Genomic DNA, 51,712 nt, shown 5'->3' with positions numbered 1-51,712 from the left:
TTGGCCTCAGGACATTATACTTCGGATTCTGTATGCCTTTCATATATCTCTCTCCATATAGGAGACCTACATTATTCTGATCGGCCTATGTTGCTGGTTCCCACTTATTAAAGGGGTATACCAACATCAAGTAAAAACATAAAAAACATACTGCAGAAGCATATAGCATTGCTCACCTGTCTTCCTGTTGTTTTATGTGTTTCAGATAATCATTGTATTTCCTGGTTAAGATGTTGCTCAGTTCTGAAATTTCCCAGTTCTGAAATTTCCCTTGCGCTGGGCACTCTGCTGAGAGTAGTGGTAGATGGTAGTACCTGGTAGGAACTCGGTTAGCCACTTGCCTGATGGTATATCACGTTATGGGCACGAGGGATAGCAGCTGTAGACCGGGAACCTGACCATGGGGAGCCCAAGCAATTCTTCGTAGTCCTTATTCAGGGCACCAATAATTACACCAATGCCAAAGTTCAGAAACAACGGTAGTTGTGTATTTATTATAACGGTGGTAACTAGTAGCAACAGTCTCTCCGGATGCAACCGGGAACAAGGCAGACTTAGATAAGGCAGAGTAATGGGTGATGCTGCAATAGGCTTTGATGATAGCTTACTGAATGATGGGAGTAGTAGTGAAACTGAGGATAAGATGCTGGGTGGAATGGAACTGAGATGAATACTTGCTGTTTCTGATGATGAGAGATGATGGGAGTAATAACTAAAGACAGCACCCAGATCTTGTGGTTAGGATGAGAATCTTGAGAACTTGAGAATAGAACACAGCCAGGAACACTTCTGGTAAGTGCAGCAGCAGGTACCCCAAGGTTGCGACCTTGTGACACAGGAGCAGCAGCAACACACACCCTGTCCCCCTGAAGGTGGAAGACAGGACTGAGGTAGGACAGGAAGTCACATGGTATTCCCGGCCAAAGCTCGAAAGCCATTGGGGTTACCATGGAAGCAGGGGCAGTCACGTGACACCAAGCCATTGCATCATCACACTATTAGGACATATAGGACTGAATATACATGAGAAGTACCATACTTGAACACTGGGGGGCGACATAATACCATTAGGCACTGACTGAATATGCATGAGAAATAAATGAAATAACAGACCTGAATACTGAGAGGGGTGACACAATACACACAGTTTGCAGTGGACCATAGATTTCCAGAACAGAGGCAATAACATATTGACTGACTCAGATATAAGAATACACTTCGGAAACAATAAAAGAAGGAACTCTGTTCCAGGACACTGCACCCTCAGCTGTTCATCAAAGTCCTTCCACCCTGCTCACTCCCCTTCCACAGCACTCCTGTTACCAGTTCCCAGAGCTGCTGTAGAACATTGCTCTATACAGCAGACTATATCTCTTTACATAAAAACTGCTGTATTGACCGCCTGCTCTTCTGCCTGTGGCATTGTTCAGCACATTGTTACAGCATACTGTAACCACACTTCATTCTTCCATAAATGTCCCAATAAAGATATATATGTATGTGTATATGACAAGGAGATGATGATATAGGCTGTAGGGGCTGGTCAGAGGTGATGACATCACTAATGGGATGGGGATTGAGGTCAAGATCTAGCCAGGCCTCCTTAGACAGCTTCCTGTCAGGGGTAAATCAAGCAGAAAGAAGCTGAAGTGATTACTATTAGTGAGAACGCTAAATTAGTTATAGGACTTAAATGATAGTATTATTTAAAAACTATTTTCTGATACCAGAATATTACTTTAAGTTAAAGGGGTATTCCGCTCAAAAATAATACTTGATATGTTGCTGCCCAAGGTGATAACATAATAAACAGCGTATTCCTTTATGTCCTCCACCAGTATTCTCCTACTGCACAAGTGTCAAACTCTAGCCCTCCAGCTTTTACAAAACCACCATTGTCATTATGCCTGGACAGCCAAAGCTAAAGCATCATGGGAATTGTAGTTTTGCAACAGCTGGAGGCCCTGTCCAACGGCATCTTTGGGTCCCGGCTGAGACGATCTTGCCTCCCCTTCCGAAATGGACTCGTCTGAGAGTGACAGTCCTCTCAGTCAATCAATGGCCGTGGAGAAAGGTAAGGGGCCTAGTCCACGGAGCAATAATCGCTCTGTAAAATAGAAACAGCGATCAGCCGCTGATCGTGTCATCGGCTGATCGTTTTTTTAGGTTCAAACCTAAAATCATCGGGCATCAACCGTGCATTGCTGCATGGATTACTAATGTGCGGCGGGCGACCGGCGATTTCACAAGCACCATACATTACCTAGCATGTTGCAGGTCTTCTCCTGCGCTCCTTCTTCCTCCGGGTCTTGCGCGCAGCAGCAGCTTCAGTGCGGCCTGCCTTCACTGGCCAGGACAGTAATTGGCTTAGCGGTCTGTCTTAGTGGTCTGGCTCAGACAGGCCGCACCGAAGCTGCTGCTGCGCACGGGGCCCGGAGGAAGAAGGAGCGCAGGAGAAGACCTGCAACATGCTTAGGTAATGTATGGTGTTTAAACAAGCGATGCGAGGACATCTTTAATGATGTCCCTGTAGCCCTCGCTAAACGATTATCGGGCTGTGTAATAGGCCCAGTAAACTAGCGCCAATCTAGCAGATCGGCGATCGTTTACATCCCCCATCGGCCCATGGAATAGGACCCTAAGAATATGCTGTTTGTTATGTTATCCCCAGGGCAGAAACGTATCAAAATGGAGCAGAATACCCCTTTAACATCAGGCATTTATGTGTTAACCTAAAGTCCATATTATGTAAATCTCCAAGTAAGGACAAGTATTATATGAAGAAGCTCACACACTTATATACTATGCTAATATGTATAAATTACGTCACATGAAAAACATACGTGTAAACACCGAAGATTTATTGTAGAAACTCTGTGTCTAAATAAGAGTTAAAACTAGATCTATATATTCAGATCTATGTAATGATATTCAGTGTCAGAACTGCCTGCAACCCATGTGAACCTACATAAAAAAAGGAACGAGGAACGAGCCCTTCTATGTTTTCATCGCAATCACAAAAGTCTCTGATCTTCAAAGCAGAGTTGTATAGGATTGCTATGGGGCATACCTAGCTGGATGTTATATGCGCAGTATACTAGTTTTATTTCTGTTGCCTTTTTTCACATCCTTGGTAGGAAATATAATAATCAAAAAATAGGGGTCACAAAAGTCACATTTACCCTTAAAGGGGTAGTTCATAAAAAAAAAATCTTTCAGATCAACTGGTGCCAGAAAATGCCAGGGATTTGTAATTTACTTCTATTTAAAAAAATCTCAGGTTTTCCAGTACTTATCAGCTGCTGTATGTCCTGCAGGAAGTGGTGTATTCTTTCCAGTCTGACACAGTGCTCTCTGCTGCCCCCTCTCTCCATGTCAGGAATTGTCCAGAGTAGTAGCAAATCCCCATATAAAACCTATTCTGCTCTCCAGGCGGCAAAGAATACCACATCCTGCAGGACATACAGCAGCTGATAAGTAGTGGAAGACTTGAGTTTTTTTTTTATAGAAGTAAATTACAAATCTCTGGCACTTTCTGGCACCAATTGATTTAAAAACCAATTGATTGTTTGAAAACCTGATTTGAGACCCCATCGATATCGTCCTTATTGCTTTATAACAACAGGTAAAACAAAGAAGAGTAACAAGTTTATAGCAGCTTCTACTTCATAGTAGACAGCGTAAACTGGAAGCAGGAATCCTTTTAATAGTCTGGTATGTTTTTTATATATAAAGTTTAGTTGTTTTTTTTTCATAAATCAAAAAGTTTCTTTTGTCTAAGAATCCCTACAATAGAAAAAAAAAGTTTTTTTAGTTGTTTATTGGAGTATACGAGCAGAACGTGCACAGTCATCTGTTGAGAAAATGTTGAAGCTCGTTCAGTAAATTTCCTAGCAGATGGATCCGCTAACTGGCAGAAATGCCTCATATTGGTCATATTGGCCTAAGAAGTTTTCTCTATGGCCAGCTTTTCCCACTACAGACGTTCATGGAATATCAATGACTTGTCTGAGTGGAAGCACTGGGCCATGTTCACACATTCAGGATCCTGTCAGCATTTAGGCACTGACTTAAAGGGGTATTCCCATCTAAACTAATAAAGTCATACTTGTAGTACTCCTCAAGTTAAATATTTTTGCAAATACTTCCATTTAGCCAACTTGTCTCCTTCTCCTGATAGGCTGCTCTTTCCCTCCCATTGTTGACAGCTGGTTGTCTTGCAGTAAACTAGGGGTTAACAGGTGTTGTTCAGCTGGGCAAGATGTGAATCGCTTAGGAACTTCAGGAGTGGGCACATTACGAGCCTAGGAACCCTTAGGAAGCCTAGCAGGAGCAGTCGATTGCGTGCACGGCTTCTGGCGCTGATATCTTCGTCCCAGGACCGGATCCAGGAGCAGGACTTGCCGGAAAGGGTAAGTATCCAGGGGCTGCCCTGGGGGGGTCAGGCAGGCTCTGCCCACGTCCCCGGTGACAGGTTCCCTTTAAGGATGAAGAGACTTGCCACCCAGCATGGATAGGGCTTTCCCCTAAAACTAGGACATAGCTAGAGAAGAAGGTGGGGGAAAATAGACTCTGCATGCACACTCTGACTCGGGATAGTGTCATAGTGTCCCACATATGGGTCCTGGCCTCCAGGCCAGGCCCTGGAGGAACCTCCTCAGTAGGCTCTTTCATGTGATAAGAACACTCTGAGGTATATAATAGTGCAGTTTTGAATAGATCTTCTACCTATCTTCCTCCTTGCCTCTACCTTCTTCATAGACCTGTATGGGCAACGTGTAACTGATCCCTCAGTGAGTTGCTAATTTGTCTTGCAAAGACAAGACAGAATTGACCTCTTTTTTTTGGAATAAATGAAAGGCTAGGGGCCAGCCAAGTTTTGTTTATATTCCTTTCAGGATCTTTAGAAATTCTGCACTTAAAGTGCACCTGTTATTTTATAAACTGTTATTTGAACTGGTACATTCGCTTTAACTGATAGATACACTTTAACAAACCACTATGGCAGGGATGGGGAACCTTCGGCCCTCCAGCTAAAGGCTGTCCAGGCATGATGGGAGTTGTAGTTTTGCAACAGCTGGAGAGCCAAAGGTTCCCCATCCCTGCACTATAGGGAAGATTTCTCAGACTATAAGCGTTCATGCACACTACGGAACATGCGCGTAAAGGCCGCTGCGGATTCCGTCACTGGCCTCTGCTCGCGGGCTTGTGCCTCTCCGCCTGTGCCATAGACTGCATCCTAGGCACAGATTCCGCCATCCAACGAAAGAATTGACATGTCAATTCTTTCGGCGGGCGGCGGAATCGGCACGGCCATAAAATGGTGTTTATGGCACGGGCGGAGCGAGAGAATCCACAGCGGCCTTCCCGCGCGTATTCCGTAGTGTGCATGCACCCTAAAAAAAGAAAAGCCCGCCTTTGCTGCCCACAGTAACCAATCACAGCACAACGTTCACTTTTAAATCAAAATGAAAGCTGCACTCTAATTGGTTGCTATGGGCAACGGCAGTTTTTATGCTTTGTTTTTTTCACAATATCATCATCCTGCCCCCCACTTGCCTTGTATTGGTTGCATATGCTTATAAACAGTATTTATTCCCATAATCCCACTTCCCTGATGTTAGTCCTACAGAACAATAGACATGTCAAAATCTGTATTCCCTGCTGCGGGCTGTCACCATCCTCCATCATCCCCGGGACCCCCCTCCCCTCCCGTTGCCATGGAGATAAGTAGCCGTCCGAATCCAAGATGGCAGTTGGAGGGATCACATGTCTGTGCTACAGAGCAGGCAGCTGGGAAGGGGAGGCGAGCGCGCATGCGTGAGACGCTGCTGCTGCTGCTGCTGCTGCTACAGCTACAGACCCAGCAGTTGCCTGTAGCTGTCGCACTGGCTCTGGTCGAGGGTTTGGCTGCGTTTCCCTGTCACACCAGCTGCATCTCCCCCTGATCTGTCCCGGCCATTGTCCCTGCTCCCTGTCCCTGCAGTGTGTGGGAGCATCTGCCTTTGATGGTGTGCAGCTCACCTGCAGGGAGTCAGCCCATGCCCTTGAGCAGTGTAGCCATTATCTGTTCAGTCTCCTCATCCCTGCAAGGACATCAGTGCTGAGCCCCCCATTCTCCCCCTGCTCATACATCTTGGAGGGTCCTCAGCATGGAGGGAGGCGCCTATGGAGCTGGTAAAGCTGGCGGAGCCTTTGACCCCCAGACCTTCATCCGCCAACCTCACACAGTCTTACGGATGGTGTCTTGGGTAAGTCTTACGTTTCTCTATTTATAGAATGTGGCTTCGGTAAGGTATGGCGGCTCTGTATCCCCCCCGAGCACACCTGCCCTATAATAATTATCCGTCTATTATAATCCCTCCGGCCGCCTTGGGGATTCCAGCTGTGATCTTGCTGCATGCGGGAAGGTCGCCGTGACATTAGCTTTAACCCCCAAGGACCTAGGATGTGTACTTACCTGGCTGCTGACTGCTCACATCCAGGCTTCGGGGTCTTATCAATCACTCGCTCGCCCTAAATTTGTTATCGATCATGTAGAACTTAGAATTTCCAATGAGAATTTATGTGATTTTGGGCGAAATAATCCAACGTTGGATATGTCTGACTATGGGGAGTGATGTGAGAGAGGATCGGGCTTAACCTTTGACCCTTTGGAGTCACGGGGTCCCAGCAGAGTCTTAAATCACTGTATAAATGGCGCTGACCCTTATAGATGATTGTGTGTGTGTATATATATATATATATATATATATATATATATATATATATATATAATGCTTGGCCGTTACTTTTTCCAACTTTTGCGCATGGTGGCCTTTGTGCGGATTGGGACGTGGAGAATATGTGAGTAACACTGTGTATTATACAATGTAGAAGTCCCATAGTAGTTGTATATATTACCCTGAGTGGCCCTCTTAAAGGTAATGTTTACGTATACCTCCGATACTGCGGTCGGTTACGCATTAGTATATTACGGACTGATTGCGACTTAAATCAACGCCCATCAAAACAGAGAAAAAAAGAAATCTGAGTCCAGATTTTTTTCTTTGAAGACCTCTGTGAATCATAGATGGTCATGTGGCTTGTGATCTGGTGTTGTGATCTGGTGTATCTGGCTGATCCTCCAGAAAATGATGCTACAGCCTCTTGATTTCTTGCTCATAGTCTTGCCGTTCTGGGACTATACACACTGCGGCTTGTTACTTTGACTCCTTGGTCATTGGGTTGTTGCACAAATCTATAGTTTTCATAGACATATAATATGTCTGTTATACGTCCTGTTGAAACCGCCCTTAAAGGGGTAGTCTAGTGGGGGGGGGAAGAATCTTTCAAATCAACTGGTGTCAGAAAGTAATACAGATTTGTAATTAACTTCTACTTAAAATTCTCTAGTCTTCCAGTACTTATTAGCTGCTGTATGTCCTGCAGGAAGTGGTGTATTCTCTACAGTCTGATATAGTGCTCTCTGTTCCGAAACAGGAACTTTCCAAAGCAGGAGCGATTTTCTATGAGTATTTACTACTGCTCTGGACAGTTCCTGACATGAACAGAGGTGGCAGCAGAGAGCACTGTGTCAGGCTGGAAAGAATACGCCACTTCCTGCAGGACACACATCAACTGATAAGTACTGCAGGAAGACTTTAGATTTTTAAAGGAAGTAAATTACAAATCTAAATAACCAGTTAATTTGAAAGAAAAAAAATCAGAGTACCCCTTTAAAGGGGTTTCCCCATCAAATGTATCACTTATCCACAGCATAGGTCCAGAGATAAGGGAACTTACATTATAGGGATCTATTACACTGTCTGTTACGGTCATTAGACCCGCAGTCAGAACTTACGCCCGAAACACAGTCATACAGAAATGCGATCAAAAATACGCTTACATGTAAAGTGGCCTAAGGGCCTGTTCACACTACGGAGCCGAATCCCTCGTGCTATGTCTTTCAATGGGAGGCCTCGCGCGTCTCCATTCTCCGAGCCCCTCTGCTCAAAGAATTGACGTCAGAAATTCAAGCAAAGAAGCTTTGGCTCTCCAGGCATGATGGGAATTGTAGTTTTTCATCAGCTGGAGGGTCGAAGGTTCCCCATCCCTGTTTTAGAGGGTCCTTTTCTGGATGATTAGTCTGTCATGGTCGGGCTGTGATGGTCGTCCTCTTTGGCCACAGTTCTATAAGTTGAAGTGGTAAATCTCCAATGGATCTTTGCAGTTTTAGGCCGTGTTCACACGTAGTGATAATCGGCCGGATAGGGCCGATTCAGCCAATTATCGTTCTGTGTAATAGTACCCTAACACCGGCCGTTCTGTGATCCGGCCGGGCCATGTTCACACAGAGGTGTGAACATGGGCTTAGAGAGTCGGCCTGAGTTATGGTTGGTGGTTATAGTGGTCCAATATGCGGCTTCCAAAAACCAGGGCATGCTGAGGGTTGTAGTTTTGCAACTGGTTAAAAACCAGTGCTCTAGTGTATGACCAGAATAAGGCCTTGTGTTCTATATGTTAGTTAGCTTTGACTGGTTTATAGTGCTTGTAGTCAGTTCTTGAGTGCCGCTTCTATTAAAGGGGTTCCCAGGCTAAATTTATTAATCACTGATCGTCAGGATAGTTAATCAATATTCGATCGTGAAGATAGAAGTGGGCAATTCTTTGTACTTGTCTAAGAAAATAAGAGCAGTTCCCTGGTACGTATCTGCAGGCAGCGTGGTGAAGAGCAGAAGGAGCAGATTGATATAAATATTCAGTATATCTTGTATTTTGTTTATTTGAAGGGGTTATCCAGGATTAGAAAAACATGGCCGCTTTCTTCGAGAGATGGAGCCACCATTGCTCTTAAAGGGGTAGGTCAGCAAAAAAAAATAAAAAATCTTCTTTCAAATTAATTGGTGCCAGAGATTTCTAATTTACTTCTAGTAAAAATCTCACATCTTCCAGTACTTATAAGCTGCTGTAAGTTCTGCAGAAAGTGGTGTTTTCTTCCCAGTGTGACACAGCGCTCTCTGCTGCCACCTCTCTACATGTCAGGAATTGTCCAGAGCAGGAGAGGTTTTCTATGGGGATTTGCTGCTACCCTGGACAGTTCCTGACATGGACAGAGGTGGTAGCAGAGAGTGTCAGACTGAATAGAATACACCACTTCCTGCAGGACATACAGCAGCTGATAGATAATGGAAGACTGGAGATTTTTCAATAGAAGTAAATTAAAAATCTCTTGAATTTTCTGACACCAGTTGATTTGAAAGATTCTTTTTTTTTTTTTCCCGGTGGAGTACCCCTTTAAGTTGTGTGTGGTATTACAACTCAGTTTCATTCACTTCAATAGAACTGGGCTGCAATACCGCACATAAACTGAAGACAAGGGTAGCGCTGTTTGTGGCAGAAAGCAGCAGTGTTTTTCTAGTCCCAGATTTGATTCCCTTCTTATTCTGGGCTTAGGAGTCCAGTGGGTGGTCTCACTCAGTGATTGACAGTTATTTATGTATACATACATACAGGGAAGCCCTTCAGCCACTGAGTAGGACAATTCCCATCATGCCTGGACAGTCACCTTCAGCTGTCCAGGCATGATGGGCATTGTAGTTTTCAGCAGCTGGAGGGCCGCTGGTTTGGCACTCCTGCCCTATAAAGCCTCTGACCACACAGAAACCATTGCAGCTTCTAGTCCATCAGGCTGAATGGAATGTACATGAGATCTCCATGTGACTCATACGACAGATGTAACAATAAAGAAAGACATGGAGTGAATGCATCACGTGACTGCCGGGAATAATGCCGACATGTGACTACAGATAGCAGAGCCGTCATGCACCAAACTGTGTTTAACCCCCAACGCTTACATACTGCATATTACTCTATATACTTACTCCTCCTGCACCAGAAGTCAATTTAAGGCTAGGACTACAATTTGTCTCCTGGCCACGCACCAGGAACCAACGTGTTGCATGACTCCATCCCTCCATTCAGATATATGGGGTTGTGTTGTCACATTCAGGGCTGTGGAGTCGGTAAGCCACACCTCCGACTCCAACTCTGACTCCGACTCCTGAATTTTATCAGGACCGACTCCGACTCCTGCTCCTTCATAAATAGCCAGTCATATACCAGGGAAGTTATTTATCACACTGGCTCAGCAGCTTCTCCCTAATATCCTACATGATCCTGGGGCGACTTCTGAGTGAATAAAGGAATACTGTATATAAAGCAGATTCTGTGTGTGCAGTGGATGCAGCCAGTCTCCAGACTCCATGTCCTGAACTACTCACAACTACACTAGATGGAGCAGGTGATCTTTTCCTGCAGGCGCGCGCACACACACACACACACAGCCTGCTGCAGCCATAGTGTGCACACACATACACTCAGCCTGCTGCAGCCATAGCACACACAGCCTGCTGTATTCATAGCACACACACACACACACACACACACACACACACCTGCAGCCATAGAACACTGAAGAAAAACACACAATCTTCTCCCAAAGAGAAAACCCCACACTGAGGACAGAGGTTACTGCTACACTACTTGTGTCTTCTCCTCCTCCTCTATATTACACAGGATATCTTCATATTACACTGCTGCTCATATACAGTCATCCAGCATCCAGGAAGAGACCAGCACAGATCTCCCCCCACACAATGGACTCTTCCAGCTCAAAAACAAACTGCCAAATAGTGACCGACAACTTTTCCCATGACCACCCTTATCTAATAGGGACAGTGTCCTATTAGAATGTTGCTCATAATATATATTCATGAGCAAAACTTGTAAAATTCATATCAAAATTCAATTCTACATTTTTTTAAAGATTTTTTTTTTTTTTTTAAAGCTGGAGTCGGTACATTTTTTTCCGACTCAGACTCCAGCCAAAGCTAGCTCTGACTCCACGACTCCGACTCCACAGCCCTGGTCACATTCGGTGTATCCAGACAGGGTATATTTATTACATTGCAGGTAATGGGACAAAATCCTATACACACTTGGCTGATGTTTATATTTTGCTTCTCCGGCAGAGAGAATTTATACACAGTTTTTTTAAGCTCTTTAATGAGCCTCAATTAAAGTGGAGTGAAAAAAAACCCCTACTACCGTGTTGGTGCCGGCACAGGGATCCTGGTGGTGTGGTTCTATTTTTTTTTTGTAAACCAGTGAAACAATATCTTCTCCCCTTCTCCCCTCTTCTGGCCGCGTCACCGGGGGAGATCCTGATGGTACGCCCATAAATCACTGAATAAACAGACCAATTAGATCCATTGTTTTTAGTGTTTTTTTCATTTTGTTTTTGGTAATTTTTCTGCAGGTTTTTTTTTTTTTTGAAAAATACTGTATATGAACAGAACCTTAAAGCGACTCTGTACCCACAATCTACAAAACTTGCAGCCCTGTGTCAAATTGGCGTGGCCTAGAATGTCTGTGCATTAGACTTGCACCAGCCCTCCATCCCTCCTCCCTGACCTCTTCACCATTAGGAATGCCCAAGGCAGATATTCCCCTATTCTTCACCTAAGAAAACGTGTTGGATCGTTAAGGCACCTGTGTAGTTTTCAGACAAGTGAGGAATAGAAAAAAAACCTGCCCAGGGGCGTTCCTAATGGTGAAGAGGGTGGGGAGGAGGGACGGAAAGGCGGTGCAAGCCTGGGCACAGACACTCTAGGCCACGCCAATTTAACACTGGGCTGCAAGTTTAAAAGTTGTTTTTTAGGACAATACCTGCATCACCTGGCGAACGGACCCAGGACAGATCTTGGATTATAAGTAGCTATCCAAAGGTACAAGTGGTCAGGAATGGGCAGATTGTGGGTACAGAGTCGCTTTAACCCTTTAAGGACATGGCCCATTTTCGTTTTTACGTTTTCGGTTTTTCCTCCTTGTGTTTAAAAGGTCATAGCACTTGCATTTTTCCACCTAGAAACCCAAATGACCCCTTATTTTTTGCGTCACTAATTGTACTTTGCAATTACAGGCTGAATTTTTGCATAAAGTACACTGCGAAACCAGAAAAAAATTCGAAGTGTGGTGAAATTGAAAAAAAAACCGCATTTCTTTTATTTGGGGGAAATGTGTTTTTACGCCATTCACCCTGGGGTAAAACTGACTTGTTATGCATGTTCCTCAAGTCGTTACGATTAAAACGATATATAACATGTATAACTTATATTGTATCTGATGGCCTGTAAAAAATTCAAACCGTTGTTAACCAATATACGTTCCTTAAAATCGCTCCATTCCCAGGCTTATAGCGCTTTTATCCTTTGGTCTATGGGGCTGTGCGAGGTGTCATTTTTTTGCGCCATGATGTGATCTTTCTATCGGTACCTTGATTGCCCATATACGTCTTTTTGATCGCTTTTTATTACATTTTTTCTGGATTTGATGCGACCAAAAATGCGCAATTTTGCACTTTGGGATTTTTTTGCGCTGACGCCGTTTACCGTACGAGATCAGGAATGTGATTAATTAATAGTTCGGGCGATTACGCACGCGGCGATAGCAAACATGTTTATTTATTTATTTGTTTACTTTTATTTAAAACCTGGGAAAAGGGGGGTGATTCAGACTTTTATTAGGGGAGGGGGCTTTTTACTATTAACAACACTTTTTTTTTTTTTTTTACACATATACTAGAAGCCCCCATGGGGGACTTCTAGTATATACACTTGGATCTATCATTGAGATCTCTGCAGCATAGATATGCTGCAGAGATCCATGAGATTGGCACTCGTTTGCTTTCGGCTGCTGCAGCCGGAAGTAAACGAGTGCCGAGCCGAGGACGGCGCCATCTTGGACGCGTCCCCGGCCGGCATCAGTAACGGAGATCGCTCCTCCGGGACAAGGTCCCGGAGGAGCGATCTCCCCCACTAGACACCAGGGAAACGTTGCCTCCGGTAATCGGAGGCAGCTGTCAACTTTGACAGCTGCCTCCGATTAGCTAATTAGCGGGCACGGCGATCAGACCGTGCCCGCTAATAGCGGCGGTCCCGGGCTACACGCGGCACCCGGGATCGCGGCACTTCAAAGCGGGGCCGCCGCGCGGCCCCGCTTTGAAGTGCAAGTGAGGACATAGGACGTACCGGTACGTCCTATGTCCTTAAGAGGTTAAAGGGAAAATATCCGCAAGTTGGAAGCATCTATAGCGCACTTTGTGCCACTTTTTGGGATATGAGCAGTTTGTTTAATATGCTAATTAGGCTTTCGGTGCACTGGGGCTGTGACTACCGCCCCCAGTGCCCTGATGCTTAAAGGGGTTGGCCACTTTATAGTAAAATAGATCAGTACAAAGTATTAGTAAGTGTGCTCAATGTATATACTGACAGCAGCTCCCTGTGTACCTCATAGAGCTAAAATCAGACTCCCCTCCTCCAGGCTGGGCTGCCCTTCTCTGTGTTGTTTCTGTCCATAAAATGGCTGACATGGAGGAGCATGTGACCATGCTCTGTCCCCTGTGTCCTCCATAGACACATACAGGCTCAGTGGTGGACACTGGGGGGCGGGGCTTGGTCACATGCTCCTCCATGTCGGCCATCTTATGGACCAAAACACCACAGAGCAGGACAGCCCAGCCTGGAGGAGGGGAGTCTGATATTATGTCTGAGGTACACAGGGGGGCGGGGCTTGGCCACATGCTCCTCCATGTCAGCAATCTTATGGACAGAATCGCCACAGAGCAGGGCAGCACAGCCTGGAGGAGGGGAGTCTGATATAAGCTCTATGAGGTACCCAGGGAGCTGCTGTCAGTATATACAGTGAGTACACTTACTAATACTGTACACTGAGCAATTTTACGTGGCCAACCCCTTTAAGGGTGGTGCCCCAATATTCATTAGGAGAAATTGGTGCACTGAGAGTGGTAATACCGCCCCCAGTGCACTGGAACACCTCATTAGCATATTAAATAAAAGGATAATATCACAAAAATGACACTGAGGATGAATGTAAGAAACTTCCTTTCATTCTCAGCTCCTTAGGCCATATTGGGAGATATCAGCAGGTTTGATGCTTCTGTAGTAGTTTCTCTGTAACCTCTCGTCTTTTTGTTCTGGTTTCCCAGTTCCGCCCTCTAGTAAATCCTTTCTGCTTACCGGAAAACCCCTTAAAGGGGTAAAACTTTTTAATATTTTAGTTTTTCCTTAGGGAAATTAGTTTAGTTTGCTTAGTTTAGCATTTTGGCCCTTGTCTCTATCTGTATAGCTGCCAGCTCACCCACAAGACCAGCACTGTGACTGTCCAAGTTGGACCGCGAGGGCCGTGCGGTGTAGAGGTCTACGCATCTCAGTAAGAAGCTCAGCGTGAGTTTCATAGATCAGTCTGTGTGGTATGCAGAGAGTCACGCGGGTGAGTAACAAGACTAGAACAACAGCGATAGCGAAATAAAGCCACCTAACATGAAAAGGATCAACACAGTTGGTAAACTATGTAATTTTATTGGCAGAGAGTTTAAAATGGGTTGTTTTATGGAGACACTCCTCATGTGGACCACATAAAAGAGGAATCCCTGCTTGGAAACATTCCATCTATGGTTGGAGAGATTCTTTCTATAGATCACATAGTAAGGGAATCCCTGGGTGAAGACGCTCCTTATATGGACCATAGTAGGGAAATCGCTGTATGGAGACACTCTTCATGTAGACCACATAATAGGGGAATCCCTGGGTGGAGACGCTCCTCATATGGACCACATAGTAGGGGAATCCCTGCATGGAGACACTCTTCATATAGACCACATAGTTTGGGAATCCCTGGGTGAAGACGCTCCTTATATGGACCACATAGTAGGGGAATCCCTGCATGGAGACACTCTTCATATAGACCACATAGTTTGGGAATCCCTGGGTGGAGACGCTCCTCATATGGACCACATAGTAGGGGAATCCCTGGGTTAGGACACTCCTCGTATGGACCACCCTGGGTGAATACCCTTCTTATATGGCCATCATAGCAGGGGTATCCCTGGGTGGAGACCCTCCTTATATACTTAATATCACTGATCTCCCTTTGGAGGGGCATGTATGGTTAGTCACAAGCTTTCTGACGCTGCATGGATATACACTTATTTATATAGGTGTTGTGGATATAAGCTGCTCCTTTTGAAAAAAAATTTTTTAATCTGTATAAAGCAAATGTATAAGGTTTCATAACTATTTCTCAAACTAACTGATCTGTAAAGTGAATAGTATGCTATAAGTCATGGCCTTTATGTGGACAATGTATCTTTGTATGGTGTTTTCTCTGAATCCTACGTCACATTCCGCATATTCCTGCCTGTCACATTGCTAACAATATGCTAACATGATCCCACAAGCAACAAAGGAAATGTGTAATGGAAGTGACTTGTGTGGATCCTCTGCTTCCTGCGTATATGGATGAGCAGCTCAGTAATGGGCCCTACTGTAATAACATAGTGGGAAGACAAGGTCACCTCTAACAAGAGGGCAGGGCCGCCTGAGGTCTGCTCCAACTGAATAAACATTACAAATTTTTTATATGACATGTTTCTTAGCTATGTACGTCATGTGTATAGATCTATAGAATGTATATAAGTTTTTGTAATAAAAAAGTAAGAGCTGCAGTTCCAGGCACGGCCACTGTAAAATGTGTGGAGCTATGTCTGTTTGGCAGTGACAAGGCTGCAGCGCTCATCCAAGAGTTGGACCCGCCAATCTGATATTGAAAGTTTATCATAAAGGGAATCTGTGATGCTGAAAATGCAGTCTGTTCTGTAAACTGCATGTTATAGAGCGGGAGTAACTGAGCAGATTATGTGGTTTCTTGGGAAAAGATTAAAGGAGAAGTCCTGAAAAAAAAAAAAACTGAAGAAGGCAGGGGGTATGGAAAAATAATAAACAAAGAATCACTTGCCCTTCCTCGTTCCGCTCCCATATCCAGCTGATAGCCATTGGTGTCCTGCAGCTCTTCCAGCTGCATCGTCCTGCACTTGGCTAAGTGATTGCCTGCTCAGCCAACCAGTGATGGGCTGAGCGGGCAGTTGCTCAGTCAGGCCGTGTTGTGCAGCTGGAAGAGCCGCGTACATGATGAAACCAGATTCCAGAAAAATGACATCCAGCATCTGTCAGTGGGACCTTGAAGTGGGGAAGGGTAAGTTTACTTTTTTCCCTGCACCCCCCAACCTTCCTTCCTTTTTTGAATTTTGCGGTCTTCTTCTTTAAAGGGGTACTCCAGTGAATGCATTTTGCTGTGATTTTGACAATATTTTGCTGTGAATTGCACAATTGTGGTAAAATTGCAGAGTTTTTGACAGAATTGTGTCAAAATCGTGTAAAAAAATGCATCATTAGTACAAAATTAACGCTGTGTGTGAATACAGCTTTATGCTGCGTTTACACGAAGCGATAATTGGCCCGATGATATGGTATGATATATCGTACGGAAAACTCGTTTTGCGATCGCTTAAGCCTATCTCACACATTGGTTAAATCGGCAAACAACTGTTCACACGGAACGATCTGCGAATTTTTTGCGAACGATCAACGACGATTTGAGAACATGTTCAGAGATCAAAATGAACGATTTCTCGCTCGTTGTTTGATCGTTCGCTGTGTTTACACGTACGGTTATCGTTCAAATTCGATCGTTATTGCACAAATTTGCGCGATAATCGTTACGTGTAAATGCAGCATTAGACATAAAAGAGCGATAATGACTATGCAGAGCCGCCCACTGGACTCCTAAGCTCAGGAATAGCAGGGAATTGGGAGCTCATTCCTTTTCTGTCTGCAGTATAATATATGTATATAATTAATTCTCTTGTTATAAGGGGTGGGGGTATATCAGCCAGCAAGAGAACAGTCAGGGCTCGATGTTGATGTGTTAGAAGCAAGTGTAAGTGCCCTTTTAGGTGGGCTTAGGGGCTCCAGATCACATACAATGATCCCTGCGAATGGTGCTCATTTACAGTCTTTAGATGTCTCGAGTAGCCAGAACACTCAAATGAACACTTGATTGTTCGTTCAGCCATTTAAACCATCTTCTTGTAACGGTGATCTTATTAGCTACACAAAAGCTGTGATCAGCCGGCCATCTTTTACTGGAGAATTGTCGGAAACGACACAAACACTCATTTCCCTAATAATCGACCCAAGTAAAAGCTCTTTAAGACTCTCGGGGACTTTGACAATGGCCAGATTGTGATGGTTAGATTATTGGGTCAGAGCATCTCCAAAATGGCAGATCTTGTAGAGTGTCCAGAACCAAAAGAGAAACAGAAGACCGTAGCACTCACCGACAGATTGTCTTCATGCTTTATTGTAGTCAAAAGCGTAGGGATTCAATCCCGGGATACATACAGGTGAGGGAGGACGAACACGGGGTACATATCAGCTGATAATGTACCCCGTGTTCGTCCTCCCTCACCTGTATGTATCCCGGGATTGAATCCCTACGCTTTTGACTACAATAAAGCATGAAGACAATCTGTCGGTGAGTGCTACGGTCTTCTGTTTCTCTCTTGGTTCTGGACTTTTTATCGTACATACTCTAATTACTGACCTGATTGAGCACCACTACTATGCTGTCTGAATATTCCAGCTTCCATTTAAGTCCACTTGCAGCAACAGCTATATACCCTGGTGATTAAGGTAGTGCCGACCAGGACTGTGTTTCTCTCTATTGTTGGATCTTGTAGAGTGTTCCCCATATTCAGGGCATTGCAATACCCGACAAAAGTCATCCAGGTACAACTGGTGAATTGATGATGGTGAACCGTCTGCCCCAGCCATCCATGACCCTTATTAGCCTATATGGTCCAAACCCACAAAAGAGCTTCTGGAGGGCAAATCGCTGAAAAATTTCCTGCTGGCTACAATAGAAAGACGAGCCCAAGGATCTGGCATTTGTTTATCTGTGGCTGAAGAAGCTGGATGCAGCCCGAAGGTGCGTTCACACGTACAGGATCTGCAGCAGATTTGATGGTGCAGATTTGAAGTTGCAACTCTGGGCCATCAAATCTGCTGAAGATTCAAATCTGCGCCATCAAATCTGCTGCAGATCCTGTACGTGTGAACGCACCCCTAGGGTCCTATTACACGGAGCATAAAATCGTTCAACATATTACACAGAGCGATAATCGTTAGTTACGATCGTTATTACGATTGTTACTATGATCGTTTATTCCTTCTGATCCCAGCAAAACAATGAACAATGTGGAATTACAGCGAACGATTAGCGATAATTTTAGGTTCAGATCTAACGATCAATGACATATGAACGATTTTTCAATCGTTGTCTGCAATTGCACAGAACGATTATCATTTAAATTCAAACTATATATCGATTTTTCGCACGATAATCAGGACGATTATCGTGCGAAAAATCGATATATAGTTTGAATTTAAATGATGATAATGATAATTACACAGGACATGTAATAGGGCCCTTAGGGAGTCCGGGAAAACATGGATACAGTCATGTGTTTTACATATAAGGGCTTCATATACAGAATGTAAGATAAAATCAAGAAAACAACACAAATTAAGCAAATGACACTGGTACATAGGGCAAGAGGACCGTGAGGCTTTACAATCTACAAGAACCAGTCATTCGGGGCGCCCATGCTGACTTCTGTCCAGTGCCGAAAGTACCTGATATGGACATGTAGTTTTGACTTTAGAACAATAGAAAATGGCCTTGTTAGAGGAGTACATATTCTTTTACATTATGTGGATGGTCGGTGCCTGTCTGTCACCTACCTGAAGAAGAGATGCCACCAGGATGCACTATGGGAAGAAGACAAGGAGGCAATGGGATGCCTGGTGCAATGTTCTGCTGGGAATCTTTGTGTGGTATTCCTGACCTAACCATTGTACTCTACAGACCATAAATACTTGGCAGTGGTCTTTCCCAATGGCAGCCGACTCTTTCAGCAGGCTAATTCCCTGACCACGCAGCAGACATTGGTCAGGAATGGGTTTAGGAACATGGCCTCCAAATTCCCCAGATAAAGCATCTGCGAAATGTTCTGGAAAAGTATGTCCAAAAGTAATGTTCTGGAAAAGTATGTCCAGGGCCCTGAAGGCCCCACCTTACAATGTACAGGACTTACAGGGGTCATCTGATGACATAAAAAAAACAAAATGGAGAAACCAATTCCAGTGCATGAGACCACCGATGATATTGAGTGGTCTGTGCATCTTTGAAAATGTAAGTGGATTTGCCTGTAATGGTCTGTGCACCTGGTTTAGAGCAGTACTATTAGGTGGTAACTAGAGATGAGCGAACCTGGAGCATGCTCGAGTCGATCCGAACCCGAACTTTCGGCATTTGATTAGCGGTGGCTGCTGAAGTTGGATAAAGCCCTAAGGCTATGTGGAAATCATGGATATAGTCATTGGCTGTATCCATGTTTTCCAGACAACCTTAGAGCTTTATCCAACTTCAGCAGCCGCCACTAATAAAATGCCGATCGTTCGGGTTCGGATGGACTCGAACCCGAACCCGGTTCGCTCATCTCTAGTGGTAACCATTAGAGAGGATCGAACCCCAGGACTACATCCAGCTTCTCCAGACAAAGGAAGTCAAATGCCGAACACTCGGATTCGTCTGTGCCCGAGCTCGAGGTTTGCTCATTTCTGTAGCCATGTGTAGACGAATTGTTCTTCTTGGTTGTGTAGGCCTCATTTATCATTGAGTCGTTTATATATTTTCTTTTCTATCAGGTCAAGTTACGTTGGTCTTTTTTTTTTTTTTATGCCAGGAAATGGATTCTCAATTAGTAAACCTCAGAATCTTGATCTTTTTTACGGCTATGAAAGTGTCTGCAATACTATTTGTACTTTGTCTGAACAACAGATGGGATCTGAACACGGCTTGCTCTATTTTTGGCTGGTCCAGCTTTTGGCTAAAAAAAAAACAAACAAAAAAACCTACTGATTGTAATGTTCTTTATAGCGTATAAAGAAGTGTATAACAGCAAGATCGGTTCACAGTTTACCCTTCGTAGCATTGATTTGCATTACTAGTATTCTGCGCCGTTCTTCCCATCACTTATAACAATCTGCAATGTCGAAGGCTTTTGTCGCTGGTGTGAACATAACCTTACCTGTATGTAAAATAGTTCTATGAATAGTTTCCTGAGAGAGACTCCTGCATATAACATGCTGGGCCGCCCCAAGGGACTCCCCTTCCCTATGGTATCCCTCACACTGCATCGGAGAACTCTCTGAAGTGTACCGTATAGCTATGACAGATGGCACTTTGTGACATCCCTCTTGCATCGACTACTACGTCAGATTAAAAAAAAATAGCATTTTTATTTACCATATTCTGCTTTAGGGTGGGCTCGCACTACGGAATTCTTGCGGATAATATCCACGGAATTCCGCACGCACGGCCTCACGCCTTTCCGCCGGCTCCATAGACTCCATTTTATGGCCGGCGTATTCCACTATCCGCCGTAAAAGTGACATGTCACTTCTTTCGGCGGATAGCTAAATACGCCGGCCCATAGAATGGTGTCTATGGAGCCGGCGGAAAAGGCGCGCGGACAGGCAGCGGAATTCCCTCCCAATCTGAGGGAGTAACAGATAGATGGTCACCAATCCATCTTACAATTAAAGGGGTTGTCTCATGAAGCTAGATAGAACTAAAACGATGCATTCTGTAATATGAAATAGTTCAAATTAGGTGCTTGTCGATTAATCGAATTTGTTTGATTAATTTGCCGTCACCAACTTTTAAAATAAAGCCCATTCTGCACAACCAGGGCAGCACAGAGAGCCTGCTCCACAACGCTTGGACACGATGTGTGAGGCCTGCTCAGCCAGTCAGCGGTAGAGGTGGGATTCCTCTACAGCCACTGACTGACTGAGCAGGCCTCACACATCACGTCCAGGTCCCCGTTCAGACACAGAGGCAGCCAGACCGGAGCTCCAGGTTACTGGCACCAGCGATGGAGAGGAGGAGGTGAGAGCATGTTACTACTTTTATCCTCCCCAGCACTCTGCCTAAAATCACTCCAGCCCGGAGTTCTACTTTGAAGGGGTACTCCGGGGAAAATCTTTTTCTTTCAAATCATCTGGCTTCAGAAAGTTTTATATAAATTTACAATTTACTTCTATCTAAAAATCTCTAGTCTTCTAGTACTTATCAGCTGCTGTATGTCCTGCATTAAATTGTGTTTTTTGTTCAGTCAGACACACTGCTCTTTGCTGCCACCTCTGCCCATGTCAGGAACTGTCCAGAGCAGGAGAGGTTTTCTATGGGGATTTGTCACTGCTCTGGACAGTTTCTGACATGGACAGAGGTGGCAGCAGAGAGCACTGTGTCTGACTGAACAAAAAACACAATTTCCTCCAGGACATACAGCAGCTGATAAGTAATGGAAGGCTTGAGATTTTTTAAATAGAAGTAAATTAAAAATCTGTAATAATTTCTGAAACCAGTTGATTTGAAAGAATTTTTTTTTTGTCAGATTACCCCTTTAAGGCCCTTTTCCACAGATTATCATTAACGAGTAGTGTTGAGCTGACCTTTCAAACTGTTCGGTTTCGGCAATGTTCTCCGAACGCTCAGCATTTGGTTCTCCACAGCTGCAGAACTTGGGTGCTGCCCTTAGGAGTCCTGAAAACATAGATACAGCCCTAGGCAACCCCAGGGCAGCATCCGACACGAACAGTTTTCCCAAGGACTCGCATTCGCCTAATATTTGGCCATGTAAAGGGGCCTTAAAGGGAATATATCAACCTAAATTTTCCTTTATTCTATTCTATTTTCTGTAATAGAAAATACTGTAATTTATTTTATTTCACTTTTTGTATATTGTTATAGGGGTCATTTAGTGGCATGCAAGACTCATGGACGTAGACAACAATAGACAGACTATGTCTCCTTGAGATGAATGTGAAACATTAGTGAGCGCACTGTGACCTGTGAAGAGGTCATTCCACAGGGAGCTGCTATTGTCTCCTCTATCTACTGGTGTCACATGTCGCAGCAATGCTGTACAGATCACTGTACTGCAGCCTCCTCTTATCACCACAGACACAACAGGATGTTTCAGTGGTGAGAATGAAGGTAGAATGTAGGCTGGAAATGCGGTGACTGTTACCTTTTCAGGTAGGCGTCAGTGTTTTCCTCCTGATCTTATAATACAGAGAGATCACCAGAGCTGGCAGCGAGAACACGAGAGATGTCAGATGAAGAACAAGAGAGAGATTAAGACAAAAGGGTAATGAGAAGGATGGATTAGCATCGCAGAGGAGAGCCGCGTCCATCTGTCCCTCTCGACCGGCTGCTGTGCGGTGGGATATTGTGAATAGCGCAGCTCTCTCTGGGTTTACACATTGGTTTTCCCTCCTATATCATACTGATGTCTCCTATACCCCCTATCAGGACAGTCATATGTGGGAACAGTTCATTCCCAGTATATCTGGCAGTGATGGAGACCTCTCTGCTTGTTCATCTGATTCATAGAACATAAAATGGCCTTTTCGATTCCTTCTCTACATTTGGACATAGAAGAAAATGGATTGTTACATGGAGTTCTCGCAATTACCTATGTATGCAGCTGACAAAGTGAGAAACCTGTCGGACCCCGTGGGCTACTTGTTCTCTATCGATAAGCAGCAGGAACACTAGACACTAGAGTGCTGTTTGTTCTACAGTGACCCCCTGACTACCAGATCATTGGCACATTACTAAATAATTCTCACAGGTGCCACTTAGGGTGTACGTGCTAAGAATTAATCGTGCATATACCTTATACTGAAGTCAACCAAAGCAACCACCATTGGTGGCTTTGGATAACCCTATGGGGTGTATGGCGGTCTCTTGACTCTCCGCTGATAGATGATGTAGGTGGAGAGAAGGGTCAATCATGATGGATTTTCAACGCCTAAAGGCCCTATTCCACGGAATGATTATCGTTCATAAACTTGCTCCAATGACCGCTCGTTAACGATCACTAAATGATTTTTTTTTTTTTTGTGAACGATAACACATAACACACGTGGGAACGTGAACGATATATGTAGTGTAACAATTATTTTGCGGTCGTTTAAAACGTTCGCCGGGGTGATCATGACCATACGACACACCTACTTTTTAAAAACCTTTTTAGGGTGCCTTCACACCTACCGGATCCACAGCGGATCTCACTTCTGCGAATTTGGAGCGAGATCCACTGCGGATCCGGTACCATTCACCCTAATGATAGCACATACCCACAGCGGGATTGACATCCCGCTGTGAGTATCAGCTTTAACCCCCCCCGCATCATCCCCGCAGCCCGCCGGCCGCGGCCGAGAGCATACATTACCTGCTCCTCGGCGCAGCTGCTGGGATGATGCGGGCGGGCTGCGGGGATGATCTGGGATGCGTGATGGCTGCAGGGATGATGGGGGATGCGGGCGCCGGGGGTTAATGGGGGCAGCGGTGGAGCTGCAGGAGGTGGGGATGCAGCGTGGCTGCGGCCATCAGGGGGTTAAAGCTCATACTCACAGCGGGATGTCAATCCCGCTGCGGGTATGTGCTATCATTAGGGTGAATGGTACCGGATACGCAGTGGATCTCGCTCAGAATTCGCAGAAGTGAGATCCGCTGTGGATCCGGTAGGTGTGAAGGCACCCTTACGAACAACTAAAAGATTTCTAATTTTACGAACCAATTAGCGAATTATCTTTCAAAGACCAAAGATTTTTTTTTGACATGCTGAAAAACAATTTTGAACGACAATATAGCGATATCGCCTTTGTCGTTCGCTCGTTTACACCAATTCCACAAAGCGATTATCGTTAACGAGCGGTCGTTGGAGCGAGTTTATGAATGATAATCGTTCTGTGGATTAGGGCCTTCACTCTATTGTTCTCAAAGGGATTAACCGGTGCCAGAGGAGTCTGGTTGCATCTTTCCTCTCCACAAAACATAAACGTTTGGCAGTGCCGAACGTTCGTGTGTATCGGAAGGGTGGGGGGTTTATATGCTTCCACAAACAACCAGATGTGGGCATTTGGGGGCGTTTGAGGGCTATTTCCAGAAGTGGGCTTAAATACCAAAATATTTCAGCGTATCGAACAGGACGCTAATACAAATCACATTATTACCAATAATAATAATAAAAAATCTTAGGATCCTATTACACTGGACGATTTATTGTGCAGAAAATTTTTATATTGTTCGAATTTAAACTACAATCGTCCTGTGTGATTGGAAGCAACGATAGAAAAATCGTTCATGTGTCATTGTTCATTTAGATCTGACCTTAAAATTATTGCTTATAGTTTGCTGTAATTCCTCATTCATTCACTAATCGTTCACTGTAATTGCACATTGTACCTTCTTTTGCTGGGATCAGATGAGGTAAACGATAATAGTAGCGATCGTAACTAATGACTATTGTTCTGTGTAATATGGTGAACAATTTCAGGTTAGCGATAATCTCGTTTATCGTTAATCACTAATGGTTAAAAATCGCTTCGTCTCATAGGACCCTTGGGGTCCTATTACACGAAACAAATATCGTGCGAAAAATAGTTAAAGCGTTCGAATTTAAACGATAATCGTTCTGTGTAATTGCAGGCAACGATCGAAAAATCGTTCGGATGTCGTTGATCGTTGATATAGATCTGAACATAAAATTATCGTTAATCGTTCGCTGTAATTCCACGTTCATTCGCTCAAGTTCCGTGTTTTTTCACTAATCGTTCAGTGTAATAGCACATTGTTCATTGTTTTTCTGGGATAAGAAGGAATAAACGATCATATTAACGATCGCAATAACGATCATAGTAACGATTGTAACTAATGATTATCGTTCTGTGTAATATGGTGAACGATTTCGGGTTAACGATAAACAATGTCGTTTGCGATCGTTTATCGTTGGTCGTTAATTGTTAAAAATGGCTCCTTGTAATAGGACCCTTAGGGTCATACATTCTATTCAATTAACCCTCAATTACCATTATTATAAGAACTCTTACTTTTATATTTTACTTGAACCTGTTACTGGTTTCATCCTGCCCAAACTAGTGACACCTCCCCAATCCCAACTATCTATTATTCACTATTGTTGGTTGTATTCTTTTTAGAGTAATTATAGTTTAGCCAGTCATTGGAGTGATCTGCTAGTCTATTTGCATATAGAGACAAATGTGTAAGTCAGGACCATGAACACGACCCCAAAGACTTTAAGGGACACAGGGCACTGGAGGGACACTGAGCATCCCCCTGCCATCATCCTCTCCAGCAGCCACAGCCCGCACAGCTCTGGGAGTCGGGTCGTGACATCACCATTTTATCCAGGAAGTGACATCACCATTTTATCGAGTAAGTGAAGCCTTGATGCAGTAGTAAGTGCAGGGAAAAAAAGCATTTTCCGTAATAAGTATATATTGGTGGTTTGTATAACTTTTGGGGGCAATACAATACTTAAGTAAAAATTTTCGCCGGACTTTTCTTTTAAAGGAGAAGTCTGGGGCTGCAATTATTTTTGGAAAAGGCAGGGGTGGGGGGAACATAATAATAACCACCACTACTCACCCGTCCCTGTGCCTGTCCTTTGCCAAATCGCCACTGCGGGACTCCATCAACCTCTGGGATCTTCTTCTCAGCCGACATCATGACCCAGTTGATCAACAGCCTGCTCAGCCAGTCAGTGACTGGGGGGTGATGTGACTGAGAGGTAAGTTGTTGTTTCTTATGATGTTCCCCTTTGCCATTGCTGAAAATATATAAAAAAAAGCCTGACTTCTCCTTCAAGAAGTCCTAGATTACCACTATATGGAAGCAAGGTTCAGGCAGTATGAAATTAGTGACAGGTCCCACTTTAAAGGAGTTGTCTAGTGCTATTTTTTTTTTTATATAATTATATTCAAAAGAGGCAGAATTCTTGGGGGGGGATTCTTGTTGAGGGAAGAAAAAAAAAACTTTACTTACCCCCCCCCCTCCCTACCATTCCTGCACTGCCGACTGTTTTTTGCTTTCTGGTACCTAGTCCTGACACACAGGAAGTGACCAGTAGCTGGCTGAGGTGGGGCTAAGGCTAAGTAATCCACGCAGACAAGTTTTGGCGGATTCCGTCGCTCAAACCTGCTCATGGCGGTGCGCCTCTCCGTCCGTGCCATAGACACTATTTTATGGCTGGGTGAATTCCGCTGTCCACCGAAAGAACTGACATGTCAATGTCGGCGGAGTGGGCCCGTGTATTATTTTCTACCACTCTGTCCCTTTCAACTAAGAAAAATACTAATTTAAAATTTGAGGCAGCATCCTACAGTATATCGCAAGTCACATGGTGCATTTTTTTTGTTAGCACAGCGTCCTGGGAGAAAGTTTCCCTAGGAAAGGTAATTGGGTTATAGGGCAAATATAGTTACCATAATGGAATCAGAGCGATCCACTACTGCAGGAATAGAGCTCAGTGATATTGTTCTAACCGATTCATAGACTCTATTCTCCTGTGTAGGAAATGACTGTGTCCTTTTTCCACTCTGTACTTGTTATATTGTACTCTCATCCTCTTGCCTTGCCGTATTTATATTGGGAATCAATAGGCCGCTCTGTGCTTCCAGTGCTCTCACATACTTCACCAGGCTGAACACAAGAGCCATATTATGAGGCCTGCCGTCCCATCATTTCCTGCAGGTCACATGCCAAACTAATGCAGTTTTCTCCAATTCAATTAAAATGGCCAATGTGACCGATGCCTTGTGACACTCAGGAGTTCTTGTGCGGATGTCTTTGATGTTTGGAGCCTCTCCAGACTGCGTTCTGTAACACAAGCTGGCATCGAATATGTCTACACATGAATAGTCTTTAATCCGTGACGGATAGGGATTGACGCAAAGAGAGCGTGGTTTATGGCTTATTAAATATTAGAAAATAACCATAGAGTAAGGTCGGGGCCATGTAACTGAGCTGCTGCGTCCATCTAACATTTCTTATTTAAAGCAGAGACTAGTGAATGAATATTTTATAGTCTTGTATAGAGACATTCTATGCCACCCTTTATTTGTCCAACATCTGACACCGGCAGGTTAGCTGTCTGTAATGTAACTAGTCGAGGCGTCCAGACATAGCATGTACCTAATGGGGCTTGTCTACAGTTTTATTTTATTATTACATTGTCCTTTTTACTTTTAAAAAAAAATTTAAAAATTCTCTCTCTCTCTATCTATATATATATATATATATATATATATATATATATATAAAATATAATTTTATTTTTTTATTTAAAAAATAAAACTTACAAATATGTGTTAAACCGACCGTCCGCATGCACGTTATATCCCCTTCACCTGTATCTGACCCCACCTCCCTGGTTGAGCCCATCAGGATTTTTTTGTATGAAGTAAAAACCTGCCATGTCCTGTTCACAGTGGAATCTGATGGCTCAGTCTCCAGCCTTTATCTCCAGCCTTTACAGCCGAAGCTGTAAAACTCATTACAGTTGTGCCGCAATCTGAAAATACAACGCATGTGCGAGATTTTAACAGGGCTTGGCCCAGAAAGCCGAGCACTCTGTCACCCAATGCAGAAGAGGATGGTGAAGGAGTACGGAGGGGTGTTCCAGCCTGGGCACTTCAGTACCTTGGCCACTCCTCTTTGACACTTTGCTATAACATAAAAGGGTAGGGAAATGAGGGGGAGGAGACCTTTGGCCCTTCAGCTGTTTCAAAACTACAGTCCTCAGCTTTAGCTGTCCAGGCATGATGGGAATTGTAGTTTTGCCACAGCTGGAGGATTAAAGGGTCCCCATCCCTTTTTAAATTCAAAAAGTTATGTTTTGTGTCGTCTGTCAAGTAATTTATTGCATAAAATCAGGTGCATTGTTATAGGATAAGGCAAGTTTTGATCCCCCCCCCCACCCACCCTTTGATCCAAAAACCCTCCGTGTAGCCTGAACTTAGTAGATTCCTAAAAAGGGAAAACTCAGAATAATTGACAGTATTAAAGTGACGGCGCGTCAGGAAATCCAATCATCAGCGGCCTCGTTCTCTGACAGATAATCCTACAGTATCTGCCTCTGTTGCTATAAAGAAAACAATGCTGGTGGCAAACTCTATCACCGTGTGTCCTGAAAATCCCCCCCCCCCCCCCCCCCCCAAAAAAACAGCAGTGACAATGAAAGAGGAAGGTAGGAAATACTATTCTACTATGGTCAATAAGAAGGACCATTGATATACAGAAAAATGAAGAAAACAATGAGTAATAATAAAATGGTTGCAGAGAACTAAGCTCAAGGGGCTTTAACCTCATGACCAGATCCATATTGATGTGGTTGGGGCAGGAACCTCAAGGAAGGAAATTCTGTCGTCTCTTCCTTGAAAGGCTGCAGCGTTTATAGGTGATATTCTCTTCCCGAGAGTCCAGAGGGAAAGAAAAATATATTTTCTTTGGTAGAAAAACATGTTCATCTTCCGTCAGGAAATTGACATCCTGGATATCTGCAGGGTAATGCTGGAGTACAGTAGGTGGAAGGCTCCAAATCTTGAAGGAAAGATGTCTCTCTGTGGGCCCTATTACACCTTACCTGGCCGATTACCGTCCATTCGTGCCAATATTCGTTTCGTGCAATAGGTCACAATCAGCCGACATGGGCGATTTCCGCTGCTCATGGTCTTTTAACATGTTGAAAATGCTCGAAAATGTCAGCAACGGTCTGCTTTATCACTCCTTGTAATTGGACCGTAGCGGACCTCTGCTGACTATAGTGGGGAGCCCAAACAATCTAAGGATTGTTTGGGCAGCTCTTCCTACTCACTGTCTGTAATAGCACAGGCAGCAAGGGGGACGAGAGCACTGAGCTGACAAGTTGGCACTCTCATCCCTCTCATTATTGTGCCGTGTAATATGAACTTTAGTCTCTGAAGTTACCTTCTGACAACAGGGTGAAGGGGCCAGTCGTGATCACCGCATGTGGGTGAAACCATACCTAATGGCCAATAGCTGGTTTTGCCTACATGTCATGTTCAGGACCTGATGCCCACCTAATGGCTAGTAGTTGTAAATGTTGCTGGTTGTGCATACATGTCATGTTTAGGACCTGGTACCCACCCAGACAACTTTTTTATATCCATACAATTGTACACGCACAACTGCAGGAGTTGTACAGTAAGGTCCCCCACCCCCTTAGTGCTGCAGGGAAGTCTGGATGTCCAGCAGTGCAGAAGTAGTAATGTGCAGCTCATGTTACACAGAAAGCAGAAAATAGAATCTCACAGGGCAGCGAAAAGGCTAAGAAGAATATCAGATGTGTACATGTAAGCAATAGACAGCAGCCATGAGTTATAGTAGGGATATAATAGGCATATAGCATTCTTGTATTACAACAGAAGAAAAATATGTAAATGTCCAAGGAAAATAATTTGTTCCTTTAAAATGGACAGGACAATGGCCTACTGTCAGCAGCCTGTAGGAGGCCGTGTCCATGTGCTAAATGAGGTCATCCCAAGGTGAAAGGTTATCTCCTGTCTATAGGATAGGGAATGACTAGCAGATTAGTAAGGGGGGGGGGGACATTACCGATCACCACATCAAGGTCAGTCTTAGGGTACTATTACATGGAACGAGAATAGGCCCTAGCCGGCAGATTATTGTTCCATGTTATAAACTTAACGATCAGCCGATGACAACGATCATCGCCTGATCGTTGATATAGGTTTGGACCTAGAGTTGCCGGGCACCAACCGCGCATCGCTACATGTAATAGCGGTGTGCGGCTGACGATTTGAAAACTGCATACATTACCTAACCATATTCAAGGGCTCCTCCTACGCTCAAGAGGAGCCCTGCAGCATGGATAGGTAATGTATGCAGTTTAAACAAGGGCTGCAAGGACATCGGTAACGATGTCCATGCAGCTCTTGTTAAACGATTATCGGGCTGTGTAATAGGCCCATTAAATGAGCGCCGATCTAGCAGATCTGCGCTTGTTTACAGTTATCGGGCCCCCATCAGCCCGTGTAATAGGGCCCTTATCCTAGGTGAATGGAGCAGCAGCACATCCGCTCAGCCACCACTTCATTCAATAAGGTGTAACGCCTGGAGTAGTGGATCCACTGGACCGGCACCAGCGATGGCACTAACCTCACCAGGGAGCGGAGTCTTAAGGGGCCGCTGGTTTTCACCAGAGCCCGCCGCAAGGCGGGATGGACTTGCTGCGGCAGGCGACCCCCAGGTCGCTACCCCTGGCTTGGTTGCTGGTTACGGCAGGCGAGGCGTGGCAGGAGCAGTAGGCATGTCCGCAGGTGACAGGCTGAACTCAGGAGCCACGGTGATACAGGGGAACAGGAACCAGGAACACAGACTAGGGACCAGATAACGGAATAGGAACCAGGAACAAGGACTAGGGACCAGGTAGCGGGAAGGAATCAGGAACAAGGACTTGGGACCAGGTGGCAGATAGGAAACAGGAACAACAGGGGCTGGGCCAAACGCTATGGGAAGCATGTAGAGGCTCCAACACAAGGGACAGGGCATGCTGGGATTTATAGGGGAGTGATTGGGTGCAACTACCAATTAGGAGCGCACTGCCCCTTTAAATCTAAGACAGCCGGCGCGCGCGCGCCCTAGGAGGCGGGGACGCGCGCGCCGGCCGGCACAGCGAGAGACAGGAGCGTGGAGAGGTGAGGCGCCCCCCGGGGCCGAAGTAATAGCAGCGCCGGGTCCCTGACTATGGACACCGGCTGCTGCATGGGGCAGGAGGCGGTCGCGGCGGCGGCCCGGAACGCGGGACGCCGCTGCGGCCGTGACATAAGGACGGTTGAGCCAACCCTCCATTCACTCAGGTGCAAATGTTCTAAATGGCTTGGCCCACCAAAATGTTACTTTGTACATCTGCCCACAACCGAACCACCTTGACTGCCTACTTTCCACAAGATAACATGCCTACTTTCCACAAGATAACATGTGCTTTGCATCAAGCTCAGTCAATGTGAATACTGTGGTGTTAGCACTGTCTAAGAAGGATGAGGAAAACAAAGATCTTGTCTCAGAACATGTCTCTTATGCTGGAAAAATTGTTCCGACAAGCCCAGTGCCCTCCAGTCCATCTTCTTGGTGAGACAGCACTAACAATCTCATACAATTTTTAGATCTTAATCTATAGGCTGATGTAGCAGTGTTAGCCGGGAAAAGGAATCCAACCCTTACCATCCTCTGCCTCTTCAAATGACTCTGTCCATTTCATAGACTGTGATTTCTGACATATTACACACCCCTTCACCCACACCCCCATCCAAAAAAAAAAAAAAAAAAAGCTCTAGGTCTTGGCCACCCTTCCCTGCAACACTGACTGTTAGCGCTATTCTGCCTCTAGCTGCAGAAGTACTAAGTTGGAGCACTGGATGTGTGGGTGGGGCTTAGCTAGTGCTATGTACATATGAGAGTCTGGACTGTGTGCTTGCAAGATGAACCTTTCTGCCTTCTACAGTTGTAAGTAGTTGCTCCTTGTTTAAATACTTGTCTTAATACTACGTACAGAGTGCTGACTTCTGATTTTAAAGGAGAAGTCCAGCCTAAATGTTTAATTAAAGTATTTTATTGCCCCCCAAAAGTTATACAAATCCCAAATATACACTTATTACAGAAAATGCACATATAGTGCTTTTTTCCCTGCACTTACTACTGCATCAAGGCTTCACTTCCTGGATAACATGGTGATGTCACTTCCTGGATAACATGGTGATGTCACTTCCTGGATAAAATGGTGATGTCACAACCCGACTCCCAGAGCTGTGCGGGCTGAGGCTGCTGGAGAGGATGATGCCAGAGGTATGCTCAGTGTCCCTCCAGTGCCCTGTGTCCCTCAGTGTCCCCCTGCCATCATCCTCTCTAGCAGCCACAGCCTGCACAGCTCTGGGAGTCAGGTCGTGACATCACCATGTTATGCAGGAAGTGACATCACCATGTTATGCAGGAAGTGACATCACCATGTTATGCAGGAAGTGACATCACCATGTTATGCAGGAAGTGACATCACCATGTTATGCAGGAAGTGAAGCCTTTATAAGCATTTCTCATAATAAGTGTATATTGGGGATTTGTATAACTTTGGGGGCAATACAATGCTTTAATAAATGCTTTAATAAAAATTTTCGCCAGATTTCTCCTTTAATTCTCTCACTTATGCTTTCATTATCGCTTCATAGAATTGGGGCTGTTTTTGTAGGTACTGCTTGCAAACATAGGAGGAATGGAGTGAATGAGAAATAGGTGTGCACCATCGAGGGGCCATAATAAGTTGTATTAAAATCCATGTGGATATCCTCCTGATCATCCCTTCACAGTTTTTGTTCGTTCATTTGTCTATCTATCTAGCTATAATCTGTGTAATCTTTGCAGGTGTTTTCCATTGTGGTCTTTGGGTGCATCATCAACGAGGGATACATTAACAAGGCAAGCGAGGAGGAGGAGCACTGCATATTCAACCAGAACCAAAGTGCCTGTACCTATGGTGTGACGGTAGGGGTGCTGGCCTTCCTCACATGTGTTCTCTACCTGGCAATCGACATCCACTTTCCACAGATTAGCAGTGTCAAAGATCGCAAAAAAACTGTAATATCTGACGTTGCGGTGTCTGGTAAGATGCTTCTACCAATGTAATTAATCAATTTTAATCTGTGTTCTCTAAAACAGAGGTCCCTTTGTCTACTAAGTGTCTACTTTTTGCAAGTTCAATCTAGAAATTATATAATTCTTAAAGGGGTTATTCAAACTTAGAAAACCATGCCAGAAATAGCACCTTGTCCTCCTGTCCTCAGTTTGGGTGCAGTTTTGCAGCTCAGTTTTGTTGACGTGAATAGAGTTGAATTTAATACCACACACAACCTGAGGACAGGGGGGGCGCTGTTCTTGCAAGAAGGGTATCATTTGTTTTTTAATCCCAGATTACAGCCTAAGATAAGCAGTCGTCTACTAAACATGCATTTGGCCAACAGCTATTGCTCCCATACACATCAATTTTTGGTTCAGCCGATCATGCATCTATTTTCAGTGCAGAGAGGAGAGAAAGTTACAGTCCAGCACCTCTTAGCCAATGGGGCAATGGATAGGATGTTGGATGCCAAAGACTCAGCTTGTTGCATCCACCATTCCTATCCAGGACAGCTCCGGTTTGCCAGATATATGGGTACAAGCCATTAAAGTGTTGACCAATGTCTACTCTCTGAGGTCTAATCTGTTGCATCGTTTCGCATCTCCCCTCTAGGTGTCTGGTCTTTCTTTTGGTTTGTTGGGTTCTGCTTTTTGGCCAACCAATGGCAAATGTCTGACCCAAAGGATAATCCAACGAATGAAGGCGCGGATGCTGCCCGTGCAGCCATAGCATTCTCATTCTTCTCCATCTTTACTTGGGTGAGTTGTACTATTAACTATGTCTGTCCGTGATAATGTAAGGTGGAGTGGGAACAATGGGGTCAGTCATCTGTATGGCCTTGGGATGGGATAGATGAAGATGTTAATTGGGCCACTTGGTTAGATTTATAAAAGGTTGCACATGTAAAAGTGGCTTCATGATAGTAGGTGGAGTGTATTCCATGACTGTAACTCTAACCAAGTGGTGTCCTGTACTCCTTATAGGGTATACAGTATATTATTCGCCATTATACTCGTGTTCCCTGTAAAATAGGATTATTGGCCTATACTATTACACTTGGCTTTACTATTATATCTGAACTATATTGTTGAGGTAGGACACTAAGGCCCACATTCATTAAGGTTGGCGCTTCTGATGCCAGATTAAGGGTTCTTTTAAAAAAGCCGACCATTTCCCTAAATAAGGGCTGATCTCCAAGATTTATACTCGTTTAAAGAGCCATTAAAGGGCTGAACTTATTGTGTAGAAAGGCCCTTTAACTTCCATCATTCCATGTGCAGCAAACAAACCTGCAAAAAGCAATGGGATCAGCTGATCAATTGGCAATATTCTGTTCGGCCATTTTAATATGGGATAATACATGCTCCATAGACCACTTCCAGAACAGCTTTTATGGATTGTGATGGATTTTCAGTCTAGCATACATTTTGCATAGCGGCCATATTCTTTGAGAAGTCCGATCGTTCGGCATTTGAATAACGGTGGGCAAAGAAATTGGGTCCGTGGAGCCTCAGTTATGAGGCAGCTAGTCCCACTGAAAGGCACTACTTAGCAACGAGTTTCCTTCCCAGGAGGGATATCTGGTTATTCCTGTGGTTTGAGGCTCCACCGACCCTTTATTGATTATCTCCTTGAGCTCAGTGATTGCTTTGTTTCAAAGAAATTGGAAGGCCTAAGGCTGCCTGGAAAAAAAAAATGGATACATAGGCTGTATCCATATTGTCCAAGACTCCCTAGGGCTGCATCCAACTTCTTCAGTCACCGGTAATGAAATGCTGAACAATTGGACTCCAGCATGCTCAAGTTGCACTCTTCTCTAAAGATTATGCTTCCCAAAGAGGTTCCACTGTACTTGAAATGATTTGTGGAAAAATTACTAAAGGCATCTGCATTAATACATTTGCAGTGTCGGAAACTAAGAAAATAAACTCCTTGGTGGTCATGTCCAAACCTAGAAGACCACACACACACACTCCATGGATCCCACATCCACTTTTCATGTCCATTTTTTTTTTTTTGCCCGATCTTGTCACAATTTGCAACTTCTTTTTGGCTTACTGGACTGGCGCAAACTTGTCAATTAATGTTGGCCTAAGTGTTCTTATAAAGCAATATCCTGGAGACTGAAAAAGAAAATAAAAATATAAATATATATATATATATCATATAATATATATTTTTTATTTTATTTTTGCTAATACATTGCTTTAATAAAGTTTTACATTGACATGTATACTTCTGTTGACTGACAGCAGTAAAGGGCGACGCGGTCCCCTCTGCTGCAGTTCCCAATCCCCTGCTCTACCACACGGCACTATACAGAGCAGGGTCCCGTCCGCCCCATGTATTGTATATTCTCATATACTGTAGGGTGGCTGTCGGACATGATTTGTGTATTGTAGCCTCTGTAGATTGAGCAGAGACTATCACGGCTTGCTCTGCTTCTAGCATCTAGCACAGTGAGTGAGGATAGCGATGACTTCTTCTGCAGAAGCTGGCGTTACGTTGGGCAGCCTCCTCTCCAGGTATTGTATATATGAATATACAGTACACGGGGAACGAGACCCTGCTCTATATAGTACTGTGCAGCAGCGCTAGATTAGAGCAGGGGATTGGGGAACAGAAGGGCTTAGGCAGCCCTGCAGTTCCTGACACTAACCTTGCTGTGTCGCCCCTTACTGCTGCCAGTCAAAGAAAGTAAATATATAAATTAAAAAAACTATACAAAGTAATATAACTTTATTAAAGCAACATATTAGCAATGTATTTTTATTCTCCAGAGTACCCCTTTAACGAAGTATTCTAACTTAATTTATCCCCTATCGTCTAGAAAGGGGAAAAGTTAAGATACCATGGGGTTCATCTTCTGGGCTCCCCTGCAATTGCCCTAATGGGACCCAAACTGCTTTGTTTTGAATGGAGCTGCGGGTCAGCATGTATGTCATTGCCCTGTTTTAATTGACTGCCAATACAATGCATGGCTACTAGAGAGGATCTCTAAAGGGTAACCTTGGCAGCTCCCCTAGAGAATGAATAAATGTGCCAACCTGACGCTCCATTCAAAACAAAGGAGTAAATAATATATTAGTTCAAGACTAGTCTTGAGTGGGCTTGCCCAAAGATCAGGTTCGGCAATGTTTGTCCAAACCCAAACACTTGGCATTTGAGTTGGATGTGACTCTGGAAAACATGGATACACTCGTAGGCTATAGACTGTATCCATGTTTTCCTGGCAGCCTTAGGGGTCTATTCCATGGAGCGATAATCAGGCCGATTATCGCGCCGTTGAATAGAGACAAGGATCAGCAGATGATCATGTCATCGGCTGATCGTTTATTTAGGTGCAAACCTAAAATCATCGGGCACCCACCGCGCATGGAATAGCGGTGCGCAGCGGGCTTCCAACGATTCCACAAACAGCATACTTTACCTAACCATGTTGCCTGGCTTCTCCTGCGCTCCTTCTCCCGGTCCCGCGTGCATCAGCAGCTTCAGCTTCAGGAGCGGCCTGGACCGCCGCGGCAAGTGATTGGCTGAGCGGTCTGTCAGCTCAGACAGGCTGCTCCAATGCTGTTGCTGTGTGTGGGATCGGGAGAAAGAAGGAGCGCAGGAGAAGCCCTGCAACATGGTTAGGTAAAGTATGCTGTTTAAACAAGGACTGTAACCCTGCAGCCCTCACTAAACGATTATCGGGCCGTGTAATAGGCCCAGTAAACGAGCGCCGATCTAGCAGATCGGCGCTCGTTTACATTATTAATCGGGCCCCCATCAGGCCGTGGAATAGAACCCTTAGGGCTGCATCCAACTTTTCCAGGTGCCAGGAGTCAAATGGAGAGTGTTCAGGTTCGGACGAATGTTGCTGAACCCAAACTTTCGCTAAGTTTGCTTAAGATGTGGAGTTTAATGATTAAATTCTCCATCTCCAAGGCCAGACCTCATAACCGATATTTTCCCATATTTTAGGTTTTCTTTTTTTTTTTCCCCCCCAAATTCTGTGGAAAGGGGATCTCACTCTTATAACTTTATCCATTCCACAGGCCATGCTAGCACTGCTGAGGCTACAGCAGCTGAAGGAAATTACTTTCCAGGAGGAATACAGCAGACTTTTCCCCCCTAACCCCCAACCTTTCCCTTAACCTATTAACAAAGCGATAGACCTCTGCAGTGCCTTAACCACTCCGTCCTATGTGTTACCGTTCCTAAGAATAGTTTACATTTGGTATTATATGTGTCTGTGCTTTAGAGCCGGTCACCCAAACATCATGTGCTCCGGCGTGATGTATTCCCAGCACTGGATCATAATCAGCAAGCTGCCATGCTTCATAAAGTGTTTAGCAAGTTTTTTTTCTTAAATGTTACAGTATTGAAGAACCAATTCTTCTGAAACTACTATGTGAGATGATGCCAGGAGAGGAGGTAGCTTTACTTTGGAGCCTGGTTGATCAGATTATTTCAGGAGGAATATCTTGGCTCTGAAACGGCTTGACGGCTTTTCTTTAGTCCATTGTGGTGGCCTCAGGCTGATAATATTGCACTGTGACCGTAGACCCCCCTACTGCCTAATACGTCTTTTATAGACCTGGGGGGGGGGGGGGCGCTGAGTCCATCTCATAGATAGTAGTAGATATACAGGATTTTGCTTTTGAGATAACATTTTTTGGCTTATGTGAAATGGTTATACCAGCCTAGACATGTATATGTATATAACATTTGCCAAAAAGTAAGTGCCAAGTTGCATAGTGCCTTAAAGAAGTAGTCTGCAAAAGGAAAGGCGCCAAGAGGGTGAAATAGAAAAAAAAAATAAGCCAAACTCACTTGCCTAATCCCTACCACTGCTTCCCAATTCTTATTGCCTTCCGTTCCATCTGTTCATCCAATCACAGGCCAATGCGGTTCATCACTCTGCCTAGTGATTGGCTGAGCAATCATTTCCTGGGTGTTAAGATGGGACCAGAAAGCAGTGAGCATTGGGGATCCTGGCACAGTCAGTGAGGGATTAGGCATGTGAGTATCCCTATTTCTTTCCCAAGACAACCCCATTAATGAACATTGTTTACTACCCCATTAATGTTCATATGATCAAACCTCCAGTATTCCCCCGGAATAATATGTAGTCCTAATAACTGGATATCTGTTTACCTTGTTGTACATTGAATGCATTAAGCTATTAGTCTAAGCACTGTTACCAGTTAATAAAATGTTACAGTTAAATATCATTTTTCACTATTTTTATGTCAGTTTGTTGCTTTTTCATATATATATATATATATATATATATATATATATATATATATATATATATATATATATATATATCTCTATATATCTAATATACACATACATACATGTCAATGTTTTTTAGCAGTAGGTAGAATTCATTAGATTTTTACTAGAGAGAATCGCAGGAGATTGGTGCAGACCCTTAGTGTATTACTCAATGAAGATAATATAAATTCCAGAGAAACTTAAAGGGGTTATCCGGCAAAAAAAAAAAAAATTAGCTTTAGAACATTTATATAGATTTGTAATTTACTTCTATTTAAAAATATCCAGTCTTCCAGTACTTATCACCTGCTGTATGTCCTCAATCTGACACAGTGCTCTCTGCTGCCACCTCAATCTGTAAATGGAACTGTCCAAATCAGTCTATATCAGTGTTTCTCAACTCCTGTCCTCAAGACCTACCAACAGGTCATGTTTTGAGGATCTCCTTAGTATTTCACAGGTGATATAATTATACTCAGTGCATCAGGAGTTATCACAGGTGTTCTTTGTATGAGATATCCTCAAAACATGACATGTTGGTTGGTCTTGAGGGCTGGTGTTGAGAAACACTGGTCTATATAGCTTTCTAAAACCAGTTCACTAAAAAAAATTGCTGGAGTACCCCTTTAAGGACCAAAAGTAGTAAAGGCAAGCCAACGTGGACATCACAGACAAATATACGGCAATTGCCAGAGATAGCAGTCAGATGGTCTGGTTTCCATCTAAATGCCAATAATAAGAAAGTTCACTGCCATATCCTTGAGTTCAGAACTCTATTGTTGACCCTGCATAGTAACCCTACTTGTCGACTTGTGCCAGAGTATTTTTCCAATGCATCTACTATCGCCAAACCTCCGGGATAGGACTTACTGACAATTCCTGGTCGCATGAACAGATACCACTGTGTATGTCCAGGTGAGAGATGTGTCATGCAGGTGAATAGAGTCGATTTGTGACCCACAAGTGGTCGTGACTGTAGGGTTGCGCTCAATTGTCACAACCTGACTCTATTCACTGGCATGAGTGATGGAGTCGCACAACAGGCAGCGCAGTGTAGTGGTTCCTGGTCGTGGAGCCCTAGCCTTCTACTTCTGGTCTGGTGATGGTAGATTTCTTTGAAAAACTCTGTGTGGGTCGAAATGGGGTGGTTTTTTTTGTGTTTACGGTTGGTAAAATTAGGAACTCAAGTGTATGGTGGTGAAGTCCTTAGACCATGTCCGTATATAGGATGAGGAAGGAATCCTTTGTGGTACGTAATTCTGATTTAACAATTACTAACTATGGCGATGGGTGTCTGTTTCTCTTTGTCCTCTCCATCTTCTCCATTCTTCTGGCCCTCCATACTTCATGCTTCCTCCCCCCCAACCCAACTTGACCCATCAATTTCCCTTCATCATTGATTCAAGGCAGGACAAGCTGTACTGGCCTACCAACGCTATCGTCTGGGCTCCGACTCGGCATTGTTCTCTCAGGATTACATGGACCCAAGCCAAGATCAGGGGCCTCCTTACCCCCCCTATGCCAGCAATGATGACTTAGATCCTTCTGCTGGCTACCAGCAGCCTCCCACAGATGCTTATGATGCGGGCTCACAGGGCTACCAGGCCCAGGATTACTAAAGAACCTCTTCCAAGGAACTTTCATTGCCCGACAGGCTAGCAACTCCTCACTTTGCAATCTGTTGCTGCCTCTCTGTTAGTGAAAGATGTAAAAGAGTAAAAAAGAGTATGTCCTTATTTTTTATGATCTGATCCGGGGAAAGGATCTATTCTTATTTTTATGTTGGTTTATAAATATATATATAAATATACAGGTTTAGCCATTTTTTTTCTTATTGTTTCTCATTAGTTATCTGCGATTTTTGCCAGGTATACTCCACATCATTCCTCGAGTCCTTTTTTTTTTCGAGTCTGTATTTCTGAAACGGAGAACATTTTTATTTCCAGACTTTGTCAAATTCCACTTTAATATTCTGCAGTTACCGAAGTGAGCATGTGAGACGTCCACCAGCTATAGTCGTACGTTCAAAACATTCCCAGGTTTATAGAGATATCTAGAATAGAGAATATTTAAAGGGATTCTTCAGGATTAAATAAAGTTCACTGGGAAATTAAACATGCTGTAAACTATGAGTGGAGCGTGTGTCGCACTTCTACCTTGTGTTTCCACTGTCCGGCATTGTCGGGTAAGAAAAACAAAAAATTGTGTTGCATAGATCATATATGTATATACCTATACCCATTGTCCATTGGTAAAAAGAAGGGATAAAAGTGCGGGGAAGGAAAAAATAAAGAAGTTGTGGAGTTTGACAAGACTGACGCTTATCTAAACTTCTTTTATTCAGCGCCAATATCTAGGACAAGGACTGAGAACCTACTATTCCCATCATGCCTGGACCTCCCAGCTGTGGCAAAACTACAATCCCCATCATGCCTGGACTTCCAAAGCTTTAGCTTGGCTGTCCAGGCATGAAGGTAATTGAAATTTTGTAACAGCTGGAGGGCCTGAGTTTTACACCAGTGGTCGAGACAGCACAAAGTTGTCAAATACTGAAACCGAAGTATAGCCGGGCTGTTTACTTGGTTAGCTATATCTGGAATAAACATTTAGCAAAAAATCCTAATTCCAAAGAACAAGTAGTTCACTTTTTGCAATGTATAAGTCATTACTGACCCCTTTATTTTTAGGCAGGGGTGGCGTATTAAACATTTGGTGTTCTGCACTTCAATGCAAAGAAGTATTTCCTCATTGTGTTGACTGGGTATAGTATCTATGGCTCTTCTAGCGAACCATTCATCTCTTAGTAGAGATGAGCGCAAGTATGCTCAAGTCCGATCGTGCAGCATTTGATTGATGGCTGAAGAAGTTGGATGCCCCTCTAAGGCCGCCTGAAAAACACAGATACAGCCATAGGCCATATGCTCTATCCATGTTTTTCACGACTCCCTAGGGCTGCATCCAACTACTTCAGCCACCGGTAATCCAAATGCTGCACGATCGGACTTAATGGTGCATTTACACAGACAGATTTATCTGACAGATTTGTAAATCCAAAACCAGGAACAGACTATAACCAGTGAACGGGTCATAAAGTAAAGACTGAGATTTCTTTTTCAATCCATTCCTGGCTTTGGCTTCAAAAATCTGTCAGATAAATCTCTCTGTAAACACACCCTAAGCATGCTCCATTAGCCCTCATCTCTATCTCTTCAAACTAAACATGTTTCATATCAATCTGCCTCACCAAACCCTTGCCCTAGGACCGCACCGCCTCTCTGTCCTTCCTACCCGCCCTCTTCATTATTAGAAATGCCCAGAGCAGGATTTCTCCTTTTCATCACTTGTCTGAACACTGCACATGGACCTTTACGATCCAACACGTGCAGTGTTCAGACAAATAGTGATTACGAGTAGAGATGAGCAAACAGAGTTCGGGTTAGAGTCCATCCGAACCCGAACTTTCGGCATTTGATTAGCTGGGGCTGCTGAACTTGGATAAAGCTCTAAGGTTGTCTGGAAAACATGGATACAGCCAATGACTATATCCATGTTTTCCACATAGCCTTAGGGCTTTATCCAACTTCAGCAGCCACTGCTTATCAAATGGCAAAAGTTCGGGTTCGGATGGACTCGAGCATCTCTAATTACGAGGAATCCTGCCTGGGGCATTCCTAAGGCCACATTCACACTTGATTACAGTGCGGCACATATGAATACAGTTCCCCTGCTCCCAGCATCGGAAACGCATGTATGCGGCCTAATGGTAAAAAGTGCAAGGAGGGGGCGTCGCAGACCTGGCACATGGCTTCAAGTTTAAAAGTTGTTTTTTAGGACAATAACTGCATCACCTGCCGAATGGACCCCAGGATAGATCATGGATTAAAAGCAGCTATCTCATGGTGCAAGCGGTTTGGGAGGGGGGATGCAGATTGTGGGTACAGAGTCACTTTAAGAATAGGTAGAAAATTAATGCACGGAATACATTAAGAATGGTTTACAACATGTCATCGATGGGGATTTCAGTCTCTGCCGTTTATCCAAGAAAGCTAAAAACCATCATGCCTGATCCTTCTCTCCCCTAACACCTGTTGTCAGAGGGTGACCGTACACGTGAGATCAGGGGTGTCAAACCTGCAGACCTCCAGCTGTTGCAAAACTAAAATTTGTGAGGGAAATCTAGCGACCATTGTGAGTACTGATAGTTGGATCCCTATAGACAGGAAGTTAGGGTATATGCCCACTACGGAAATTACACGGATAACTTGCCACAGATTCTGTCACTCCATTCTATGCGCAAGCAATGAATGGGGGGGGGGGGGGGATGCGAGCGACAGAATCCGCAACAAGTTATCCGCATGACTGCCGTAGTGTGCATATACCCTTATAGAGTATACTAGTAATATACCCTCACTTATTATGAAAAACTTTTTTAAACAAATTATCCAGGAAAGAAAACATGGAAGCCTTATTTAAAAAATGTTTCTACACCTTCTTGGGTTCAGGTTGGGTGTGGTATTGCATCTCTACTTTTCCACCCTTCAGTAAAAGTCATGGGCAGATGTGGCACTGTTTTTGGTAGGAAACAGCCATGTATTTCTAATCCTAACTCTATTGAACGTTATACAGGATCAGGGATAAGTGACTCATCAGTGATGGTCTGATCGCTGTGACTGCAGATGTTCATGAGCACAGAGCTAGAGTGCAACTCCAGCATGCTCAAGTCTGATCGTCCGCCATTGAATACTAGTGGGATGCAACACTAGGGAGTCCTGGAAAGATGGATACAGCCTATGGCCTATGACTGTATCCACATATTCCAGGCAGTCTTAGGGCTGCATCCAACTTTGTCAGCTATTGGTATTCAATGCCACACGATTAAACTTGAGCATGCTCATCTCCACACAGAGGTCCATTATTTTCCATGCTAGACAACTGCTTGGAAGTCCCATAGAGAATGAATGGAGCAGAGGTTGAGCATGCCTACTGCTGGTCTATTCGTTGGACACTTGACCTCCATTCTGGTGATCGTAGTGGTCACACCCTTCCCAATCAACTACTTATGGTCTTTTTACAAGGAGTGATAATTCGCCCAGTCGATCGTTTAACGATTTTGAGGCAACAATTTTGTTTTTATAGCGATCAGCGTTTAAACGAAGAGATACATTTTTTTTGGGGAAAAAAACAACTCGTTATTGCTCATGTTTTAAGATCGCTGGAGCCCATCTCACACATTAGGGTAAATCTGTGAAAGACTGTTCACGCCAAGCGATCTGCGAATTTTCAGCGAACGACCAAGGATGATTTGAGAACATGTTGAATGACCAAGATGAACGATTTCTCGCTCATCACCTCATCGCTCACTATTTTTACACGAGCCAATTATCGCTCAAATGTCATCGTTGTCGTGAAAATTCAAACGATAATCACTTCGTGTAAAAGGACCATTAGTGTCTATCCGGTTTGATACATTTACTCTAGTGATTAGGGATCCAAAAATACCAACGGAATGATTTCCGGCCTGTGTAAAAATCTTTATAAATGTTGTCCCCGTTACTTTATATTGTTATAAAAATGACACCGCCTTCAGTTTGTGTACAGGGAAGTCTTGGTATCCTGTTGGTGTCTATAGCTTAGGGATCATTGTTTGGACAGCTACATGTAAATGGATTTTATTGAAGGTGACGTAGACTTCCTTGCCCTTCGCCTGTCGTACGGTGCATCTCATGATAAACATTACTGGAAGAGGAGTCTTGGGATGATCTCGATTTCATCTGGCAAAAATATCGTAATCTTAAAGAACCTGTCCAGTCCGAGCAATGAGGAGCGATCGCAGGATACCATAGAAGATTACCTGTCCTGACGTCTGCAGAGCCATCTTGGATATGTAATTTGCCAAATCTATGTTTGCCGAGGAGACGTCTACATCCTTGTTGGTGTTACATAAAACTTCCTATTGAGTTTAATAGCCTGAAAGGGAAACAATCATCTTATTAAAGTCACTATGTTATCTTCTTATCGTTGTCTCTGTTCTGATGAAAATGATATGTTTGTGGACTGTGTATTGCTGCTGTCCCCCCTTCTGGAACGTTCTGTCAATGTGTTAGTAGTGAATCGGTGATCAGCGTCCTCTCACACTATGCACGCTCTAGGGCTTAGCGGTCCGGTCATTTACCAAAACATTTGACACATCGTAGAGGGACATCAGAAGGTTTTTGACTGGTCGGGGTCTGATTATTAGAACCAGTCAGGAGAAGAGTGTGGCTGTGTGCTTCACTCCCTGGCTCACTGTGATCTCTATCCATTTGCAGGACATAAGCTTTGTAGACTTGTAATGTAGTGTATCTCCTGCAACTGGCCAGAGGTCATAGCGAATCGGGGCTCATTCTAGTGGTCATGGCGGTCTGAACACCCAGACCCCCGCCAAACTTTTCACATGCAAACATTTTGCGATAAGATAGCAACATTGTAAAGGGGAACTGTCTGCAGGTTTGACGAATCTAACCTGCTGATAGCCCTCTATTGCACACAGGGCACTGAGGTTGAAGGTATGTCTCTTAGCTTCATCCTCGGCGCTGTTCCCAGCAGTTTTAATCCTGGGTCCGGTAAGGTCATTTGGAGCACTGCCCACCCCCAAATTGCTGGGGGTTCAGAAAGTGCTCTAAACATACCTTCATCCTCAGCACCCCATGTGCAATAGGGAGATATCGACAGGTTAGATTTGTCAAACCTGCAGACAGTTCCCCTTTAAAGTAAGCTCTGTTGTTGTGTCTGTTAAAGCAGTTAACGAGCGCGGCAAAAACATGGCTACTTTCTTCCAGAGACAACACCGCTCTTCAGTCTCCAGTTCAGGTGTGGTTTAAGATTGAGCTCCATTCACTTCAATGGAACAAAGTTATGGTGCGTTTACACAGACAGATTTATCTGACAGATCTTGGAAGCCAAAACCAGGAACAGACTATAAACAGAGAACAGGTTATAAAGGAAAGACTGAGATTTCTCCTCTTTTCTAATCCATTCCCTGGTTTGGCTTAAAAAATCTGTCAGATAAATCTGTCTGTGTAAACGCAGCATTACAAAACCTTCACCCAAACTGGAGACAAGAGTCGTGCTGTCTCTGGAAGAAAGTGGCCATTTTTTTGTAGCGCTGGATAACTCCTTTAAGGTTCTTTTCGCACTGAATGTTTGTAACATTGTCTAACGGAGGTCTTTATCATTGCTTTCCTGAAGTGTACCATGGCTGTATAGCTATGATGGATACACAGCATGGTAGAATAGTTGTTTTTTTTTTTCATCCTGCTATGTGGAATAGCATTACTGAACTGCACTATTCCATACATAAAAAAACACTAGACAGATGCCATTGTGGTCTAGGGATATGTTTGTCATCTGCACAGGGAGATGTGGTTGGGAACCTACTATAATTTTTATTGCACATGTCCAATCAAGAGGAAAACAACTCCCGGCAGTGCCGGCACCACTTAATCCTTAGTTTGGCAACCAGTGTCCACATCAACCGCTATAGGATGACCTCCGTACTGTCAGGGGGTGTTGCTCAAAAACCAGTTCAAGTGTCTATAATATAAGCAAAAAAGAAATGGTGGCACTCACCCCAAAAAACAGTTAAAAAGCCTTTATTGCAGAGCGGCTCGCTGATGACGCTGACAAGTGACTGGGCTACAGCCGTTTCAGGGCCTTGAGGAAGCACGCTGCGCATGCGCGTGAAGCTGCTGTAGCCCAGTCACTTGTCATCGTCTTCACCGAGCCGCTCTGCAATAAAGGCTTTTTAACAGTTTTTTTGGGATGAGTGTCACAATTTCTTTTTTGCTTATACTATAATTTTTATTCCTAATGCAAAAATACATAGCTTAAAGGGATTATCCAGGCCTATCCTATGTTATGTTTCCTCTAGAAACAGCACTGCTCTTGCAGCTCATTTCCTATGAAGTGAATGGAGCAGAGTTGTATTACCACACATAACCTAAGGACAGCTATGTTTTTCTAATCCCGGAGAACCCCTTTAAGCATTGTCTGGATCAAGGAAGTAGTTAGGGCTACACAGTGACTTTGGCTGCAACATTCACTTTTCCTAGAAATACAACATGGTGGCCTTTGGCCTAAAGGATACCACTTACTACAGTGTCAGTATATTATATTGAACGGCTGGATTAACATAATGTACAACAATGGTGTTAAACTCATGACCCTCCAGTTGTTGCAAAACTACAATTCCCATCATACCTGGACAGCCGAAGCTTTAGCTATCTAGGGATGGTGGGATTGTAGTTCTGTAACAGCTGGGGGGCCGCATTGTGACCCCCGTGATGTAGATCATCCACCATTGTAGTTTTTGCCTCTGTGCTGGGATGTTCTGGCCTTATGACATCTTGGCTCTCTAGCCACTCGTCCTAATCCCGTCACTGGATCATCCCTGGCTAAGTGCATGTGAAATCCAGAAAACCTCTTTAAAAGATTATTCCCATGACATAGAGTGATGGCATATTGCTAAGATTTACCATCACTACTCTATGATCCTTGGGGGTCTTACCGCTGAAAAATCCTGAAAGTGAAACAGAGCATTTACTCAGCACTCCCCAGTTTTTTCCCTCCACAGGGGAACCAAAGCTCATCTCCATTCATGTGAATAGGGCTGACTGCCATTCCCTTCACAGCCAAATGCCAGGGAATAGCCCTTTAACGGGATTGTCCAGGCTTAGAAAAACATGGCCGCTTTATTCCAGAAACAGCGCCTCTCCTGTCCTCAGTCTGGGTGTGGGGTTTGCAGCTCCGTACCTTTGCAGTGAATGGAGCTGAATTGTAATACCACACACAATCTGAGGACAGGGGTGGCGCTGTTTTTGCAAGAAAGTAGCTGTGCTTTTTTTCTTATCCTGGATAACCCCTTTAACAAATTAGTTTGCTCAATTTTCTGAAAATGGAGTTGTAGAGTTTTGATCCCTAAACTATAACCTCTATGCAAAATAAATGAAAACTTTGTCTTCACACTGGTCACATTCTTCAACCCAGAAAACAGGCTTCTTATTGTGTCCTGTGTTGTCATGTGTCAGTATAGTGTATATAGTGGTGGACACCATACTCCAAAACTGTAATCTGCAGAAGTGAAGCACGAAAGTAAAACCCACAAGAATTTTCCCGGACACTGATTACCACATATCTTCCATTTTGGGTCAGTGTCTCTGCCTGAGGGTTCATGGGCACAACCGTATGATGGATCTGGGAGGTATGTGTTATTTTTGACCTTAGCGGCCAGTATACATTGACAACTTGTAAAAAGGTAGCATAGTGTTATTTAGGTTTAGAAAAACATGGCCGCTTTCTTCCAGAAACAGCATGTCTCCTGTGCTCCGTTTGGGTGTGGTATTACAGATCAGTCCCATTAACATGAGTGGAGCTAAATTGTAGTACCACACAGGACAGTTGGCGCTGTTTTTGCAAGAAAGTAGCTCTACATTTTCCAATCCTGGACAACCCCTTTAAGGAACCAAAGTCAGCAAGTGAGTGTGTTTGGGCCACGTCCCAAACTTACACTACTACGTGTAGGACCTGCAGAAATGGACCAAATATAGTTACTAGTAGACATCGCTTTTGGATAGGAGGGGGGTGAAAACACAGAAACTGAGCAAATCTTTCCATTATAATTTTGACCTGTCAGTTCCACTCCTGATTTTGGCTACAAATGCTGACAGATATACTAACCAAAAGACATTCCTCACAGACTCTTTGAAAAATGAAAGGTGGAATCTGATTGGTTGCTAGGGGCAACTGGGCCACTTTCACTTTACACCATGTTTGATAACTCACCCCAATTGTGTAAACATTGCCCCAGCTATAAAAAATATAATACATCCATACACCTTTTGGCAGCTATAAAAGTAAAGGAATCAGTACGGAAAAGTTCCCGCAGATTCCGCTGTTTCCACCCATCCCATAGACCCCATTCTATGGTCAGACAAATTCTGTCATCCACCAACAGAATTGACATGTCAATTCTTATGGCAGAATCCACCCGACCATAGAATGGGGTCTATAGGACGGGCAGAAATGCGCATGCGCGAGTAACGAAATTCGAGGGGGGAATATCCACCCCTATTCTGTAGTGGGAACCCTCACTAACTTCCTCTGGTTCCGTTTGTCACTCTACTTACTACTTGTCTTAGCAGGGATGGCCCACCCAGCCAAGCAGTGAGTGCAGCGATCTCCCACCTTAGGGCGTGTTCACACTATGGAATCTGCGTTGATAACTTCCCACGGATTCCACCGCTCGCTCCTGCTTGAATCTACGCTTATCCCTTAGACTACATTCTATGCTCAGGCAGATTCGGCCGTCCGCCCAAACAATTGACATGTGAGTTCTCTGGGCAGAAGGCAGGATCTGCCCGAGCATAGAATAGAGTCTATAGCATGGGCGGCTATTCAAGCAGGAGTGAGCATCAGATGCCTCTTCCTGCACTAATACGGAATGGGTGGAACACCAACTATGGATGTAAACTTTTAGGGTGCCTTCACATGTACCGTGTATCACTGCTTGTTTCTCGCACAAAACTCGCATCAAACTCGCATGAAAGTAGCTGCGTTTTTTGTGGTGTTGAACTTGCCTATGAAAATCAAAACTCGCTTGTAAAAATCGCACCAAACATGCAGTGGGAATACACATACATTGGCTTCATAGCAATCAGTATCACTGTGGATTTATGTGCGAGAAACTGTGAGAAATGTGATAGCAGTCATAAATACACAGCGATACGGTACGTGTGAAGACACCCTTAAAGGGAACCAATCAGCCCGTTTGGGCTGATATGGTTCCCTGGATCATTGTATAAAGCACCTGGAGCGGCCCCGGCACGTACCGGCCGCGGCTGCAGCAGGTGCTTTGTAACAGAGAAAATGACTTTTATTCCCCGGCTCGTGACTAGATACGAGCGGGGAAGTAGTCATGGTGGGCGGCTCCCCGCTCGTATCTAGTCACTGCGCTCTGCCTGTCAGCGCGTTCAGCGGGATGATTGACATGCAGAGAGGCCAGTAACGGACCTCTCTGCCTGTCAATCATCCCCTCTGAGCGCGCTGACAGGCAGAGCGCAGTGACTAGATACGAGCGGGGAGCCGCCCACCATGACTACTTCCCCGCTCGTATCTAGTCACGAGCCGGGGAATAAAAGTCATTTTCTCCGTTATAAAACACCTGCTGTGGCCGCGGCCGGTACGTGCCGGGGCCGCTCCAGGTGCTTTATACTATGCTCAAGGGAACCATATTAGCCCAAACGGGCTGATTGGTTCCCTTTAAGGCAATATTTTAATTGTCAAAATTAGAACATTTAGGGGGACATTTACAAAGGTCCCGCCCGAGGCGTATGACGGAGAAGGTGCACCTTCACCTTCTCCGTGGCATACACCTACCATATCCCCTACTCAGCCGATTGGCAGGCAAGGGGAGTGGCCTCCTCCCATGCCTAGATTTGGTACACCGAGCGCAGGTTCGGGCACCTGGCTGGCTGGATTTACTAAGAGGCGTGCGCCTCTTAGTCTATCCAGCCGGGGAAAAGGGGACGGGGCCTAATTTAAGACCGGCATATGAGTACGTCGATCCTGATAAATCCCCCCTTAGGCCTCAACCCAGGAACACCCTTTCCTACCAAATCTCTTTTTTTTTTTTTTTTTTTTAATGGGTTTACATAAATCTCCCAATTTGTTCTCCAGTTTTTGGGATTGTTACACCAAAATTTGGGACTGTTGGTGAATATGTTTTCTGCTGTACTAGTAAGCCAAGATTCTCTGGATGGCTTTTCTTGAGAACTGTGTGATTGATGTCACATACCTCAGCGATTATAGGTAATATGCTGACTTGCCATATGACTAGCAGCAGATACTTACGGGAAGGTTAAGGATTAGGAGAAAACAGCAGCTGTAGCCCATCTACAATGTATGGCCATATATAGGGAGTGCAGAAGGTGGGTCCGGGAGCCTGAGGGGGTCCATATAGTCCCATTCCCCATGTGAGGAGGCCAGTACTAATAAAAGTTGAACCCCGTGAGAGGTTTTGCACTGGGGCCCATTGACTTCACATGGATCTCCCCCCTGATGGTAACAACTTAGGGTCCCTTTACACGCACAGATCATCTGACAGATTTTTGCAGCCAAAACCAGGAATGGATTTAATAAGAGAAATATCAGTCATTCTTTTATGACCTGTTCTCTGTTCAAAGTCTGTTTCTGGCTTTGGCTGCAAAAATCTGTCAGATAATCTTTGTGTGTAAAGGGACCTTTATTTTAGTTTCTGAACCAGGGCCAGTTTTAGGATATGTTTACATGCTGCTATATCAGTTTACTCATACATTGCAAGCATACAAGCATTTTGAAGGGATAAGACCGAACATGTCAAGAAATGTTAATCAACATACAATGGCTGATCATTTTAATCTCGTTTCATACCATTAGGCTACTTGCACACTGCTTCTTTTTTTTTGTTGTTGTAAAAACACCATTAAAAACATGACATGGTGTTAGCTGGTAGTCAATGGAATTTTAGGATCTGCCTTACACACATGTGTTTTTTTTTTTGTTTTTTTTTGGGGGGGGGGCATTTTTCTCTCCTCTTAGGCGTTTTTGTGGCTCTGTGGCAGTTTTTACAAAACACTGTGTGCTGAGGGTTTTCTTCCGGTCCTCTTCAGCTGCTGGGCAGGGACACTGCTTCAGACGCCCATTGGCTGAAATGACGCTTCAGCATCATCATCTCAGCCAGTCAGGGGGGGGGGGGGGGGGGGGTGTAAGTTAAGCATCCTCGCACATTCCCCCCATCCCACCCCCTGGAATGGAGCACAGTCTGGCCCATACAGCCGGGGGTGCATCGGAAGGGCATTGGAGGAGAGAGGGAAGCAAGCAGCCAGGCACTTCACTCCCTTTCCGATTTCAATGATAGCAGCGACTGGCTTCCATTATTACTCAGTGGAGCAGCAGCCAAGGAGTGAACAACATGTCTAAAGTTAATATTACATGTCAGAATGGCTTTGAGGGTACAAACACACACAGCGTATACGCAGCAGATACGCAACAGATACGCAGCAGATTTGATGCTGTGTTCAGTTATTTAGATCTAATCTGCTGCGTATCTGCTGCGTATCGCAGCAGTAAATACGCAGCGTATATGCCATGTGTGTTTGTACCTTAAAGGATGGTGGAAGAAGGTGAAAGACCTCAAATAATGCTCAGACATCCCCAATAGAGGCGTGATTACTTCCATCTGGGGTGTGTGGACCTGGCCCTACAATGTATACTTACTGGCTCATACCTCTTACAGCTGGCTCCTAGACCTAGCTAGGATTTGTCCAGACCTGATGTATCTATCATACATATTATATAGTTTATAGCCAGGAGGTCTTTCTGTTCACGTAAACATTTGGTTTCGTTGATGAGAAAAGTATGAGAACATTTTCCATACATCCATACATCCATACATACATACATACATAATAAAGGTACTTGGAATGTACTTAGATCAGCTGCTGTAAGTAACTCCTGGGTCATGTGGTCACCATAGGTTGCTACTGATATGGCTGTATTGTGGCACCAGAGGATAAGGAAGAGGCATCCTGAGGGTCATGGCAGGCAGAGTTTTTGTAGACAGGTAACAGGTCAGGGCAGACGCAGTACACTCAGATCACAGATCAGGACAGGCAAAGTAGACTTACACAGCAGGCAGGGGCGGATTAACTTTACCATAGGCCCCGGGCTGTTCACCAACCCTGGGGCCCCCCACCCCACTGTAACTATTGCAGCACTAGCCTGGCGTTCATAGTACAGGACAGATAATGTCATGATGTTATGATTTGTGCAAAATTGCCATAAAAAACAGTGATTCTTTGCAAATCATGGCGGAAGTGTAGCCAGGAG

The 51,712-nt window shown here is 44.3% G+C and overlaps 1 protein-coding gene across 2 annotated transcripts; it reads left to right on the top strand.

The window, feature by feature from the left end:
- Nucleotides 1-5,842: 5,842 nt before the first annotated feature.
- SYNGR1 (synaptogyrin 1) lies at nucleotides 5,843-40,124 on the top strand. 2 transcript variants are annotated; one of them, XM_069967266.1, is made up of 4 exons: nucleotides 5,843-6,251; nucleotides 32,293-32,530; nucleotides 33,158-33,303; nucleotides 39,217-40,124. In XM_069967266.1, exons 1-4 carry the CDS (start codon nucleotides 6,153-6,155, stop codon nucleotides 39,427-39,429), a joined length of 696 nt encoding a protein of 231 aa, XP_069823367.1. In that variant the 5' UTR covers nucleotides 5,843-6,152; the 3' UTR covers nucleotides 39,430-40,124. The 2 variants fall into 2 exon arrangements, with proteins under 2 accessions (XP_069823367.1, XP_069823369.1); XM_069967268.1 differs by lacking the exon at nucleotides 39,217-40,124 and adding an exon at nucleotides 36,583-37,127.
- The last annotated feature ends 11,588 nt before the right edge of the window (nucleotides 40,125-51,712 follow it).

This window comes from Dendropsophus ebraccatus, chromosome 4 (assembly GCF_027789765.1).
Source record: "Dendropsophus ebraccatus isolate aDenEbr1 chromosome 4, aDenEbr1.pat, whole genome shotgun sequence".
Lineage (NCBI taxonomy): Eukaryota > Metazoa > Chordata > Amphibia > Anura > Hylidae > Dendropsophus > Dendropsophus ebraccatus.
The sequence above is the reverse complement of the archived record's forward strand: the minus strand, read 5'-3'. Positions and strand labels throughout refer to the sequence as shown.

Excerpts from the sequence above, each read along its gene's own strand:
- SYNGR1 (XM_069967266.1), top strand. The coding sequence starts at position 6,153 with ATGGAGGGAGGCGCCTATGGAGCTGGTAAAGCTGGCGGAGCCTTTGAC. Across the intron at positions 32,531-33,157 it reads ATCTGACGTTGCGGTGTCTG|GTGTCTGGTCTTTCTTTTGG; the intron begins GTAAGATGCTTC and ends TCTCCCCTCTAG. Across the intron at positions 33,304-39,216 it reads TCTTCTCCATCTTTACTTGG|GCAGGACAAGCTGTACTGGC; the intron begins GTGAGTTGTACT and ends CATTGATTCAAG.